This window comes from Alligator mississippiensis, chromosome 15, assembly GCF_030867095.1.
Source record: "Alligator mississippiensis isolate rAllMis1 chromosome 15, rAllMis1, whole genome shotgun sequence".
NCBI lineage: Eukaryota > Metazoa > Chordata > Crocodylia > Alligatoridae > Alligator > Alligator mississippiensis.
The window spans coordinates 20,305,145-20,372,072 of NC_081838.1; the positions used below are offsets into that span (position 1 = coordinate 20,305,145).

A 66,928-nucleotide genomic window follows, 5' to 3' on the forward strand; every position below is an offset into this window, starting at 1 on the left:
TTGAGTGCAGCACAGGGAACCCTGGGAAATGCCACCAAAAGTCTTAGCAGCCCATGAAAGCAAGGCAGCAGCTATGGGGCCACGGGAACTTTTGCAGCATGGCTGCTGTGACCCGGGCTGGGCTGAACTGGGGGTTCAGATCCTGGGGCCAGTTAACTCTGCCAACGCGCCCTGCAAAGATGCTGTGCTGCTGGCTCTCATGATTGTTGGCATTGTTGTTAAAGTCTATGGCTCATTATAATCTACCTGATCCCTGCTAAACACTTCATTCCTCAGGTGTTAATGACCCTGTCCTCTTCTTAATGGTCTTGATGTTCCACCAGTCAAGCCAGCCTTTGTTCTGTTGTGCTGCTGTCTGTTCGCTGACCCTGGAAATGTAGCTTCAATGTCACAGCCCTGCAAATTGTTTTTAACCCGTTCCAATGAAGCTCTAATTATTTTGGCTTCAGTACTAAGATGAATAATCCAGCCCCAGGGCCCTAGTTTATTTGTACAGCTTCTGATTTATCCTGACCTGGAAAAAATATATATGTTGTTTTATACGTGATGATGAACCTCACCACCTGCACTCCCCTTTTCAAAATTCAAGGGCTCTTTTCAAATTTCTAGGGCCCCCTGAGATCTGCCCATGGCTTCAGAGATGTGAAGGGCAAGAAAAATGTTCTTCCCCTTGAATTCTGAAGCCCCCACTGTAACGGGGCTGCCTCCCGGACGCCTGGCTGCTGGGTCTTCATCACATGCTCAGGATCAAGCCAAGTGCTGGACTTAAGAGTCCAGGTAGGCAGACAGTGAGATGGGAAGGCATTGTAGGAGTTTTTTGCTTCCTCTGTGGCCTGTGCCATAGTTTGTCTCTAATAATCTCCTGGGCATATCCTAACACAGCTCCTGCCATTGCAGGGCCCCAGTGCTAGCGGTGCCATGGCCTCTTCTACTCTCTGCCAGGGGAATATTGTCGTTTCTGAGGCTTTGGGTTTTGAGCTAAGGATCCAAGCTTGGTATAAGGGGGTTGGGAACTTACAGCATGTGCTGGCAGTGGATCTGTGGGTCCGTTTGGTCTAAAACCCTATGGCATGGCTGCCTGGACTCGGTGGTGTGGCCCCTTCCAGTCTGATGCTCCATAGGGGAAGAGGGTGGTGGATGGCCAGGCCTTCTCTCCTGTTGAGTTTTTGGGTGGTTCCCAGGTAGAAACCTCGGGGGCCCCTAGAAGTTTGCTTTTGCTCAGCAAGTACATCATCGTTTTAATCTGCAAGGTGTTTGCTAGATCCACGCTGACCCACAGACCTGATACAAAATGCAGCGCCATGGTTCTGGCTCCCCGGTCTCTTACCTAGGATATGGAAGCAGAACTCAATGATCCTGTTCCCTGTACTTCTGGCACAGGATTAAAATGCCTTTCAGCCTTGATTCAGAGGAGTCATTTTTCTTTTGTTGCGTGCACATCATCGCTGTTGGTGCCAAGCAGCCCCTGCATTACCAAAAGCGAGGCTTTCAGCCTGTCTATTTCTGCCCGGTAGCTTTTCCTTTTAGATGCACTCTGAGTCTGAGCAATTAGTTTAGTAGTGAGGATACAATGTCCTTTTTCCCTAAATAGAGCTGCTTTGGCTTTAGTGATGTGTGATGGAGGAAGGGAGGGGAAAGCACGCGGCAGCACCCCGTCATGTACGGGTGCAGTGGACGTTTGCTAAGCCTTTTTCTCTAATGGTTTCTAAAGAGGTTGGGCCGCCTCCTTTTACTCAGCTTTGTTCTTGTTGCATCTCCACCAGCCGAGGCCAAATGGGGTTTTGATTCTATGGGAAACCGATTGGGAGGATGCAGCTTAGATAGGAGTGAGACAGTGAAGGAGATGAATTCAGAGCTGCCAGCTCAATCCATGTGCTTGGGTGGGAGACCGAGACCCCCACAGCACAGCCCTCCAGGTCCTGAATCATGGAATGAAGATGCTGAAGACATCAATACAGCTTTCCATTCAGCTGAACGCCCCCTGCCTTGGGTACCCATTGGGAATTAGAGTAGATGATGCACATAGTTGAGCTCACCTAGAGACGATGGTAGCAGGGTGTGGGGCCTGGGGCAAATCAGCCTGTGTGGGGCCCAGACGTGGTGGTGGGATGGGAGGAGGGTGGTGAGTAGCCAGATGCAAAGCTGGTCTGGCTCCGCGGGCCTCCCCAAAGTGTGGGGCCTGGGGCAGTCACCCTGATTCGTCCCCCCCCTCCAGGGATGGCCCTGCTCACCTACATACCTGGCTGTTTCAGGCCTCATGCTACATATAGATGCTCTGGGGAGGGGTCCCACTTTCTCTTTGCTGTTGCAGAGCCTGGGAACACACACACACATACACACACACACACACGGTTGGATCTGCTGCTTGCATGGACTTGATGTGTTCTGACACGTGATGCGATGCCTTTGGAAGGGTGTCACAACTCCTTTGGGTGCTCTCCCCCTAATGCAGCCTGATGGTCTCCAGGCTCCTCTGCTTCCCTTTTCAGGACCTTCCTAGCCTTGACCTTCCTAGGCACCGCAGGGGGCTCTGTTCAGAACGTGGAGCCCGCGCCACCCTCATCACGTCACCTCTCTAGCACTGGACCATGCTAAGCTCCAGGGTTCAGGCCCCACACAACAGGACCTAGCCCATACCTTTCTTAAAACTGTGCAGGGGGCTATCTCCTCTTGGGCTTTGTGGGAGCTAGGCACTTAAGTGCCTTAAAAAATATGGTGCTTGGCTGCCTTAGGGTTTGTCTGCAAGGGAGGTGAGGCTGCAGAGAGCCAGTATGTGAACTAACAGTGCACAAGCTGCCCCGAGCTTGCAGTCTGGGCCCCTTTATTGCATGGTAAGAGTGTCTTGGGGGCAGGGCTGACCTTAGGGGGGTGCGAGGCCCGGGGCAAATCAGCCTGTGCGGGGTACCCTTAACAGTGCACAGGACCTGTGGGACTCCTTCAAAGGCAGGGCACGGGCTGGGGTCTCCTCAGTGCCAGGGGGTGGGTCTCTGTGCTTCTTCTGCAGTGTGGGGCAGAGCTGTCAGCCCCTGGCGGGCCCCGTGGGAGAGGCTGCTGGCACTCTGCCTGTCTCCGTGGGGCCCCAAAGCATGGAGCCTGGGGTGGTTGCCCCAATTTGCTGTACCTTAGGGACAGCCCTGCTTGGAGGAGGCAACTGGCTTCATTGTGAGAGGGCTTGGAGCACAACCCATTCATACTGCAGTAACTTGATTTGTACATCAGCATGACCCAGTGTCTGAGGGCAGATGGTCAGCTTGTCCCAGTAGGTGTCATTACATCAATAGGCCGGTAGGTGGTAATGAGTCAGGAACAGTCTCTTGACATTCATGAAACGGCTACCCCAGTATAGGAGTGGACACAGCACCTGCCCTGGGCCAGCTTACCCAGAAGTAGGGAGGAATCATAGCATCATGGAGAAGCAGGGCTGGGAGGGAGCTCCAGAGCTCACATCTAGTTCAACCCCTGGCCTGAGGCAGGATCAGCCTTGTGCAAACCAAACTCTATGTGACACTGCTGTCAAGTGTGACACCACACAAGACATTACACCCGAACCTGCCACAGGAAGCCGGGGGACGACGGCAGCCAACTCTGCTTCTAGGAAAGGTTGTTAATAGATGCTCAAGAGACCCCAAGCAGAGGCCGTGCTCCTGCTACAGAGGAAGGCAACCCCTCACCTTACTCCATACCAATCTGAGCATGGGGGGAAATTCCTTCCTGACCCCAAATATGGTCACTGATCTGACCTTGAGCTCAGGGACAAGACCCTCTAGCCAGGACCCTCCAGCTTTGGTCCCAGCAGCAGCACTGGCACAGCCCAGTCCCCATCCTCAGCCTGGGCTGCAGCCAGCACCCAGTGCCTTTGACAGAGGCTTGAAAACACCCTGACACACAGAGCAGAAAGAGGTGGGTGGAGGCAACCAGCAAAGCCCAGAAGCCTGGGAAATCCCAGTAGTAGGACATAGGCATTGCTACGCACAGCAATGTGACTCTATTCTGCTACATCTCACCGGTATAGGGCTATATGTCTCGTGCCTTGTTTATACCAGTGGAAGTGTGAATTACATTGATGTCAATGTGTTGCGTTTCCAGGCTCAAGGTGAAGAATCTCCTGCACATTTAGTGGCTATAGACATCCATGAGTAGCTAGCATGTAGTTAGCTATAGACTGCCCTAGCATGAGTAGCTAGCATGCCGGAAATTCACATCTGAGGCAATGAGCTGTAATTCCCCATGCAGGCAAGCCCTTCCCAGCCAGGGTGATGCCAAGAGGGAAGGATTCAAGGGAGATATCTTGCAATTCCCATGTGCCTGCGTCACCTCTGGAAATTAGGTGCTGGTTTCCAGATTTTAAAAATGCTGCCCCTTGTTATATGCTGTCTTCTCCCCAAGCTGACAACCAACCATAGCCCTGCCCTGAGCTGTGCTTCCCCTTGCCTCCCTGGCAGCTTGACAGTAAGAGAGATTTCTGTTCGATCTGAGCTGCTTTTTGCTGCAACCTACTTATTTAAGGCACGTGGTGAAGGCTTAGGCACTTGATGAAGTAGTCCCTGAGGCAAGGCAGCTCCCTGATGAAGGTGGCAGGGAGTGCTCTTGTTTTTCTCTGGCTTGTGAAGCCAATAGTGCTGGGGATAAAGTTGGTGGAAGTAGCTTTTCACTGGTAGGCAGACAAGTGACATGCCCAAGGTCATCCCACAAAGCAGTGGCAGAGCCCAGTCTAATGCCTCTTTCTGCCCAGCCTCACTGTGTCCCTCACTGTGCAGTGATGCAGGTGACTGTACGAGGGTAGTGGACTCAGATCCATGATCCAGGGCAGTTGTACCAGGCCCTATGCCTTTCCTACCTGTCTGATAGGAGGGTGGAGAGGCAGGGTGATAAAAGCAATGAGCTGGATTTACAGCCGTGAGCCATTCCCAGGTCACCTCACTGTGACCGAAAGCAGAACTCACCTCTCTGGATCCCACCTCAGCTCCTGGTCCCCTCCACCACCAGTATGCCCTTCGCCTGGAGAAGAGGCTGAGACAGAGCAGACGCTCTCCGCGGGGGCTGGCGGGATCAGCCAGACAATGGCTTTCCAGCAGCACAGGCCTGAAAAGGAGCTCTTCAGACAGGGGCTTGTGCGTGAGGGCTGCTGAAATGAGCTCACAAACACTCGCTCCATTCTTTGCCAGGGTTTAATGAATGACGGTGGCAGGACAGAGCGCCGACTGAGCCGGGGACAGTAGTACCCTTGTTGGGGCTTGGAGCTGAAGCTCTGGGGACTGAACGGGTGGGGGTGAGCTGCTGTCTCTGTCATAGTGAAATCCCAGTGTACCATGCAGGGAGCCACAGGATGCTGGAAGGGAAGGATGCAGGGAAGCCCTCGCTGGCCTTAGTAGAGACCAAGACAAGGGGTCTCCCCCGAGGCGTCCAGATCTCCTAGGCTGATTGTGAACCATAGTCCTGGTCACCCCCTCCCTGAGATAGAAGGAAGCAGCCCTTTCCCTGCATCCTCTGCCCATACAGGCAGGGGCCAGGCCCACGCGACTGTCTTGTCTTGTCTTGGCTGCTTGCCCGAGCTGCAGCGATGCGGCGGGCTGGAACAGAGAGCAGGGGGGGAAACGGAGATAAAGAAACCAAGGGGCTGACTTCCCCCATTCTGTGTCCAGTTTTACACCCCTGGAATGAGACTCCCCCAGCATGAAGGAGGCCACCAGACCTTCTCCTTACAGACCTTTGTGCTCAGACTCCCTTTGGGGCTGGGCGAGGGCTGTTGATTCTTGAGTGAAAACCTAATACACCCACAGCTTTTGTGCTCCTCAAGCAGTGATTCTCAGCCGTGGCTGACCCCACATGGGATCTGGCCAGGGGACCAGTCCTATGCCACTTCTTTAGCCCATGGGGCCAACATTGGACGCTGCTGGCATAAATGATTCAAAGAGAGATCAGACTGCTTCTTGGAGCTATTTCCACAACAGACAAGGGCATGACTGAATCTCAGGGCACACCTACCCCTACGGTAGCTGCAGGAAGGGGTGAATCCAGCCACACCAGTCCTGTTTCTTACATTCTCCCTCTAATAGGATCCAGTACTAGCCACTGCCACGGGACTGAACAGACCAGGACGGCCATCCTTATGAATGGGCTCCAGAGAATGGATCCCCCCCCGAGACAAAACGGGGCTGGGTTAGCTAACCTTGCTGCTGCCAGTGCTGTGTCTCATGGCTGGATTTTGGTCTCTGGGGCCATCAGTTCTGGGCTTCTAACCCGCATGGAGAAAAATCAGCCGAGCCGAAGGAAAAAGAACTAGGCCAGGCCAGAACGTTTGCGGCCAGTTATGTAAGCGCCAAACTGGGCTGCTCCATAATTCATCCCCAAAAAGCATTTGGCTCTTGAAAAATTAATGATGTGAACGAAGCGTGGAAACCACACATTGGATACGGGGAAAGAATCGGGTGGGGAGGCAGCTCAGACACCATCCCCATGACGTCCATGTCCTCATGTGCCCTGAAAATCCAGGGGACTTGTGCCCAACTTGTGTGCTGCTAATGCCCTGTTCCCTTGGCATCACACAGGGATACCCTGGATATCTTCAGGCCGGTCCCTGGCGATTGCACCACTGATCTCTCTTCCATCTAGTGAGGGGGCTTCATGGCTGCTTTGCTCTTGGGCATGGGAGGCAGCACATGGAACCAAAATCCAAGGAAAGAGATTAAAAAAAAATAAAAATCTATCTATCTATATATATGAGGTTATATATATCTACACTCTGAGTATCATTCCACAAAGAAAAACCATAACCCGTTACAAAAACCACATCCACGCAGCCCATGTACCTGTACAAAGGCTCACTGGCCACCCAGACCTGTTACAATAGCCACATCACATGCTACACACACACAAACAAATTTAGGCCTCAGACCAGGTAACTCCTTCCTTTCATCCCCACCCTGCTCACAGGGTCACAGACTCAGTTCACCTGTTGTCCATATTGCTGCTGCTCCAGCTCCGACCCACTGCTGCTGTCGCTGTCCCCAGTTCCACTTGTCTCTTCCTCTTCCTCGCTGTCACCGCCCCCTTCCCCGCCAGGGGAGACTTGGAAGATCCTGTGCCACGTGTCTCTGTGCCAGGTGACTTTGGCCATGTCCTCTCCATCCTCTGCTACCGATTTCTGGTAGTAGGTCTGGAGTTCGCTCAGAGCCATTTTCACGCAGCCTGCTACCTCTACATCTGTGTGTCTGGACAACAGGAGGTTCCTGGCTTTCCACAGGGCGCTCCTGACACAGGACGCAAACTGGTCGAAATGGGGTGATGGGTTCCCCTGGTGTTTGGTGAGATGCCCATACAGTGCCGGTTCTCTGGTTAGCTGGTTGACACCGATCACCGCTTTGCAGAGCTGCTTCACCCTTTTCCATACCTCCTTGGCACAGGTGCAGAGCCAGAGGATGTGGTCGATCGTCTCGGTGGCTCTGTGGCAGTTGGGCCACAGGCAGCTAGGTCTCCCCAGCTGACCCTCTCTATGTCTCCAGGCCCTCTTTGGCAGGGCTCGGTGGGCTGTCAGCCAGTTCAGGTCCTTGTGATCTTTGTGCAGGTCCTTGTGGTTGATGCATTCCCACACGACCTGGCATGCATCGCCCGGGAGCAGGTCCACAGGAGACGTGGTGTCCCTCAGCCTCACCATCTCCTGGATCTTCTTGTGGCTGCTCATGGTCGCGGGGCAGGCCTGTCCAAACTGCAGCACTGGTTTAGGGTCTCGGAAAAACCAGGGTGAGCCCATGACCCATGATCTGTGGTTGGTCGGGGTGAACACCCCCCAATGTCTCAGGATGTGCCCTGCAACATATCTCGCCAGGCAGGCGGTTTTGGACTCCATGCCCATTGCCCACTTGCAGATCTGTCTCGCATACTTGGCCCACAGGAACAGGAGGATATCTGGCATGCCCTTGCCCCCAAATGGACGCAGAAATGACTCCTATGAGAAATTTGCCAAGATGCAGGGCCCCTTCCTCTGATTTACCCAACTCTGCTGGCCACTTGCTCGGGGCAGATGAGCCCGATCATTCCCTCCAACCTCAGCTTCATGACTCGGCATCTCTGCTGTGAATCACTTCCAGCCACGCAAGGGAGGCAATGCGTGTGGGAAGCTTTTGTCTCTGGAAACAGGGGTCAGGCGAGACTGGGACCTGGTAAACCAGTAGTGGCCCATGCTTGGAACCACGGCCTGGCCTGTTGCTGTGATGGTTGTTACAAAACAAACGTGGCTTCGCTGACATGGAAAAGTTACTCACCTCTGGGTGAACTGAATTTCCAAGACTTCAGAGACGAGCTGTGCAGTGTGGGGTGCCAAAAATCACTGGCACAAGCTAAGATCTGCTTCTTTCCCAGAGCTGAGGAAGGGCCTTTTGTGTCCAACAGCTTGTCTAGCATCTCTCCTAATGATACTGTTGGTCCAATTAAAGATCCCAACAAACCACCCCCCTTGCCTGGTGCCTGTTTCCTGGGCCACTGAGGCTATGATAGCGCTCCAGCCCTACTCTGGGGCCTTGGGTTCAGGGTTCTCCCTTGCCATGGAGACCTGAGGTCATTAATACCAGGTCAGGATCTGGCTACTTGGCGTGAAAGGAGATCTGTTGTTCTCTGCCAGCTGGAGACATGGCCTGTCAGTAGCCACAGAGCTGTGCCTGTTCAGGCGAGCAGAGAACCCGCCTCGCTGTTCTCATCAGCAGAAAAGATCTCCCCAGTGACCATCTAGTCTGGATGTGGGTTTTCCCTGTGCTTGCGGTGCATGGAAAGACCCCCTGTGTGTCAGAATGGGGCGATGGTGCCGCCAGCCTGCGAGAGCCTTCATCCTAGAGCAATCTGTGGCCTTGCTGGAGCTGATTTAGGCTCTCCTAGAAATCAGAGAGAAGTGGGACCTGGAACAGAGCTCCAGAGGTCACATCCAGTCCAACCCACTGCCTTGACAGGATCAGCTATCCAGATGATCCATAATCTAACCTCTTAGTAAAAGACTGTCAATCCTGACACAAGACATCAAACCCAAACCGGCCACAGAGTAAGCAGGGGGACCGCAGTAGCCCATGCTGTTAACAGACGCTCAAGAGATCTCAGGTAGAGGTTGTCTCCTGCTATAAAGGAAGGCAAAACCCCTCCTGTCCATACCCATCTGAGCATGGAGGAAAATTCCTTCTTAACCCCAAATATGGGGATCAGTCTGACAGTGAGCAGAGGGGCAAGACCCTCTAGCCAGGACCCTCTGGCTTTAAGTCCCAGAAGAAGCATTGGCACAGCCTGGCACTCTCACCCCTGTATGTCCCCATCTTGGTCCAGAGGAGTCAGGCCCAGCTTGAGAAATGAATCTCATGCAGCTTCTTTCCCTGGGTGGGAGAGGGGGGTAGGGGTTATCCTACTAGATGCTAACCTTGCCCTCCTCCGAAAGCTGACAGCTCCTGTCCCTGCCATTCTTGCTGTGAGCACCTTCTTTTCTGATCTGGATTGTCTTGCTCTCCCTGGCTTGTCACATGCGTGGGCATCTGTCACACCATAATGGCCCCATTGCGCTCAAGGCACTGATTGTTCCTTCACCTCCTGAAACAAGAAGCTCAGTGCTGGGGGGGGGCTTGGGGTTTTTCTTATTTCCCATCCCTTCCTTTTGCAAAACACTTTTTCACATTCAATTAGCATGAGGAGGCGGGTTTGCTAGTGTCTACAGAAATGCAGTGGAGAGAAATCGCACTGGCAGCCGTGGAGACTAGATCTCTCGTGAGCCAGGCTGCACGTGGACTCTCATGAGCCAGGCTGCATGTGCACTCTGGACCGGGATCAGGCAAGCATCTGGGTGGCTCCACCCCAGAGAGACCGTGGTCAGGGCAAGGGCAGGGAGCTGGACTGCGATAGCTGGTGAGCGAGGAGGGTACGGGGCACAGCCTAGAGTTCAGGGGATATGGGGTCTGTCCCTGGCTGTGCTGTCTACTGGTCGTGAGTCAATACACTTCCTCACTTTGGGCCTGATTCCCCTAATGTAGGGACATGGTGTCCTGGAGGAAAGGGCCAGCTCTCATCCAGTGCCTGGGGCTTATCTAGGTACATCCCATGAGTAGTATCTGGCCTGCAAGGCTACGTCATCCCAGAGGGGCTGTGAATGCAGGGCTGGGCCTGTTGCAGAAATCTGGGTACAGAGGCTCCTTGGGGACACCTGTATGCAGCAGGGGGCAAGCAACACCTGTTAACCTCCACGCTGCCACTGCTCTCCTCCCCAGATCTGGATCCAGGCAGTTAGCAGGGAGGCAATGGTTCCTGCGTGGGGCTGTGAGGGGCACAGAAAAGGATGTGGAGTCACTTGCTCCAGTAGGCATCATTAAACCTGAGGATCCCAGGTTGGCACCTTCTCCCCTGGCCTTTCCTTACACCTAGGCAGGCTTCAAGAGGCTTAAAACACCTCCATGAAGCTCCGGCACTGACTTAACCCAGCCTGTGTGCCATTTCAGGGTGTAAGATGGGCACTTTTCCTCTGTCCCTGCATGGGTGTCCCTTGGGAGCTGAATGATGCCAGCACCAGGCATTTTCCCTCCTGCTCCCATGCCCTGGATAGGCAGCAAAGTGGGGCAGCATTGGGCCCACTGGAAGGAAAACCAAAGCCCCCGGTGCTGTCTGGCCCCGCTCACATTGAGATGAGTGTACGGCACATGGATGCATGGTGTGAACTAGAACAGGTTTTTAGTGTGCTTTGAGATGCCAAGTGAACTACAGGGGCCTCTTGGCAGAATGTTGGAGGTGGAGTGTATACACACACACACACACACATTTACATACACCTATATATGTGTTTGCTTGTTTTTTGCAAAGAAGTTATCCCCTTGAGGACAGTGGGGCATGACACTGGCTTTGCTCTGCAGACACCATTGCAGCTCCATAGTAAAAAAAAAAGGGCTCATAATAGCTTATGCCCATTTTACAGGTGAGAAAATCGAGGCACCCACAGGTCAGGGGAACAGGAGCAGCCTGAGGGCAGAAATAGGGGGTCTCTCAGGGTTTCCCCCGGCTCTGGGCAGTGACACCTCCAGCGCTGCATCCAAAGGGATCCTCCTGACCAGCTGCAGCGCCCTCCCTGCGGGGAAACTGAGGCACGGGGGCTGGCTCAGCCGGGGAGGCAGAGCTTCTCCCGGGCGGTGCCACCGGAGGGGGGGGTGGTTAACTCCCTGGCATCTCAGCTGGTGTGAGTCGAGCCGGATCCCAGCCCCAGCCCCTCGGCTCCCCCGCCTCCCCGGTGCGAGCGCGGCCCGGCCCGGCCCACGTGCGTGCAATGCTCGCGGCTGCCGCTGCGCCGCGCCGCGCCCTGCCCCAGCCCCAGCGCCCAGCCCACAGCTGGGGACGGAGTTTCCTGGTCGGCAGCAGCGCGCAGCCACGCCTGGCCCGGGGCTGAAGTTCCCAGGGGAAGTTTCCTGGGGAGAAAGGGCCGGGGCAGCCTCGGGCCCGGGCACGGAGCCCCGCTCGGTCCGGCGGCGGAGAAGGTAGGAAGGGAGCGGCCCCCCGGGCAGGTTTCCCCGGCTCCGGCGTCTCCCTCGCGGCTCTTTCAGTTTCACTGGGAAACTGACCAGCTCCGTGAAACTGACCAGGGCTGCGTCTGGCCTCTTCCCCTCCAGCCGGGCGTGGGAAAGGCAGGCTTTTCCAGAGACACCCATCGGACTTGGGCACCGTTGGGAGCTTGTTGGAGAGACCCAGGCTGGGTGCGATTCAGGGGACGGGGCTGGGGTGTGGGATGGGGGGGGGGGGGGAAGTGTCTTTCCCTGGAAAAGGTGGAGGGGCTTTTTTGTGCCTCTGCTTTGAAGCAGGGAGGCGACCCTAGATCCAGGGAAACATTGAAACCCCGGGCTGAGAAGCCGGGGGTGGGGGTTGGTGGGAACAGGAAGTCTGGACTTTTTGCAGACATGTGCTGCAGTCCCGGGCTGGGAGGCTGTCGGACCAGCTCTCCCCGAGCGCCTTTCTTTGCCGTTTCGTGCCCTGACTTGCTCGCGCCGCCTCGGAGAGGGGGGTAGCAGGGCTGGGGCCAGGCCACTAAACCTGGTTGGAGGAAAGCGAGAGTCCTTTCCCCTTGCTGCAGGAAGGGTGACGCACCCAGGAGAGCCCAGGGTCACACCCTGCAGTCTGTGCTTGCAAAGTCTTCCTCGAGGTGAAGTGGAGCCCTTTGATCTAAGCTGCTCGGGGAGGGGGAGGCACATTTCTCTCCCTCTTTCTCTTTTTTCCCCCCTCGCTGCCTTAACTGCTGCCTTAACTGCGTATGCAGCGATGGGTTGTGGGAGAACAGACCGGGGTCTTGACTCTCTTTGGGGGTTAGAAATCAGGAGGGAGCTGAAGTCAGAAGTACCCCCGGGGCTGGCTGGGTTACAGCCTGGCCTCTACATGATCCTACAAGAGCTATTTAAAAAAAAAAGGGCTGAGGAATTAAAAAAAAGCTGAGGCGAGCACCTATAACAGCGCTAGCGGCTGGTACTCTCCCCCCCACCCTCCCCTGGGAACGCTGATGATTCAGTGGTGGGTCACCCGCCCGGGAAACCAGAAACCCATTGACACGGCATTCGAGCCTGGCTTAAATATACACCATTGCTTCATGCAGCCCCCGCAGAGAGCAGCGTTTCCTGGGCCTGCTCAGAGTCCCACGCCCTGACGTGCTGCCTCCTGTCTGGGAGGATTTCTCAAGGGCCAAAGCCAAAGCTGAGTGCCGGGGGCTGGAAGGGAAGTCGTTCTCTGCGTGTGGACCCGGTGGGCTGGCCTGAGTCCTGCTCTGGCTAAGTCAGGAAGGAGGCCCATGGCTGGCATGGGGTCGGCCTTACTGCCTTCCCGTGGCAGTGTCATCTGCAGATTAGCCCTGCAGGGAAGACCTAAATGCCACCCTATCCCTGCTCTCCCCCTGCCTCCAGAAGCTGGGTCAGATCCTGTTCTTCTTCCATGGGGCGAGGGGAGGAGGCTGGGCCTAGTGAGCGAATTTGGTCTGTGGCAGGGGCTGCCAGACCTGTCATTTGGAGGAGAGAAACTCCCTTAATTATAAGGCCATAGTGAGAAGGGGGGGGGGAGGGGAGGGCGGTTCAAGGTGGCTCATGGGAGGAAGAGCTTTCTCAGCCTGGGGTTTGTTGGACACGAGCTTTTCCCCGTGATCGCCCTTGGTCAGATTGTTGCAATTGAGCAGTCGGAGCTGCCCCTGACTCACAGACTCAGGGCATGTGAGAGCTTCTCCCAAGGACATAACGGAGAATGGAGTCTGTGTTGCCAGGCTGGCGAGAGGCGCGGAGGATGGCTGCCCCACGCCCGCGGCATGGTCTGCACCTATTGTTTTGCACGATAGTGAGAGAGGATCTTGATGAGCGGCAAGCCTTGTACTGCCTGTGAGCCACCGGTCCCCCGTGGGCTGGCTCCCTCTCTCTTCTGTGCCTGCCCCAGGCTGGAGAGGGGGCTGACTTCTTGCAGTCTCTAGCCTACTGCTTTTGTTTTCAGCTGTGCCTGTGCACAGCTTGGTGCGGCCAGCTCCTGTGTGAGTGTAAATCCGCATTGCTCTGGCTGTGTGGGGAGCAGCAGAGAGGCCCTGAAGAGGTTACCCCCCCGGGCAGAATTGTGGCCTTGATTCTTCCCCCGCAGTGCTCCGTGGGCGCTAGTGGAGCAGTCCTCCAGCAAAGGAAGTGACTTGCGCGTCTCGAGAGCAAGACACCAGTTCTGCTGGACTTTCCAGGGAGCAGAGACAGAGCCTGGTTGCCCTGCCCCCTTTCTGCTCTGTGTGTCAGTGTTTTAAGCCTCCCTCAGAGGCACTGGGTGGGTGTTGGCTGCAGCCCAGGCTGGGGATGGGGACTGAGCTGTGCCAATGCTTCTGCTGGGACCAAAGCTGGAGGGTCCTGGCTAGAGGGTCTTGCCCCCCCTGACTCAGACCAATGCTGCCTTGGGGTCAGGAAGGAATTTTACCCCCTGGCCAGATTGGTACGTACTTGGGGAAGCAGCAGGTTGCCTTCCTCTCTAGCAGGACATGGGATCTCTGGAGCAAATATTAACAACCCTTGCAGCAGTAGGACGTTGGCTGCCATAGCCCCCCGCTTTCCCTGGGGCAGGTTCGGATGTGATGTCTAGTGCTGGGACAGGGTTGACAGTAGTTTTGCTAAGAGTTTGGATGATGGATTTGTCTGGGATGGTTTGGACAGGGCTGGTCCTGCCTCAGGCAGCGGTTGCACTAGGTGTGCAGTCCCTTCCAGCACCACTGCTCTTGGGTCCTATGATCCCCTCACCTCGAATCTGGGGTCACCGTTTCTGCGTTGCTACTGCCCCTGATGGTACCTATCCCTTTGTGGGGAAAAAGGGAACTTGTGGGTGGTGATCCCAGGTCCCGGCGTGTCCAGAAAGAGACTCCGATCTGCCAGGGTCAGTGGCTGGGGCGCTGCAACCACCCGCTGATGAACCAGCCACCAGTGGAGGGCCAGGAGGTAATTGAGCGTCATGTTTCTTGCCCCCTGAGAAGCCGGTTGCATCTCTAGCAGCGTGGGAACAGGCTCCAGCCCCACTTCACACCTCCTTCCACACCAAGATCTCAAACGGTCTCCAGTGCATTTTGCCACTGGGCATCCAGCAGGCAGCCAGGGTGCCCAGTGAAATCCTTGGGGAGTGTCACGGGTAGCTGAGGCTTGCCCAGAGCTGGGATTGGCTCTGCCTGGCAGGCCAGCACTGCAGAGAGTTAATCACACTTAGCTGAGCTTTGCAAATACCAGCGGTGGGGCAGCACAATGGGCTTTGGCAGAGCTGAGGAATGCGGTGTCTCTGGGATTTGCCTTTCAGTAGCGGAGGGCACAGGCTTTTTTTTTTCTTCTTGGCCTGTTGATCTCTTTTCATTCAGTGGCTTGTATCTGCCGCTGGAAGGGGGCGGGAGGAACAGCAGCCGGAGAGAAAGCAACTCTTCGCACCCCAGTTCTCCCTTCAGGCCGGATAGGAAGGGACAGAGAGCTGCAGGGCTGATTCCCTGTGAACAGTGGCTCCCAGACTGCGGTGTCGTGGTGCTAGGCACTGTATGTAGGGCAGGGCAAAGGAAGGGGCCTTGCAGAAGCTAATTTCCCCTGTGCCTCTCCACAGCCAGACCTGGGGTGGCTGAAAAGTAACCACGTGGGTCTCTGATCCCTTCCTCCTAATGGGGGAATTGGGGATATCTCCAGTCACCCCCATGTGCAGCTGAGACAGCATTAGGATTGGGCCCGAAATAGAGGTTTTTGCAGGGGAAATACAGAGCAGCAGAGGTGGCCCATGGTGGGCTCTGGGCCCAGGGCCCAACTCTGTGGGTGGAGCTGGGGGTCATTCCCTTGAGGCCAAAGCAGAGCGAGTACCAGGGTCAGTGGGGTGGCACAAGGCTGCTTCATGTCAGCTGTGGGACTGGGCCAGCATGCCAGGAGCCATGGGTTTGCTGGGAGCCACGGGTCCCAAGCAGTGCCCTTAGGGGGGTGGCGGGTGCAGGAGCAGCCCCTTCTGCTGCCTGTCCCCAGGACTCTCTGACCAGTGCAAGGGGCCTCTTCACCCAACTACCAGCTGCTCCCTCCCTAACCCCCTGGCCTTTCCATCCAGCCGGTGTCCTGCTGCCAGGCCCAGCCTCCCTGCACCTCTCGGGCTTTGCCTTGCTGGCTCCTGCTGCTCCTGGGGATGCCTCTGGGAGGCACAACCAACCAGCACAACATCAAGGGCCAAACCCCGGTGGGTGGAAAAGGCATGACGGCCCTGGCCTGCGGCTGCTGGGAATTAAAATCATTCCACCCTCCAGGGCCTGTATCCCAACCCAGGCAGATCAGGGTTGAGACACTGGTGGGCACAAACGTGGCTGGACCCTGCTGAGGACCCAGCCTCCAGCGGATCTGTGACTCCCTGAGCTCCTGGGCCCCAGGTTCTCCCCCGCTGCAGGCCTTGGCTGCTTCCTGGGCAGGATGCGGTCAGCATCCTGGTTAGGGCTGTGTCGCCGCACGGATCTTGGTACAGGGCACAGCTGCACAGATGGGGCAGGAGACACTGAAGCTGCCTCTGCTTGTGCCTGTTGGGTGTTTTTGTCTGCCTGGGCAGGGGTTCCTGGCACTAGAGCCCACCTGGCACCAGAGGTGATGGGCACTGAGGCCAGGGCCTGGATGGCCTGAGCTTTGGGACTTAATTTGGTGCCCTGAGGTTGAGTCCAGAGGGCGGGAATCCCATTGCCGCTGGCCCCCCGTGGATCCAAACTGCAGTCGCTCTGGGCTGATGTGAGCTGGGACACTTGCTCTGCTGTCTGGGACGTGCCCCAGTGAACCCCTCAGTAAAGGGGAATGGGGATTGTATTGAGCAAGGGCAGAGATTCCCCCAGAGACCACTGGTGGAGAGGCCAGGCCAGGCCGAAGTGCCTGCACCCTGCCCCATGCTCCCCCTTCTCCCACCCTGCCCCTGGGCTGCAGGAGCCTGCTAGTGGCAGCCTGGCTACGAGCCCCCTTTTGCCAGTGCCTCATGCACTTGAGGGCCCACAGTCCGTGGGGATCTTGGCACCGTTGTAGATGGGTGTTTTGGAGGGTGGATGGGGTGGGGGGAGTCATTGATTCCCTTCACTGTATCGCTGTATGGCACAGGGTGGCCATCAGTGGGCTAGACTCCTGATTGGCTGTAAGATTGGGGCCAGGCTGTTCTTCAGTGCCTCCGTTTCCCTGTCTAGAAAGCCCAGGTGCAACCCCTCCTGTCTTGAGAATGACCCAAGACACTGGGTTTCCCCGGCCCAACTCCAGACGTCAGCCATTGCGCTGGCAGCTGCGGCATAAGCAGGGAGCTATATTTATACTGTCCGGGAAGGAGAAGGATGGAGGGGGGGGAATGAGCCGCAGCTATAAATACTCCAGAAAGTGTCCTGGGAATTGCTCGCAGCTCTGGGGAGATGGAGGAGGGCTCTGGAGCTCAGGCAGGGGGAAAAGGTGCATGTCAAGGTGGGGGGAGACTGAGACCAGATAGGAGTCAGGATCTGACAGCTGACCTCAGCCTGGCCCTGAGGATGCAGTCACGAGGCAGCATGCCTAGTGGTGAGAGCCCCAGACCTGGCTGGGCTCTGATCTGTTTTCTGAACCCATGCCTCAGTTTCCCTTTCCCCTGTCTGGACTGCCAGCTCCGTGGGGCGGGGACTCTCATGGCTTGTGCAGTTCCCAGTGCAAGGGGTTGACTGGTATTGGATGGAGCCGATGTCCTTGCTGCAAGCTCTGTTTAGGAATAGGTCCAGGTCCTGTCTATGTGGAGAAGCTAGAGGTTTTTGGGAGATGGTAGCAGTGAGTCTGTCCCAAGCACAGCTCTGGGCCTCTGCTGCCAGCCCTGTGGTTCTCCACACCAGACTGGAGTCCTCACACGCTCTCTGGCCAAACCAAGGGAAACTCAATCTGAAATGAGTTTATTCCTAAGTTTTGTTGGCCAACGGCAGGAGCCCGGCGTGGCTCTGGGGTTGAACAGACTGTTTTGTTTCACCTGGAAGGAAACCTTGCACTTGATTTTTTTTTTTTTTTTTTTTTTTTTAATGAAGCCTTGGCAGCGTGTGAAACCAAAGCCTTGTTTTGAAGCCAAGCCTTCTTGCTGCCTGGCATTGCCCACACCCCAAATCCTTGGCCAGCTTCAACCCAGGCTTGTAAATCGGTGGCTTTCTGCAGTGCTGTGGTTTTCTGTTTGAATAAAGTAATCCCGGAAAGACGGAGAAATCTCTTCGCCCTGTTCCCTGTGGCAGCAGCTGGGAGCAGGTGAGTCATAGAAAATGAGGATTGCAAAGGACTTCAGGAGGTCACATCTAGTCCAACCCCTGCTGAAAGCAGGACTACGAATGGCGCTTGCCCCAGGTGGCTGGGGGGGCATGGTTGTGCTGGCGGTGGCAGGGAGCTCCCAAAGTCGCCGGTGGCACTGTTGGTGGCAGGGGACGGGGCAGGTGAATGCCAGCCAGGGGTCGGTGACCACCTGCAGGTGGTGCTGGCAGCGGCCAGCGGGGATTGCTGACCGCTGGTGGTGTTGGCGGCAGTTGTGGCAAGTGGTGACCGCCTGCAGGTGCTGCCGACAGTGTCATCAGTGCATTTTTGCAGGCGGTGCATCGCCACGCTCAAGGGGTGCACGTTCACCTGCGTGCACCCCCTATGCAGTGCCCCTGAGCAGGACCATCCCTCCAAAGGAGCTCCGCTTTCCTTCCGGGTGATCTTAGCAAGCTTGCCCTGAATCTCTTGGGAGCAGGTACTAGATGCTGGAGATTTGTGTCAAACAGAGGATGCTGTATGACATCCAGCTTCGTTATGAAAGGCGAAGGAGCTGGGATAAGTCTGTGGAGGGGTTGGATGGGGGAAAGGCATATTCTGGCTCTCCATCGAGGATGTGTGGATCTGTGTGCTGTCCCCAGGGTGCAGGGCAGAGTAGATGGTGTCTGGTATTTCCCAGGTTTCTGGGCTTTGCTGGTTGCCAGCTGGGGCCAGGAAGGAATCTTTTCCCCGCCTGTTGCTACAGGTACTGGGGTTTTTTCTTTGCCTTCCTCAGCAGCACTGAGTGTTGGCTGCAGCCCAGGCTGGGGATGGGGACTGGGCTGTGCCAATGCTCTTGCTGGGACCAAAGCAGTAGGGTCTTGCCCCTGCGCTCACGGTCAGACTGATGCTGCATTGGGGTCAGGAAGGAATTTTCCTCCCTGGTCAGATTGGTACAGGTTGCAGGGCGTTTCCACCTTCCTCTGCAGCAGGGGCACGGCCTCTGCCTGGGATCTCTGGAGTGTATTTTAACTGTTGGCAGGGCCCCAGTGCTGCCCATGGTACCTGGGGCAGGGACCATGTTTGTGGGGGGGTTTGGGGCAATGAGCCTGGCAGTCGTACGGTTTCAGGACTAGGTTGGACAATTGCTTGTCTGGCTCAGATGGGACTGGACCTGTCTGGAGCAGGGGGCTGGACTAGGGGTGACCCTGAGGGCCCTGCCAGTCTGACTGCTCCATGACTGTATGTACGTGGGATGCATGTGTAGCCCTCCCTGCCCTGTTTTATGTCTGGAGCCCGTGGAGCAGAGGGCAGGTCAAGTGGAAGTAGCTGGGCAGGCACCTCCTTTGCTTCAGCGCACAGTCGGAGGGCAGATGTGGGCTCAGAAGGAGGCTGCGAGTGCAACCATTGGACCAGGGACTCTGCCCTTCCCCCGGGCTGCGCTGGGGCTGGGGGTCAAGGGTGCTGGCGCTGGGTTGTCTCGAGGGCTTGTGTCTCTTCCCCTTTTTGGTTTGGACCTGGGAGCTAGAGGGAGCTGCGAGCAGCTGAGACAGCCCTGGATGCTGACACACCACATGGCACAGGACACGGCTGGACTCCAGCCTTGGGGAAGTCCTCTGTCTCCTCTCCCAGCTGCACCCATCTGGGGGCAGACTCCGGCCCTGCTGGGCCCCTGCCCCGCTGCCTGTGAGCCCTTTCCTCATCAGAGCAAGAGTGTAAGAGCGCCAGGCTCCCCGCAGGGCAGGGCAGGGCAGGGGCAGGGTGGGAGGAGGGGGGAATGGGGGGCACAGTGCGGGCACTTTGGTCCAGCCCTGCCTCTCCGTGGGTGGTCAGTGGGGGAACCTCTGCCCTCATTCAGCACAATCCCCCATCCCTTTTCATCCCTCTTCCCGGTCTCTGCGGAAAGTCCCAGACAGCAGAGCAAGCAGCAGGACCAACGAGTCCTGATTCCCCCACCCAGCTTTGCTCCCTCAAGACCCCAGCATGTGCCGGGGTCGGTCTCTCACTGAAGCACTCGGTCCAGGCAGGATGCAGCTGCTGATCCCAGATGTCCTGACATGGAGACAAACCCATAGTGGGCATGAGCCTGTCAGAGCCAGTGGGGAGCTGGGCCTGGGTGTGATGGGTGATGATGGGCGCCTGGGTTAAACCCAGGGTGGAATCAGAAATCTTAGAGCAGTGGGGCTGGAAGGGACCTCCTGAGGTCACGTCCAGTCCAGCCCCTGCCTGAGGCAGGATCAGCCCTGTCCAGACCATCCGAGACAAATCCAGCATCTAAAGTGTTCGTAAAACTACCATCAGCCCTGACACGACACGAGACATCACACCTGCCCCTGCCCCAGGGAAAGCAGGGGGACCACAGCAGCCAACATCCTGCTGCATGTGAAAGGTTGTTAATAGATGCTCAAGAGCTCCCAGGCCGAGGCTGTGCCCCTGCTGGAGAGGAAGGCAGATCCCCCTTAGTCCATACTAATATGAGCGTGGGGGAAAATTCCTTCCTGACCCCAAAAACAGCATGGGTCTGACCCTGAGCAGAGGGTCCAGGGGCTGGATGGTCCTGGCCGGCCTGTGCCACGCTTCCCTCGTGCCTCCCTGCTGAGCCCCCTACCCTGATGCCAGGGAGCGCATCGTGTTGGTTGTATGGGTCCAGGGGGTGCTCAGGGGAGGGGAAATGCCCCATGCCCCTGTGGCCTGTGCCTGTGGGCTGGGGCTTCTTCAGATCTCATCTCTGCTTCCCGCTCCCCACAGGCCGGGGGGGGCCGGCGGGGCAGGCCTGTTCCTGCTGTGGGACATGGCCCCGCTCCCAGCAGGGATTAGCCACGCGGGGCAGGTCGGGGCAGGCAGGAGCTTTCGTTGGGCCTGGAGCCGAGGCAGCCGGCGCTGGGCAGGTTGGGGCTACGGTGCAGGGGGAGTTCACTGCACATTGCTGGGGTGCGGAGGAGCCCGCGGGGCCGAGCAGGGCTGCGTGTTGCAACTGAGCCCAGCTTCCCCACAGGTGTTCTTCCTCCCCGTTGTACACACGTGTGCCACCTCTCGCATGTGCTGCCTTGGTGTTCACATGGCATATCTCATGGGTATCACACTGGGGCTGTGATGCCAGGGTGATGGGCCCAGTCAGCTGCTCTGTTGTTGGTGCCCGGTTTACTCAGCAGCAACCTGTAGCTGCACGTTCTCCTGTCCTGGCCTGCCCGTGTCTCACTACAGTGCTCATGGCGTGGCCACCCCTATCCTCGTTTAGAGGCTTGAGAGGAAGGGGACAAGAGCTTGGGTGCATGTAGAGTGACTCTCCCAGCGAGGTACTGGGGGTGCCTGGAGTCTGGGGTCCCCTCTCTGGCTGCCCAGGAGCTGGTTCGAAGCTCTAGACAGACCTGCAGGCTCCCTGCTCCATGCCAGGTGCCAGTGCACCCAGCAGCAGTGGCAGTACCAGGCTGGGCTTAACACCATCCAGTGGCCACAGAACAGCCGTGGCCTTTGGCCTTACTGGGGCCCCAAGAGCTGATAAGCCCCCCAGCTTGGTGGTGCAGGGGCCTTGTAAACAGCCTCCTGCCTAGTGCTGATAGGGATGTGGTAGGGCTGGCAAGCCCTGCGGGCTTGTGCTCGGGGCTGATAACTTTTCCCTCTGAACACTGCGTGTGTTCCTCGGCGGGGCTGGGGAGGGAATTGCCCGTGGAGGGGCCCAGACGCCCGTGCCAGCTCCTTTCCTGGGCACATGCATGTGCCTGCGCCCCACACACATTCCTTTGCAAGTGTGCATGTGCAGGCCCAGGTGTGCATCACAGCATTAGCCCCTTGGCCAGGATGGTCCTCTGAGGAGGCAGGGGGATGCCCCCCATCCCAGCAGCATCACTGTGGTGGGGGGTTGTGGAGGGGTGGGGGGCAATGCTGGATGCTGGTTAACGAGCTTGCAGGGGCAAGGCTTCCCTACCCAGGCCTCCTGCCCCACATTGCACCGTCTTGCTCCAACGGGCTGCCCTGGTGCCTTGAGATCAGGCAGGAGCATGGCAGGGCAAGACCTGCCTGGTCTAGCAGCTTGTGGCATGGGTTTGCTCTTCGGAGCAGACACATGGCATCTCCCCTGGCATCTCAGTCCCATCTGTAGTGGCTGCTGGTAGCCAGGCTGGGCTGGGTGTGGGAGGAGGGTTTGAGACTTTTAATGTGCTTCCCTTTGACCGGGGCAGCCCGGAGGACTGTCTCCAGTACTGTTTACACCCAAAGCTGCAGGAGGACTCATGCCAGGGACTGGAGGAGCCAGGGTGCCTGGGCTCTGCCCCCAGCCCTGCCATAGACTCTCCACATGGCCTTGGGCATGTCCCTTCCCTGTCGCTTCTCTGTGTCCCCACTGGCATGGCTCTGGTCCCTTGGGCACATCCGCGCTCTGTGTGGCCAGCCTGCTCCTGGTGAACTGCCAGCGCCTCCACCTTGTACCCATTATGGTGGTCTCTGAGCCCCTGGCCTGGGGCAGGTGGCTGCCATGAGTAGTTAATTATTGCCTTTCCCAGGAGCTACAAATGAGGCTGCGGAGGTGGGGGCGGGGGGAGGGCTTCCATCTCTGCCAAGTTAGGGTACCTCCCTTGGTGCCAGAAACTGCGGATGAGGGTGAGGGGGGTGGGCAGCAGCCTGTAGGCTTAGCTCTCATTCCACTGCTAATTGCGACCATGGCCCCTGCCTCAGTTTCCCTGGAGGGTCCATGAACGGACACATGTGACTGTCGCCTGTTCCTGCTGCCCCCTCAGCCGAGAATCCCGAGCCTTGCCGTGCATCCTGGCAGCTCCCTCCAGCTCCGCACGCTGTGTTGTGGAGGCAGCCCCGGGCTCCTGAGGCCCCAGGGACAGGGCGCGGAAGCTGGATGGGGGAGCTCAGAGATCCTGGCAGTAGTGGGGGGGAGTGGCACTCAGTCTGGGGGGCCACAAATGAGCCCTTTATGGGCTGTATATGGCCCACAGTCTGGCCTGTGCACAGCCCTGGTGTAGACAGCCCTGTTCTGCATAGGCAGGGAGAATCGGCCTGGGGACAATCCCCTGCCTCTGCCCTGGACGGCCTCTAGCCCAGCAGCTCTTCCCCAGGCCCACTCTGGCTCTGCTTGTCTGCCTCTGGCTTCTTGGGTCTTTTTCTGCTCGTCTTTCTGGACACAAATGTTCAATGTGTTGGAGTCCTGCACCTCCCAGCCCTGCCTTTTGCTGGGGTCATGCGTGTGCTTTGGGGTGGGGGGCATGTGATGGCTGTATGTCCATAGGGGAGCTTCAAGGAAGGGCTGCAGCAGCATGCGGTCCCCATGGGAATGATTCCCCCAGCATGGGGAGAGATTGGAGGTTTCCTGTGAGCAGCTCTCCCTGCCGCCAGTTTGTGAAGGGGGGTGGCAGTGGGGCTGGGATAGAGGGGGCGTTATTTAGTGGGGCTGGGGCCTCGGGGGCAGGCCATGCCGGCTGTCATGCTGGGCACTCAGGCGCTTTCTTTTCTTGGGAGAAGAGAAGACTGGAGGATGGGCCCATCTGGGGGGGAGCCTGGCCTGGCTGGTTGCAGCCCAGAGCTCAGCAGAGGGGCCTGGGCTGAGCCTGGCTCCCACGGAGCCCGAGGGGCTGCAGGGCTGGGCTTCTTGGAGCCAGGAAGCGGTGGCCCAGCCGGGCTGGCCCCGCCGACATCCCCCATGCAGCCGTGGTGCTGGCCCGTGCAGCACAGGAAGCTGCCTTTCCTGTTTTCCAGTGCAGCAGAATAGCATCCCCTCCCCCCCACCTCTGAGCAAGTGGGGACGTCACAAGCCTGAGACCAGGCAAGAGCCCAGGTAGACTTTGCCTTGAGACCATTTGGCAGATGGGGAAACTGAGGCACAGAGTGGGGATGTGAATTGCTGGTCGGGGGCTCAGCAGGGAGTCGAACCCAGGTGTCCTGCATCCCGGCCTGGGGGGGCTGGACCACGGGGAGTCAGCTGTTTTCCATGTGGGGAGGGAAGTGTGTCGTCCCCCCTACTGCTAGGCAAAGGTCAGGAGGAGAGTGAGGCCAGGCAACAGATGAGAAAACTGAGGCACTGTCCCCAGGGCCAAGTCTATTCACTGGGTCTGGATCCTGGGCAGCTGGGCAGTGACCACTAGGCCTGCTAGTCGCATACCTGATGTACAGCCCTTCCCAGCAGGATCACATGCCCCCTGCTTGCCCTTACTGCAAGCCTGGGACCCAGGAGATCGGGCAGCCAGGCACAGACCCTGCCTGCTACACTCGTTACCCGCCTGGGCCTCACTATGGGGTGACCCCATGCCCCATCCCACCGCCCTGTGGCTTTGACCACATCTTGCTCACGGGAGACTCCTCTCCCCCTCTGCATCCCCCTGAGCAGACCCACGGCTGAGCGGGGACCCCCAGACTCTGGGTTCTCTGCAGAGACAGGCCTGCTGTGCCGGGAGCGCCTGCTGCTACCAGACCCCCGGTCCCCACAGCCGCCACCGCAAGGGGGAAGCCAGACGGGTTCCCAGTGTGGACAGGAAGACCTGGGGAATAGGCGTGAGGTTTGGGGACAGGGCTAGAGAAGTAAAACCAAGGCTACCTTCCGCCTTGGAGCGGCTTCCCGGTTTCTCTGCTCCCAGCAGGGGTGACCCCTTGCAGCCTCTGAGCTTTGCATAGTCCTGCCCCAGGCTGAGGGTCTGTGGGTGTCTCCCCACCTTTGCCAGGGAGCCAGCCCGGCTCATCGGATCCCCCTGGGGATGGATTGGAGATCTGGGCCTAGCGCTGGAGCTGTCCATGAGCCCGCTGGCCCTCGTGGATGGGTCTCCCCAGCTCGCCCCAGCACAGGCCATGTACTGTGCATGGTTCGTGGCCGCCTCCGGGGGACACCAATGGCCATGGCTACCTGATGGGATCAACTCAGCTTGGGGGGACCTGGAGGTGTGGAAGGGACTTGCAGACAGGTAGTCTCTGAGCTGGTCTTTAGGGGCACTGGGCATGTCACTGGAACTTGTGGGGCCAGCATCTATGGTCCCAGCCTGTCTGGCCTGTCCCCGGCAGGGCTTGGGGGTGCTGGACAGAGCGGGTCTGGCTGGTGGCTGCAAAGAACAGTGTGGTCCACTGCACCCCGCAGCACCCCTCCATGGTCGCTGCACTGGGTTTGGGGGGCAGCAACAGACCTGATGTGGCTGTGGCTTCGGGGCCTGATCCTGACTGCATCAAGCTCCTGCCAGCGCCTGGGGAGGGCTCTGCTAGGTCATGGTCTGGGCTTACCCTGCCTCTCGCCTTTCCTATAGCTATAGGGTCATCAAACCCTGGCCCTGTCTGGGTGTTTCCGCAGGGCAGGGACTGTCCTCGGTTGCATGGGTTTGCGCAGTGCCTGGCGCTGGTCTCATTGGAGCCGAGTTCATGTCCCTGTGGGTCCGGGCGGGTGGGGGTCTCCTGGAGGGAGGTGGCGGTTGTGGGGTGGGGGCTGCTGAGGCTGGAAGCTGGATCCCCTGTGGCTGCCAGGCTGCTAATGGGGCAACCTGGGGACCAAGCACCCACAAGGGTCCTGAGACAAGAGGATGTAATGGGGTGAGGCGGCTGCTGATCTGTGCCTTCCCCACCCATGAACAAACCTCCCCAGCAGCTGCTTGTGAGAAGAGAAACAACAAGGCAGCCAGGCTGCTCAGCGGGGTGCGAGCGGCTTCCTGTTGTCTGCCCGGAGGGGGCTGCGGAGGCCTTATCTACCAGCCCATTGCCATGCGGTCTGGGGGGAACTGGGGCTTGCAACATGGGTGCCTGTGAACGCAACTCTCTCTGCAGCTGCGACCTTGCACAACAAGCCTGTGTCCTGTACCGAGAGGTACCAGTGCCCGTCGACTGCTCCTGCCCCTGCAGCTGGCTGGGGACTGCCGCTGGAAATTCAGGCCTGTCTGTGCTAGATTTTCCCTCCTGCCTCCACCTGCATGCCTCCCCAGGGCTGTTTCCCAGCTGGTTGCAGCCTTGCCTGACGCTATCTGGGAGATCACGGTGCCAGGTGGGGATTTCCAGGGAACCAGAGAGGTGCTCTGGCTTTTCAAGCCCTTGAAATGCCCTGGAATGAGGGAGGAGACGGTGTTAAAGGTGCCAGGCCCCGTCATGGGACCTGGGACCGCCTGGCAGCAAGGCAGGATGCGGCCTGGGAGCAGGGCACCAGCCCTTCCTGCCCTGTGCTGTGGCTCCAAGCTGAGACCCTCCTGCTTAGCCCAGCTGTCCCCCTAGCCCTGTTCGCATCCATAGGGTAGGGGGACAGTGCATCCCAGAATGCACTACTCTCCCAGGTGCTGTCCCAGTCCGATCAAGGAGCTGGGAGCACACGTTGGCTCCTGGGGGGCACTGGGGTAGCAGGGGTGGGAGACAGCGAGGGGTTTTTTCAGCCGAAATATCCATTTTTTGAGGGAAAAGAGCCCAAAATGTTGTGCAGAAGGGAGTTTTTGCTGCCTTCTGTCAGTGGTTCCTGTGTGGAGGGGTGTCTCAAGCTCCTAAGAGCAAGGCAGATCAAGAGCTATGTGTGCCTTGCCCTGTTGGTCACAGAAATGCAGCCACCTCTGGTGTGGAACTCAGCCCCTTGCACAGCCCCCAGCAATCTGGAGAGGCCTGGCTTGATCTTATCCAGGTGGATACGAGAGGGGCTGGAGCTGGCTGGGCTGCTACGGTGCCTAACGGGGGCAGAGTCACGGGCTGTGGGGCTCAGCGGGTGGTTAGTTCAGGTTGGGTATGTTTGTCTTTCCATGGCAGGTCCCTCCCAGGCGCGTGCTGAGTGGCGGTGGTTGGCAGGCCTGGCTGATGGCATCTCTTTCCTGCTGAGTCAAGCGTTAGAGTCTGGGAGAAAGGTTGGGGCGTGAGCCGCAAGGGGGAGTGGCTGCACCTGACTGGGAGGGAGCACGATTGGAGGTGGAGCAGGTGGATTCAAGGGACCGTGCCCCCATCCCCATCTCTGCTGGGGTCTGAGGGCACAGCGCGCCGGGCGAGGCCTGGTCCTGCTCCGTGCCTTGGTTTATCCTTCTGTGAAATGGGGAGAAAAGCTGGAAGTTTCTCTAGCTCAAGGGACTGGCTGTGACATTGCTGGGGGGCCTATAGCTTTAGCCCAAGCCCTGATCTTTGTTGTTTTGGGCCCTAGCTGGGAGCGAGCGAGTGGGAGGGAGCTGTGACGTGGCATGTGGGGCCCTGGGTAGTGGCCACCGCCCAGGAAGTGGTTACAGTTGTGTCTGCAGGGCACCGTGGCCCCACCCCGGGGAGCAGAGCCCCACACCACCCTCCAGGGTCCCCGGGGAGCCCGGTGGAGCAGAGCAGGCAGGGTGGGGGCACCGGTGGGGGGCTTCCTGGGTGCTGATGTAGACGGCAGCGGTGAGTCCCTGTGCGTGTTGGGGGCATGCGGGGCAGGAGGTGTTTGTGCCAGGGCGGGTGATGTTGAAACCCGCTGGCTGGGAAGGGAAGTGATCTGACCGCAACGGGTGGCAACAGCAGCCCCTTGCACCTGGGGAGCAAGAAGGGTAGGAGAAGAAAGCGAAATAGCTTGATCCATACCTCAGTTTCCCCAAGTGACTTGTCGTTCCCCCCCCCCCCCCCCCCCCCCCCCCCGAGTCACACAGAGCTGGGCATGCAACCCAGGAGTCTGGGCTTCTTTCCCCAGGCTGAATCATGCTCCCTCCCCGGGACAAGGGGACTGCATTCAAAAGCACTGCTAGTTTCCCCTGTTAGCAAGGTGGGGGGGGAAAGTCCAGCCTTGGCCAGACCCTGGGTCTCTGCCCTCCTGCCTTCTGTTGTGACTACCCCCTACCAGTACCAGAAGCTGAGTACCAGTCCCCGGGGGGTGGGTGGATTCCTTCCCGACCCCAGCAGCCTGCGCCCTGAAGCATGAGATCTGGTTGCCCAACGCAGCCTCTGGACCCCAGCCAGTGAATCACCCCTGACGCAGCCGTCTGGGTCCTCTGCGTTCCCCTAGTCGTCAGCCTGGAGCTCACGGGGGAAGGAGGGTGGATTTCCAGCCTGGCTGAGCAATGGGTTTGCTGCTTCCTGAAGGGTCAAAGCCCTTGTATCTCGGGCAAGCTGGGCACCCCCCTGCCCTGGGGACGGTCTGGGAGCAGGGTCTGGCTGGGATGGGACGTGCATATCCTACTCGAGTGTCTCTGTCTTTGGCAGGCAGCAGCGCTGAGCACCCCCGTGCACAGCCCCATCCTCAGGCACCGTTTGGGCCCGCACCACCCCTGCCCATGGAGTGACGGAGCCGGGCCTGCACAGACGCTGCCTCGGGGTTGCAGCCCCAGACCCACCGCTTTGCTGACACCGCCGGGACCAGGTCAACCCTGAGGGGGAAGCTGGACGGGACAGTGAACATGAGTGACTTCTGGCACAAGCTGGGCTGCTGCGTCGTAGATAAACCACAGCCGGTGAGTGGCGTCGCCCACAAGGCGGGGGCGTGGGGCCTGGCTTTACCCGCACCTGGGATTTGCTGTCTCCGGGCTCATTCTCCGCCCAGGGGCTGTGGCCTGCTGGGGTGCTGCCAGACTCTTTTAAGGGTGCTGCAGCTGCTCATAGGGATGCAGAACCCTACGCCCAATGCCTCATCAGGGCAAGCGTCCTGGTCCTGTCCTGCCAGTTCGGCCCGTTGTTGCAGTTAATGTGGCATCCTGTGGATTTCTAGTTGTGTCCATCTGCCACAATGTGGCCACTCTGAGCCTTTCTAGATAGAGCAGGATATCATCATCATCATCACCTAGATGATGATGATAATGACAATTATGGACAAATCTAAATAATAATATTAATTGGACTAATAATAGTAATAATTGTAATAATGATGGTGATAATGGTATTTAAAAATAAATATTAATGACAATAATGACGACGATGATAGTAATGGGTGCTAAGGTGCACAGTTGACAGCCCAGAGGTCGCAAGTTCAAGGCCATAATTGAAGTGCTCCCAGCCAGCCTGGCGGAGTCCAGTGAATCTGTGAATTCTGCTAAATACTGTCACAAGGACACAAGAAGGAAGGAAGGATAATGGTGATGATATGAGATATGAAACTATAATTTAGATGTATAGTTGGTAGGGTTGGAAGGGACCTGAGCAGATTATCAATAATAATATAGTATAATAATAATTAGTATAATAATACTAATTGTGCCAAGGTGGGGAGGTTCCTTCCTGACCTCACTGCAGATGACCCTGAAGCCTGCGGGTGGGGGCGGCCATGAGTTAAGGCCCCCGGAGGTTCCTATTGGCTCCCCTGGGCCCCGTCCTCCGGATCACATCTGGGCAGCCTGGAGACCCCTGTCCTGATGAGCCCCTGCCAGTGGGACGGTGCCAAGAGCAGGCGGCGGAGGGAGACAGCTCTGTGCTTGGCAGGCCCCTGTCCCAGAGCCATGCTGCCAACCAGACCACTGCCAGGATGAAGGGGGAAGCCCCCCGGCTGCTCCAAGCCCCAAATAGAAGAGCTGGGGTTAGGGGCAGGGGACACGGGGCAGCTCTACCAGGAGCAGGGGACACTGAGGTGCTTGCTCTGTCAGAGCAGGAGGTGAACCCAGGTGTCCTGCCCCACATCCTCCCCTCCCCGTGCTTGTACCCGCCCCATGGTGGCTCTGCTCCCCTCCCCACCTGAATACCAGCTGCTCAGCGGCTTGGCAAGGCCAGGCCCCCCACGGCGCCCGCTCTCCTCCCCCTGGAGCCCCGAGGCCTTGTTAATGCGCCAGCAGTAATGCGCCAGCACGTCCGGCTAGGATGCACTTAACCCTTGGTGCTCTCTGCCCAGGGCAGGTGCCCCCCCAAGCCTGCTGCATATAATGAGGGGGCCACCTGGATATCCCTGGGCCTGGAGTTTGTGTGCCAGCAGCTCTGCCCACCTCCCTGCCAGCCCTGAGTACCCCCGACCCCTGTGCATGTCCAGGGAGCCTTGACTATCCTGCTCAACCCTGAGGTACTGAGTGGACCATGCCTGCCACTGCCCTCCAGCCCAGCTGGCTCCCGGCAGCCACCCAAGCTGGGTCCAGGGGACAGCCGGGTGGGCTCTTTCCCCCAGCCTTGTGATCCCCTTTACTCTGCCCCTTCCAAGCTCAGAGAAACCTGGCCTGTGATGGAGCAGCTGGTGGGGCCGGGAAAGGGTTCGCCAGGGGTTGCGGGGCTGGGCCATGGTAGGGTCCAAGTGGGAGGGACAGGAGAGGAGGGTGCTCTGCTCTCAGCACCCCCCTGCATGGCTTCCCAGGCAGGCCCCGGGCAATGTTCCTGGCTCTGGGTTAGCGCCCTTCATTGCCTTGCTTCGTGCAGGTGTGCTAAGCAGACCCCCTCCCTGTTTATGTAGGTGGGGAAACTGAGGCACGGGGCAGGTGGGTGATTTGGTGCCTGGGCACAGGGACCATTTTCTGTCCTGTCTTTGTACAGTGCCTGGTGCTGCAGGGTCTTGGGCTGGGCTGGGGACTCCTAGTGCCACCATGATGCAAACAAATGTCTGGAGCCAGCTCCTCTGGCTGGGCCGGGGGCTGGGGGGTGTCTCAGCTGTCGCCGTGGGTCCCCTCTAGCCATGCCAGAAGCCACTGACACCTCCTTACCTTCCTTTGCCTGGCTCTGGCCTGGCTCCCATTGCACCTGCTGCTGCAGAGCGGGCATGGACCAGGGGTCTGATCCTGCCTCTGCCACTGACTGCCACCACCTTGGCCCTGTTCCTCCCTGTGCCTCTGTTTCCCTGTGAGTAACGCCTCCCCCCAGTGACAACCAGTGCCATGTATCATGAGCTCAGAGTCCCCCGGACACTGCTGGAGGGGTGAACAGCAGCCTGACACCCCCCTCGCCCACAAATCTAAGGGTCTCTCTCTCTCTGTCACCTGCAGAAGAAGAAGCGGAGGCGGATCGACCGCTCCATGATTGGGGAGCCCATGAACTTCATGCACTTGACGCACATCGGCTCGGGGGACATGGCTGCCCATGAGGGTCTTCCCATGGTACGTGCCCCTGCTTTGACCTTGGGGGCATATTGGGAGGGGGGGGCAAGGAGCACCCCCAGGGCAGGCTCCTGCCTCGGGGAGCTCCGAGCTGCTGGGCAGGGACAGGTCTCAGCCCCAGGCAAGTTCAGGGCCGCTGCACTGTCGCCATTCCCCATGGTTGGGCACCGGGTCAATCTGAGGACACGCAGTACCTGAGCATGCCACACCTGCCTGGGAATGGTATCCAGGCGCTCAGTTGGCTGTGGGACACCCACAAGGACTTCTCACGTGGGGACAGGAGAGGGAACCAGCCACACGAGACACTTGGAGCCTGCTGCGTGTAGGGGGCAGTTGCCACCAGCGCTGGGGGGGCCGTGGTCTGAGCTTTCACAGTCAAGCAGTGAACGCTGGGCTTATCCAAGCTGCCAAGATTCAGCCAGGGGCAGAGTTGGGGACCCAGGTGTCCTTGCTCGGTGCTCTCACCCCTAGACACCCACAGTCCTGGCTTCTCAGTCCTCCCTCACCCCCACGTGCCCCAGCATGGGTGTTCTGCCCCTCCTCTCCTCCCCAGACACAGCCCCTTGCCAGGGCTGACAGCTCAGTGCATCATGCCCCATGTGCTGTGGGGACCACTGATGGGCCCTGTGCTTTCTTCGCAGACAGGTGCGGTGCAGGAGATGCGATCCAAAGGCTGTCGGGAGCGACAGTGGAGCAACTCCCGTGTCTTGTAGCTCTGCCCACCAGTGTAAGTGCCTTGCGCATGCATGCAAAACCCTCCCCTTGCTTGTGCAACAGTTGCACAATTGTACCGTCCCGGCCTTCCTCTCTGCCTGCAAGATGGATCCAGCTCGGTCCAGGGCTGGGGCTCAGAGAGGTGATGGCAGCTGAGCTGGGGGGTTGAACAGGCAGGCCCCACATGCAGGCTGTCTGGGGGCTACCTGGGGCGCTGATGGCCTAGTAGGCAGGGCCTGTCTCCTTCTGGGTGCACAGTACGCTTAGGCGTCCAAATGCAATTCAGTTCCCCCTGCTCCAACAACAGCCAGCACCCCAGGCTGATGGGGGAGAGCAGCCTCCATCCTGTCTGCAGTGGGTGCCTGGCTCAGAAGGACCAGATGATGGCAGGTGGGAGAGCAGAGGCTGCTGGGACCCAGCGGGGCAGAGCAGAACCCAGCTTTGGTGCCTCAGGCTGCGGCCACGTCCTGTGGCTGGGGCAGAACCTGGCCCTGGGGCCTCAGGAAATCCCAGCCTCAGCGAGCAGGACAGGGAGCTCCAACCTGGGGCTGGAGTCTTCTTGTGGGGGGGTTCACGTGATAACATGGCCCCACATGCTCCCTTAGGTCTCATCCTTCCCCGCAGGCTTCCCCTAGCCCAGGCCTTGCTGGTTCTGGTCCTAGGGTTGGGCCCTGGGTACTCAACCCATCAGACTTGCTACCTTCCAGCTTTCCCATGCATGAAGGGGAGGAATTTCACCCCGGACTGGGGCCCTGCTGGGGGGCACAACCCACCTGCAGCCCCAGGCCGTGCAGGAGACGGAGCCCGTTTCACACAACCACCGCACGGGGGCCAATGCCCGCTTGCCCCAGCACTCCCGCAGCCCCTCTCCTTGTGTGGACAGCGATATAGTTAACGGTGCTGATGCCCAGGAGAGGGTTGCTGGCCTTGGCATCTCCCCATGGGCTGCCGGGGTCAGATGTGGAAGGATCAGCCAGCGGCAAGTGCACCAAAGGGGGAGCTGATGGTGCAGCTGGTGCCTGGGGAAGGGGCTGAGAGGACGCATCTCTCCTGCTCGCTGCCACCTGGTCCTAACCCCCACATCTGCCTCTTGCATTACAGACCCTGCGCAACCAGTCCTCGCCTGATGGGAGGGGACCCCAACCCGGCGCTTTGATTTGCTTTAATTTATGCAAACGGATTCTGCTCCCTGCATCCCCTGGCCCGTTCCTGCAGCACCTGGTCTGTGAAAGTGCTGTGGGGCGGGGCGGGGGGGTTGTGTCTTCAATACAGAAACTCCTTTTCCAGTGACTCCCATCCTCCACCCCCCATGGGGATCCCACCCGTTTGTTTTCTGCCCAGTTTTCATTCCCACTTCCTTGCTCTGCCCCTGGCTCTGGGGCCCAGAACAGCCCCAGGCTGAGCAGCATGTTGCCACGCTGTGGCGCGTGAGGCTCACCCAGGCAGTGCAATGTGGGCTCAGGAAGGGAAAGGAGGTGGTAATACGTACCTGGATTGGGCATGTGCTCTCCTGAATCAGGGCCTTGGCCCACCTGGAGAACCTGCCTCTCCGGGGGGGTGGAGCCCAGGCACTCTGACCCCCTGAGACCCGGCCCCGTGGGCCTCCTGTTTTGGGTACCCAGGCAGGCTGGCCCCCGTACCTCAGTTTCCCCATCCCATCAGCCCGCAGCTGCCTCGCAAGGGCGCTGTGCAGATAGGCGCTGTGGGGGCCGAGGGTTTCCAGGGGTCCTGCTGCCTGAGGCTGGGCTGTGGGGGCTGGCTATGGAGTCAGGGCAGCACCTGGCCTTGCCAGGAGGTCCACATCCCATGAGTCCCCTTTGATCCCCAGGGCCATGGTTTGAGGTAGCGCCTTGCTGGTGGGTGGAAAATTCCTTCCTGTGACCAGGACTGATTGGTTGCAGTCATGTCCCTGAGTGGGTTTCTACCACGCCAACCTCCCACATACACCTGCACCTCCTGGAGCTGCAGGACCCCCACAGCCCTGTTTTTCAGCCACCGCCGGCTCCTTGGCATCAGCTGTCCCGGGTCAGGGGCTTTGCTGCCCACCTACTATCCTTCACACCGGAGGCCGGGTGCTGGGGTGAGACACAGCCAGTGGCTCTGTCCACCTCTGCCCCCAGCGCTGAATGAATCGGTCTTGCCCACAGTGGCTGGGATGGGGTTTGCTCTGCAGCAGCCTGGACTGGAGCAGACAGGACCGCAGGCTGGGCCAGGCCCAGTCAGGGCAGTATGGGGTGCTCAGAGGAGGTGGCTGCGGACTGGCTGCCCGACCTGCCCCGGTGCTTGCATATCCAGCCTCTCCCATCGCAGGCTGCTCAGTCCCATCCAGCCTGGACTAGCTACCATCGAAGGCTGTGAGCAGCCCTCCAGCGACTGTCTGGGCACAAGCCACTGTGAGCACTGGCCCGGCCCCAGCTGGGAGGCACTGTGGCCATGGAACTCCTTCCCAGGCACCGGCTCTGGCATGGGGGATGCCTGCCCCCCAGGCGCTTGCACTGGCGCTTTTCCTCTGCACTGAACTTGCTCCACAACGAGGGAGAAGGCAGCACTCCTGGGAGGCACTTTGCTGCCTACTCCGATCCGGGGCAGGAGGTTGTAGCACCGCGTTGCCCCTTCCTGTATCACTGCTCAGCCATGTGCCTGCTGGCCGCGGGGCCCTGACTGTGCAAGCATCGCTCTTTGGGCCTGCCAGGCTCTTTGCAACCGGCGTCTGTCTCAAAGCATCTGCCCTTGCCCAGCCAGCAGGAGCAGTTGTGTATGAAGCCAGCAAAGCTGAAATGCAGCAAGAAGTCACTCCTGCTGCCCGCCAGCCCTGCTGCCCTCTGGCCTCCTCGGCATTGCATCGATGAGTTGCACGCACCTGGCTCAGTTTCCCCTGCTGGGTTTTAAAGCTCAAGCCGCAGCTGCACTGAGGGACATCTCAGAGTGGTGGAGGAGCACACAGGCTGGGAGCATGCGCACGGGGACTGGGTGACGCGGGGCGTTGGCAATGTTTTAGGCCAAAAGAAATTCTCTGGGGCTGAAAAATGCCTCTGGGTAGCACTGGGGCCAAAGCGGGCTTCCAGAGTGAGTGGGGATCACCCTGCCAATCTCACCCCGCAACCTGCCCATCCTTAGAGGGGCCCTGTCAGGACAAAGCTCATTTTCAGTCCACTCGTTGTTTGCCATCTGTATTGAATTAAAGGAAAAAATTTGATTCCACTTTGACTCCACGCAAAGAGACCGGGTTTCATCAGAGTTCCCAGTCAGGTTCAGTTGTATACTATCTTCTTCTTGTCCTGCAGCTGGTTTTGCAATCAAAACCCTGTTGGGGGAATAGGGGAGCAGGGGGAGGGCATTTGATTTAAAAAATTTCTATTGATTTTTAATAGGTTTTTTTTTACTGCCGTTCTGCTGACTTTTGAACCTAGCGTTTTCCCTTCTTGATGTGTTGCGGTGCAGTGCATCCTGATGGGTCCTCTGGCAAAGGGAAGGGCCCGCCGTCATGAGAGCATTTTACCACGCTCTGCTCCTTGGTAGCTGGGCAAAGGCAGGGACCTGGTCTGGTCCCCCTCATGCTGCAGAGCATGGGGCAAGGGCAGATGCACCCCAGCCAGGAGGCCGGGACCCTTCACGGGGCAAGTGCAATCTGGGAACGGGTTTTCTGTTGTTCCACATTGGGGGCAGGCTGCTAGGCACAGCAGCTGCAATTTGCACCTAGGGTAGAGAAAAGCAGGCAGTGATGGATAGTGAGGCCTCTCCGTTCATGGGAGCAGGATGCCAGGAGAAACCCTCTGCCCTGGCTTGCGTCTCCTGCTTTGAGTTTCCCACCAAGCAGATTTTATTCCCCTTGGGGTGGTGACACTATTGAGAGCAAGGCCAAACCCCTAGGGACAGAGGTAGGGCTGGAAGCCAGGTCCAGCAGAGATCCAGGCCCCTGGCTATGGTCCTGTCTTCTGCTGTGGCCCCCATTGGAGAGCCGCTCCCCAGACCCCCATCTCGTGAGCACCCCTTGTTCCAAGGGCACCTGGAAGGACTTTGTGTCTGCAAACCCCCTGGCTGGGAGAGGAAGAGGGTATTGGCCCTGAGCCAACCTGCTCTACCACTGGCACAGAGCAAACAGCTCTGAGGTTTCTGCTACCTTGATTTCTTTCTTCTCCAGGAGGCACGAGGTTCAGCCCCGGGTTTCACAGCTGGCCTGTTGAACGTTGTCGCTATGCAGGAATAGCTGGACTATTCCCCTGGGTTTATTACCTTTATTTTTTCTTTTTTAAGGCAAGGGGATAAAACGATCACTGGGTTTCTCGCCTAGCCCTGGGAAGTCGGCGCAGCAGCGAGGTGGGGGGCCCTCTTACAATACACCCCGATGCACTGAAACCTCCCAGCTGTAGGGAGACACTGTTGTGGTGAACCCACCCTCTCTTTTGCTGTGTGAAGGGGGGATTTTGGGGTGTATGTGTGGGGGAGGGGGATTGTTGGGCTGGGAGACTGTTGTACAGAAATCACCTTCCTCTTTCCCACACCTTTGCTTACCCCACAGAGTGGATATTTGGACTGAAAATAAAGTAAAAGGAAAAAAGAGTTTGTCCGATGGCTTGTATATAACCGGTGTCTCATGGTTTGTGCGGTGGGAGGGTGCATTGAGCCCCTTTTATCCCCCCTCCCCAAATGAATAGTCTCTGATGTTATTCCTTGAGCCTCAGCAGTTGGCATGAAATATTTAGGCAGAGTCTGAGAGGCTGGAAAAGGTGGTATATTGGATCCTGATGTATCGCCTGATGTCACTCCTCCCATCTCCCTGGGCCTTCTGGCTCATGTACCAATAGGCTCAGTGCCTTGAAACAGCTTTTGAATGAAAAGTGGAGGCAGAAGGAAGCAAGGGGGTCGGGGGCGCTTTGCAGGCTGCAGCAAGCAGGAGTGCCCTCCCTGTCCTCCCAGCTGCGATTACCCAGGCCCCCGCTCTGGGGACAGACACGTGGCACGATTCCCCTGGTTTAATTGGCACTTATAAATGTGTGCGGAAGGTGGGTGCATGCAGTGTGCAGGCCTGCCCTGGGGGGGAATTCACAGGGGAAACGCTATACCCACCCGTGCATCCAGACCTGTCCTGGGGGAGCCACAGGCCAGGGCTGCCGCGTGCTGTCCTGCCACCTAGTGGAGTGATGCTGTCACTGCAGCCCACAGCTGGCCTGGAAGCAGGGGTCCATCTGTCCACTCTAGGCTGGGGTGTTACCCACATCAGTATCTCCTGGAGGGAGTGGGCCCAGCCTTGGCCTGGGAGCCTAGTGGTTGGAGCAGTCACCCAGGAAGTGGTAGCCTTAGAGTCTCAGGCTTTGCTCAGGACTTTGCAGCGTTTCTGAATCGGGTGTCTAAATCCCCTCTACATCCTGCTCTGGCATTGAGGAGCAGTAAAGGCTGGTGCTTCCACCCCATGCCAAAGGGGTAGCCCTGGGGTCTAGGCCCATCTCGGTCTGGGGGTTGCCTGCTGGCCTGCCATCCCCGAATGCTTGTGGTGCCAGGGGTGCCTGAGCAATTAGGAGCTTGGGTCACATCAGGCACCTCCCAGCACCGGCTTGGATGGTGCTGGGGCTGGGCCCAGGTCACCTATGCACGCACGGATCAAGTCTGAGCACCCCAGGCTGAAGCAGAGGTGCCCAACAAGCTCAGGGCTTTGCAGCTTCTTTGAATCGGGTGTCTAAATCCCCTCTACATCCTGCTCTGGCACTGAGGAGGGATAAAGGTGGTGCCCCCACTCCGTGCCAAAGAGAGTGGACCCAGAGTGCACCACACTGGAGCAGACTCCTCGGATGGGGAAGCGAGGCCGGGCCCTGCAATGGTTGTCAACAGAAAGGCAGGCCCATTGCATCAGGCCTGTGAATTCATCAGCCTGATTTCCCCGCCCTCCTCCAGGTGCACAAAGCATGAGTCCGTTTCCTCCCTGGCAGCCAATGCTGTCCCGTTATCTGCTGGCACCCGCCTTCATGGTTGGTTCCTGATTCACCTGGGAGCTGTCTCTGCACTGGGATCTCAGAGAAGCAAGGGTCAGAGCGGGTTACCGTGCTGGCTGGGTGCAACATGGACTCGTCACCCAGGACCCAGCTGCATGCCTGGATGGGGCTAGCTTTGGGGCTGTGGCTGTCATTGTTGCGTTGTTCTCTGATATTTTTACTGGGGTGTGGAATAAGCCTGGGCGATGAATGCCTTGCCCACCTTCACATGATGTCCAGGAAATTGAAGATGCCTCCTACACGCCCCTACAACCACCACCTCTGTGCTGCCGCCAGGGCCCCGAAGCATCAAGAACCACCCGTGGGGATGACCCCCTACCCCCCTAAATCCAGTATATGAGAGTGGAAATTGGTCTGTTCTAGCTGCAGGCACACAGCCACCAGTTCAGGGGCTTAGCTGGGATATCTGTCCTCTTTCCTGTACACCAGCATTAAATGGTATATGCTGTTCTGTTACATCTGTTTGCTTCTGTTCATTTGGCACAGACCAGGCAGTTAAATCAGATGGATAGATGGGCCCTCCCAGCATAAGTTCCCTCTTTTAAAGTGGTTTAGAGGGATGTCTGTCCACAGCCTAACTTGGGTTTTCTTTCTGATTCTGCTCACCGTGGTTTTTGTCTATAGCAATGGGCTGTTACCAAGGGAGGGAGAAGGTCCCCCTGCACCCTGGTTCTGTGTCATCTCCAGCTCCAGTGCCATCAAACCTGAACCCCCCATGGTCTGGGATGTCTCTGTCCTCACCACCCCATCACAGCATCCCCAATCAGCGAGGATCTGTGCGAGGATAAGTGCCCACGTTTCCCAAGTCCCAGGCAGGCCCCCTCACCATTGCGCAGTGCTTCCTCCTGCTGGTGAGAAGCAGAGGCATTTGGGAGTTGCTGGCTATGGTACCTGTGTCCTTCTGCCTCCCTGTCTGCTTCTTACCTGTGCTGGAGACAAGCACTGTCCCATATCACGGCAGAAGGGATCGTAACACCTGGGCCCGGGTGGCAGTGCCATGGCACTCAGAGCCGTGAAGCATCTCGCCAATAAAGTGCAAGGGGAGACACCGCCTTGAAAACAACCTTTACTCTTAAATATCTCTGGAGTTGCCAGCATGGCTGGCGTGACTGCCATGTGCGGATGCCAGGGCCGTTGCGGTGTCCTCGAGATGGGGCACGGCCTCAGCTCTCTTTGTGGCTGTGCTGCAGAAGAGAGATCAGAGTGCTAGCACGGGGGGCTCTGGAGGCAAAGGACCCGAGCGCCTCTGCCCTCCCATGGCTCCGGCACCCAGCACGCATGGGCAAACCCGCTTTGCTCCGCATGGTCGGGTACCAACCCCTGCGCTTGCTCTCTGGCCCCTTTGCCCTGGCCCTGCTAGGCAAGCAGGACTTTAAAGCAGGTGGAGAATGTGTTTGGTTTTGGGCTGGAGCATAAGTGAAAGCCAGTGCCCTCCTGCGATGGGTTTCCTACCCGCCCTGCTATGTCTAGCCCAGCCCTGCCCCTACGCTCACCCCAGCTTCTAACCTGCACGTAACCCCACAGCAGCTGTTTGGGCAGCGATGCCCCAAGAACAGGCCATTGCCCCGGGCTTAGGCAGGCCCCGACCTTGCAAGTACAGAAGCGCTTGTGTTTCCATGGGTTGTGGCATTAAACCCCACAGCACAGCGTCTGCAATTGGGCTGGCGGGGTTGCAGTACCCCACAGCCCTTCCGCAATGTGGAGGCTGCCGTGGTCTCCCTCCTTTCCCCGGGGCAGGGTCGGGTGCGATGTCTTGTGTAGTGTCAGGGCTGACGGGAGTTTTGCTAAAAGGCTGGATGACGGGTTTGTCTGGGATGCGCTGGGCAGGGCTGATCCTACGTCAGGCAGGGGTTGGACTAGGTGTGACCTCTGGAGCTCCCTCCTGGCCCCAAGGCTCTCATTCTGTGATTTACAGTGGTGGTTTGAGAGGCAGAGCGGCACGCTAGAAGCGAAGGGGCTCCACGGCGCTGTCATGTAAACGCAGCTGAGATCTGACTTCGAATGACACCCAGCATGATCCGGTCAGATAACGATGCCATCCACTGCTCTGCCTGAATGTTCTGTGCGCCCCTGGCACCAAAGTGGGCAGCCCCTCTGCTGTGTGAGGGGCCTGGGTGTTGCCCATGTTCCTTATTCCCCAACATCTGGAGCACCCGTGTTGCTTAGAGCTGCCCGCCTACTCCAAGGGCTCTGTCCCATATGCAATCCCCTGACCAAGACTGTCCTAGAGGGCATAGCCACCTACGACTGGCCAGTCTGAATTTATTGCACGATTCACCCGTTCATTATGTGATCCTTACTTTGCATGTGTGGCCGGTCTACATTTATTGCGCGATTCACCTGTTCGTTGTGTGATCCTTACTTTGCATGTGTGGCCAGGCTACATTTATTGTGCAAGTCACCGGTCAATTGTGTAATAAATGTAATATTTAGCAGAGACGGGCGCTGCTGGGGAACCTAAGAGGGTGGATATCATACCAAGAGGCCCCGTCCTTCTAGGATCCCACCCCGTGGACACCCAGGCCATGGCCACCCCATGGCCCCTCCCTTCCCCGCTCACCGCCTTTTCCTGGATGAAGGCCCGGCGGACGTTGTCCCACAGGTCGCGCAGCTGGCTGCGGATGTGGCGCCAGAAGCGCTGCGACTCGTGGTACTGGGCCTCCCGGATGTCACGCACGGCGCACAGGTAGGGCCTGGGTGCATCGCACGTCAGCTCCTTGCCGGCGCACTGGAGGCTCTGGCGGCTGCAGGGGCACTGCCGGTACTTGCAGGGCACGCGCTGGAAGCGCAGCGCATTGAGGTCGTCAGGGGCCAGCACCACGTCGGGCACCGTGTAGTTCACGTCCCGCACCCGTGCCATGCTGCCAGCCTCGCAGTTGCAGAACCACTGCCCCCACGGCTGCCACTGGTACCCGGGGTCGCCCACCGACAGGGTGGCCTCTGCGCCCGGCGTGACGGCCGTGTCCAAGCCCGGGGCCACCGCCCGCTTGCTCACGGCCACCGTGGCGTCCACCTCCGTCAGGTCCGCAGCCACCGCTCGCTTGCTCACGGCCACCGTGGTGTCCGCCTCTGTCAGGTCCGCAGCCACTGCCCGCTTGCTCACGGCCACCGTGGCGTCCGCCTCCGTCTGGCCTGTGGCCACCGCCCGCTTGCTCATGGCTACTGTGGCCAGGCCCGTGGCCACCGCCTGCTTGCTTACGGCCACCGTGGTACCTGCCTTGGTCGGGCCCGCGGACACCGCCCGCTTACTCATGGCTACCGTGGCATCCACTTTGGCCGGGTCCGTGGCCACCGCCCGCCTGCTCGCAGCCACCAGGGTATCCGCTTTGGCCAGGCCAGCAGCCAGCGTGGCCAGGGAGCCCGGCCTGGCCATGGCGCTGGGCGTGGCGGGCACCGACTGGGCGGCGGCCGTGACGGGCCGGTCCGTGGGCAGGTCGCGTCCCGCTCGGGCCAGCGCCCAGGCTACGGGCAGTGCCAGGAGCAGGGCCAGGCGGGCGCGGGGCAGCCCCATGCTGGGCCGAGCCGGGCCGGGCCGCGTCCTTCGAACCTGCGGGTCGTTGGCGGGCGGGCGGGCGGGCGGGGCGGCTCTTCTCCGCGCGCGCCCGCGGCAGCGCCGGCTGGGGGTGGGCGCGCCGCGTGCATTTTGCAGAGGGGAGGGCGCATTTTGCACGGCTGGGGATGCATTTTGCACGGGCGGGGATACATTTTGCACGCATGGGGGTGCATTTTGCACGCATGGGAGTGTATTTGGCAGAGGGGGCTTCATTGTGCCGACAGGAAGGTACGCTTTGCACGCATGGCGCATTTTGCACGGGCGGTGGTGCATTTTGCAGAGAGCAGGGGGCTTTTTGTACACAGCGGGGTGTACTGTGCAGGACTGGGGTGTTTTTTGCATTGTGCAGAAAGGGGGGCGCATTTTGCAGAGAAGGAGGTACATTTTGCAGACAACGAGGTACATTTTACAGAGAGGTGGGGTACATTTTGCAGAAAGGTGGGGTAGTTTTCCCAAGGGGGTGAGATGATTGCACCTGCAGGGCCTGGGGCCGGAGGCGCTGCAGCCCATGTGCCCGCAGCCTGGCGTGGGTGTGTAGTGCCCAGCACAGCGGGCAGAAAGGGTCACAGCCCAGAGGTGCCTTGTGGCCTGGGGGCTGGACATCAGGCGGGTGCCTCGTGGTGCGGGGCTTCTTTTCTCCTTGCAGAGAGTCTCTGCGGACCTCTGCCAGCACCTGCCTTCCCCATGCAAACGTGGCCCAGTGCAAAGAGCCTTGCACTGGGCACTGGCCCTGGCAGGGACCCGAGAGCCGCACTTGGCATGGCCCAGGCAGGCGCCCAACACGGCTGCACCATTTCTCCTTGGCATCAGTACAGCCCTGCTTCAACACGGGCCTGAAGTGTGGGGATGGGGCAAGGACCCCTGCCCCGGTTCCATCGTGGGCACTTCAGTGGCTCCAAGCGAACCCCATCACCGCCCGGCCCTCTCCACCTCTGATGCGAGGTGTGCACACCCCTGGTGTACAGAGTTGGGCCTGTCCAGACTGGCAGTGACTCAAGCCCTGGCTACGGGCACATCCAGAGCAAGGGGGATGTTCCCCAAGGGCGCGAAGTGCCTCAGATCAGGTGCTAACAGGGTTCGGGCACCTAAATGCACATGTAGGTCCCATTGGAGGGGTTCAAATCCCCCTCCAGGTGGTTGCAACGACCCGCAAGCCCCAAATCCTAGCCTCTTCGGGCTCCCTCTCGCCTGGGAAGCCAGCACTTTCCAAGTGTCAGGAGAGCCCGGGTTCCACCGGGGTCGGGGTCAGGGCCACCGGCTGCCCAGCATGAAGGGCCAGAGACTGGGCCAGCGGGGATGTGCTTGGGGGGAAGACTCGAGGCTTTCCTTCCCTGCCTTGCACTTGTGCCAATAAACACCTGGGTGAAATGCTGTCTTGAGCTGGCCTGGCCCTGCCTGATGTGAAAGCTGCAGTCAGACCCTTTTGCTGGTATTTCCAGCCTCCTCTGGTTTCTCCCTGCATCTGGAGCTACTTGGAAAACCCCCCCGGACTCTCAAAAGCTGGCCCAAGGCATGGCCCCTGCCTCCTCTCCCTGCCCCATGTCCAGGTGGGAGCTGTGTTTTCCTGGCTGCGGGGACTGGGGTATCAGCCGGCTCGTGGGGGGATCCTGCAGCTGGATCCAGCTCCATGGCCACCTGCATTGAGGCAGCAGCATGGGACACATCGCCTGCATATGCAAATTATTCCCTTTCTGTGGATCGGACCTTAAAAAAAAGAATAATCGGGTGTTTAAGCTGGAGCGATGGTCAAAGCACTGGCTGTAAGCACCCGTCCGCACAGGCCCACGCAGGGTTTGGTCCTTTGGAGAGAGATGCAGGGGGCATAGAGCAGAGCCCTGGTGCTGCTTTCTGCCCGGCAGCCGCCTCCTGAGGTCACCGCGCCGCGTCCGAGGCTGTGTCCCAGCTTGGATCCATCCTGGGGAGAGAAGAGGAGACAACCGGTCCTTCTGGGTGCTGTGGAGATGGGGATGGGGGGGCTGCTAGACCTCTGTATTGGCCCCTCTCTTCCACCTTGCCCTGGGCCAGGGGAAATGAGAGCAGCTCCTGGGCTGCTCTAATGCAGGGGAGGGGGTTTCAGAGTGGCCCAGAAAGCCAAGGGGAGGGGGCAAGCCCTGGGCCAGGTCCCAGACTGGTTCTCACACTGGTCCAGAGGGAGAAGGGCTCAGATGGGGACCTGTCCAGAGCCTGGTTTGCCAACTCAGCCTGTGTCTGCCTTGAGCACCAGAGCAAGTTGCATTTTCTCCTGAATTGGGCCCACTGTGACCGTGTCTGCCACGACCCCCCGAGCCCATGGAGCCCTGGGACCCCCAGACTGCCCCCAGAGAGCAGAGCACAGGGATGCAGGACTCCCTGGCTCCTTTCTTTTTGGTGTTGCTACTGACTCAGTGTATGGCCTTGGTCACATCACATGGCATCCCTGCATGGCAGGGGACACCCAGATGTCCTTCAGCACGGCAGGCTCAGTCTGTTGCTCCCAGGGCAGGGCCCCCCCAATCTATTAACCCCCTGTATCCCAGTGCGAGGACCCCCTGCCCACCCTGATGCTCGCGCTGAGGGGGGCACTCACTGCCGGATGCACTCGGGGATGTGTGCGTGCTGCAGGGGGATTTGCTGCGCCAGGTTCCCCAAGCTGTCCACAAACCGCACCTTCCTGCTGAACTTGGAGCTGGAAGAGAGAGTGGGGCAGGGGGGCATGTGAGCCAGGCCGAGGCTCACTGCTGCCAGGGCCGAGCTGCGCCTACAGGCCGAGGGCTGAGTCCTGACAACTCGTTGCATGCATGGAGTGTCGATGGCAGCATGGGGGCTGTGGCCAAGGTCACTCCATTTTGGAGTGAATGAGCGGTGCTGCCCCAGGACACCCACGGCCACACACACGTCTGCACTCGCCCCCCTCGACCCGCGTGATGGGCACAGCAGGGTGCCCGTGACCTGCTCTGGGCAGTTTGCCTTCCGAGTCCCAGGCTGGGACCTGGGGCACGGAGCCACTCCCAGGGCCCACCTGACATTGGCCTCTGCTGGACAGAGTTGCGTGGGCGCCGCTGGCTGGGCTCGGAGCCCGCATTTCCACCCTGTGCCAGGGTCTCCTACACACTCAGACTCCAGCCCACGTTCCAGGGATCTCTCCCCTGCCCCCACTGTGCCACGGGTCACTTAGGGATCTCTTTCACACTCACACTCCCCCTCTCATACACATGCACATACACACACCTTCTTACATGTGCACACACACACATACCCCCTCTGATGTGTGCACACACACATACACAAACATGCCCCTCATGTGCACACACACACACACATACATATATGCACCCTCTCACATTTGCACACCCCCCACCCTCTTGCAGGTGCGCACACACATACTCTTTCATATGTGCACACATATATACATATGCACACCCTCTCACATTTGCACATGCCATCTTACATGCGCATACATACACATACACCCCCACCCTTTCACATGTGTATACACACACACACTCACAATTGCACACACATTCACCCTCTCATGTGTGCACACACATATACACACACCCTTTCATGTGCACGCACACATATATAATTGTACGCATGCATACAAACAGACTCACATGTGCACACCTCCCTCTCATACGAGTATACACGCATACCTACACCCTTTCACATGTGCGCACACAGCCCCCTCACGTGCACACATGCACACACATATGTGCACACACATGCATGCACACACACACATACACAACCCTTTCACATGGGCACACACACGCAAACACGTCCCTTGAAGCACAGGGGTCTCTCACAGCCTCCTGCCCCCTCTGCCCGTCTCCCCTGCCCGCCGGCCAGCCCTACCTGAGGAAGGGGCGGACAAGGGTCACCAGCGCCCGGATGTACCACGTGGGGTGGACGATGACCAGGGCCTTCATGTTCTTCCGCAGCCTATGGGGACAGGGGCGCGGGCACGTGTCAGCCTGTGGGACCCACTGCTGTGGGGCCTGGGACTGCTGCCACCAGGGGCACCCAGGCTGCAGCCCCCTCCCACTGTCCAGCAACAGCCCCACCGTCTGCCCCAGGCCAAACCCTATGGGGACAGGAGCTGGGGCTGGTCCCCTCCCTGCGTGCTCTCCCCAGGGTGGGCAAAACCCCCAAAGGAGTCCTGGCTCCCAGTGTCCCCAGAAGGGCGGCTGTGGCTCCCAGCTGTGCCCAGCTGGGTCTGAGCTATGTTGGGAGCTGCAAGGGGGGGAGGGATTGGACTAGGCCCAGCCTGCCACGGGTGCCCTGAGCACAGGGAGCTCTGGGGGGGGGGGGGGGTAGGCTCCAGCGGGGACCCTGGGGGGGTCCCTCCTGGGGCCAGGGGAGACGGGTCCCCACATCACTCACCGCTGGTCGATGGTCTGGTAGCACTGGCGCAGCCAGCTGAGCGCTGGCACCTGACTGCGGGCTGTGGCACCGCTGAGACACACCAGGGTGTAGTTTTCAGCCACCATCAGCTCCAGTGTCCCGATGATGTACCTAACAGGTGGGGAAACCGAGGCATGGTGCCAGTCAGGGAGAGGAGCCAGGGTAGGCCCAGCCCCCCAGGCCCTGCCCCACTCCTTCACATCCCTCCTGCGATGGGGGGAAGAACCTAGGCGTCCTGATCCCTTGGTGCCTGCGCTAACCACTGCTCCTCTCTGTCATGGCCATTGACAGCACAGAGGCTGCAGTGGGGACCCCAGGCATTGCCCCGCTGCCCCCTGCTAGGAGAATGGAGGTCCTTGTTGCCCCCCAGCCCCTGCTGCCCCCTGTGGGACACAGAGGAGCTTTGCCGGGATCTTATGAGATGTGGGGTCCAAGTCCTGCACCCCCGGGCTGGCTCTGGCTCTGGCAGGCGCTGCGCTCACCGGAACAGATGCTCCATCACGTAGGGGTAGCGGGGGACGCTGCTGTCCGGCAGGTAGCAGGAGGCGAAGAGGATGATGGCGCTGAGCCCGTCCCCGTGGTACCCTGCCATGGCACAGCATAGGGTGGAACCGGGGCAGGGGCGCTTCGCCAGCCCACCCACACCTGCCCCTGCCCCACAGGAGGTCCCAGGAGTCTTGGCTCCCAGCCCCCTCCAGTCTAACCAGGAGAGCGGACTGCCCTTCCGGAGCCGGGCATGCAGCCCAGGAGTGCTCTGGCCACCCGAGCCCCGCAGCCCCTCTCCTGCCCCATCCCACCAGGAACAGAGCCCAGGAGTCCTGGCTCCCGGCCCCCTCCGCACTGGCCAGGGCCCCCAGGCCCACCAGCCATAGCCCCAGCTCCTCGCAGCCCTCGAGCCACATGTGGACCCCAGGCGTCCGGGGGCCGGTACCTCCGTGGGAGATGACGCGGGTGTAGGGCTCCACCACACTCATGTCCACCCTCTGCTCCTGCTCGCCGGACAGGAAGAGCCGCCAGCGGCGCCCCTCAGGGTCGTCCACGTCCACCACACGCCCCTCCGACAGGCTGCTGGCCAGGCGCCGCACCCGCGGCAGGTCGTCTGGGGAAGCACGGCGCGCGGGCACCTCGTCGCAGCATCCCCTGCCCCGGCCTCCACCCACCCCAGGCCTCTGACCCAGGGGTAGGGACAGAACCCGGGTGTCCTAGACCCCCCTCCTCCCCTGGCTCTTTTAAACACAAGATCCCCCGCCTGGAGCAGGGGGGAGGACCCAGGAGTCCTGCCCCACCAGCTTCTCTCCACTACCCAGCCTCCAAGCACCAGCCCCAGACTCCGTCGCCCCCAGTAAATGTCCCCTTGCTCCCAGCCCCCAAACCCGGGCGTCCAGTCCAGCCCCCTGGCCCACCTTCCCACTCGAAGCCATCGAGGAGCTCGCTCTCGGACGGCGTGTCCAGTGCGTCTACGTCCACATCAAGGCTGCCGTCGGGCGTGGGCCCGGGGGACACGGCTGCACGTGGGGACCCCTCGGCCCCATCCAGCGCCAGGCTCAGCGCTGGGGCAGCCAGCCGCCGCCTCATGCGCCGCCTCCCGCACAGCTCCAGGGTGCTGGGGGTTGCTGGGGGGCACAAGGGGGCTGGTGGGTGCCTGGTCCAGGCCCCTGACCCCCTGCTTCTCTCACCTCCAAACCTCCTGCACTGGGGGAGCCGAGACCTGCAGGCCCTCTGCCTCCCCACCTGCCCCCAGGACCATTCAGCTGCCTTCCCACTGCCCTCTTGCCCCACAACCCCTGCCAGCCTGGCCCCACCTGGGCACTGCTCAGTGCTGGTCACCTCCAGCTCTTCCTCTGAGCCATCCTCTGGGAGCGGTCTGCAACAGAGTTGGGGGAGGGATGGGTCAGGGGCTGCACCCCCCGCCTCCCGGCCAGGCTGGTAGTGGGGGCAGCTCAGCCAGGAGGAGGGGGATGGACACCCGGTTTTCATCACTGGACCTGGGTGCGGGGGAGCAGGGTTGAGTGGCCAGACCTGGGGAGCTGGGACTCCTGGGCTCTCTTGCGGGGTCACTGGAGAGCCCAGGGGTAGGGAGGGAGGCCAGGCTCTGTGGGGGCCTCCTTTGGCACCATGTGGCTACTCCCCGCCTCTCTCTGTGCCTCAGTTTCCCTCCTTCCCCACCCCGTGCTGCCCCCACGGCTCCTCACTGGGGAAACTCCTCGTCTTGCCACTCCTCCTTCAGCTCCATGTCGGGGATGGAGGCGTCCCCTTGCGCCCGCTCACTCGGGCCCGGCTGCTCCAGGGTCTTCTGGTATCTGTGGGGCCAGCAGAGGAGCCCATGGGCCTCAGGCGGCAGCAGCAGGGCTGGCTGTGCCCCCCATTGCCCGGGGGCCACCTGCTTGGATGGCCCCAGGACTCTTGTACTCCAGCTCCTGGAGTCCTGTGATGAAGGGAGACCCAGCCCAGCCCAGCCCCTCCCTGTGCTGGGGCCAGTGCCCCTAACCCCAACCCAGGGCCCTGCCAGCCCCACTTCTCTAGCATGGGACTCCCTCCTGGCCTGGGAACTGGACTGACTTAGGACCTGGCTGTGCCCACAATGGGGCCAGGCCCAGGACAGCCTCTTGTGATGTGCATGCCGGCTGGGCTGTATGTGGGGAACAGAAGCAAACCCTCGTGGGCCATGCGAGCCTCTGATGCTCGCTTTCCTTGAGCCCAGTGATGCCAGGCAGCACGTGGCAGGTGCAGCAGGGGCAGGACAGCAGGACACCGGTGTTCTTCAGCCTGCCAGGCCCCCTCTGCCAGAGCCTGCCTCGTGGGGCTGGGATGGGAGCTCCGGGGGAAAGGGGATGCCTGGTCCCTGCCTAGTGCCTGGCCCAGGACTGCAGCATCCAGAGAGCTCTCTGCATTGCACATTGCCTCGGCCTCACGCACCCCTGGGACACAGGGTAGGTGGCTGGCGCATACACCCTATCCTAGGGGCTGCCCTCTCCCTTGCTGGCCTTACAGGGTCTTCCACACCCCACTTCCACATCAGGGCATCAACAGCTCAGCCCTGGTTGCCTGCGGCTCCTTCCCCACCAAGATCCAGCTGCCCCCTGCCCCTCCATCGACCTGGAGCAGGGAGCTGGGATGCTGCGAGGGCACTGGACCCATCTAGATCTGGTACCCAGCCACCTCTGATGTGATAGTGCCTGAAGAGGATGCAAACACCCTCTCTGCTTTGACAACACATTCCTTTGGGGTGAGCAGCGCCTGCCCCGCACACGCCCAGCCCTTCCCTGGCGCTGGGGCTCCTGCAGGCTGGGGCATGACTCATGGGGAGGTGCCCGCAGACAGGCAGGGCAGCGGGCAGGCTCTGACATGGCTGGGGCGGGGGGGGGGGGGGGAGGGCGAGAACAGGTGATTGCAGGCAGCCTTGAGTGAGTCAGATGAGGTGGAGGTGCAGGGGACCTCTGGGTGCTGCTGTTTGCACTGCTCAGGTCTCTGCAGTTCTTCTGCTGCTCCTAGATTGGCTTGGCTGGGTCAGGCCTGGTTCTTCCTCTCCAAGCAGCTTCTGTTACCTGTTCGGTGGGCTCCCAAGAAGGGCAATAGCCTGTGAGCCAGGATGCCCCTTCTGCCTTTAACCCTGGGTTATAGGTGGGGCTTGGTGGGGCTTGGTGGGGCTAAGTGACTTGCCCCAGGCCACCTAGCAGCTCAGTGCCAGAGCCAGACATGGTCTCCAGAGCGCCAGAAGCCCCAGCAGCTGCACGGGTGGGCTGTGGCCTTCCCTGGGCCAGGGGGTCTCGGCTTCCTGGCCCCCCACCAGCTCTCATACAATCCCCAGTGCTGTCGCCCAACCGGACCAGTTTATTAAGTCCTCCCTGAGCAGCCCAGTGCCAAGGCAACCATAACATTACATCACCCGTTTTTCTTTCAGCCCAAAGGGGCGGGACCTGAGGCCCTATCACTTCCTGTCTCATTCCTCCACCCTCAGATTAATGGGGTGGCACCGCTGAGGCCAATGCACCCCTATGCACCTTGGAGGAAACCCCTGAGCCTGATGCCCCCTGATGCACCCAGAGGAAACCCCTGAGCCTGATGCACCCCGATGCACACAGAGCCTTGGAGGCTGGTGTGCATCCCTCCATTATTACTGTGTGTGCTACCCCCAACGTGGCAAACCCAGGCTGGGCACTGGGCTGACACAGGCAGGTTTTGGCTCCTGGAGCTGTGTTCTCAATGCCAGCCCGGCTGTGCCAGCCCCAGCCCTAACTGCTCCCTGACCACCCGAAAACCCTTCTGCCCCTGCCCAGCACCCTCCTGAGACCTGGCCTGAGGCCCTAAAGTAATCAGCCTTCTCACAGATAGCAGGGGGTTGTCCTCATTCCTACCTGCCCCAGCCCCAGCTCAGACCTCCATGGTGCAAGGAGCTGCACACCCAGAGCAGGGACGGTGCTGGGCCCAGACAGCTGCACCAGCCAAGGGAGGGCACAGGGAAAGCCAGGCAAAGGGACCAGCCACATGGTGACTACCAGTAACACAGCCAGTCCTGAGCCAGAGCTTCTCTCAAAGCCTCGGCTCCTGGAGTCACGTGAGGATGGGGAAAGCCTCAACTTGCACTTCCAGAAAAAAGACAAGTCCTGGTTTCTGTGGCTGCAGTGAAAAGCCTGAGAAGGAAAAGCTCCAACCCAGGTGTTTAAAATCCTGGTGGGGGGGAAGGGAGGCTTGCAAACATCGCTCTGCTCCCGAGTCAGTCTCAGGATGGTTGAGGATGACTCCTGGCTTCTACCTGAGACTCCAGGTGAGAGCAGCACTGCTATAAAAGACACCTTCAACAGCTGGACTGGCAGAAATGATTGAGGCCCAACACTGTCTGAACACATAGGAGCAAACCTCGACCCCACAGGGAAAGTGGGAATTTTTGCCCCTGTCTTCCACAATGTCTGTATTTCACCACACCGAGCGCCTTCCAGGCTGGCTCCGCCAAAGTGGGGGCATCCCCTATTACTTTGGAAAGCATCAGGTCCTGAGCTGTCAACAGGCAGAGGGGTTTGAGGGGGGGGGGTCGTGCCTCTCTCCTCTCAGGCTCTAGGGAGGTTACAAGCCTCCCTGGGGTGTGAGGGGCTAGAAGTAAAGGTCCGAGGGGGTTCGTGCAGCTCCAAGCATGAGCAAGCCCCAGGTTACTTGTAGGGCGAGAGCAGAGCAGGGGAGCGGTTGCCCCCAGCGCCGTGGCACTCCCAGGGCACCTCCGTGGAAGCTAGTGCCCGTGGGTCGGGACACTCCCAGTCAGAGCCATAAACAAGCAGGGGCTGAGCCAGGAGCCCTGTGCAAGCAGGGGCGCAGGATCGGGGCCCGGCAGCCCTGATCCTAGGGGAGCGGTGCTACCTGTCAGAAGCCACCGAAGCTGGAGGCACAAAGTGGGCACTCACCTGGGCTGCTGGGCATCCTCGGTGGGCTCCACGAAGGAGCCCATGGTCCTGTCTGTGTCCCTGCAGGCGCAGGGGGGCCCCTCCATGGACTCCCTGCCCTGCCTGCCCTCCCCAGGACGCAAGGCCCAGGAAGGCCGGGAGCCCCAGCCCAGACAGGTTTTTCTGCATGCACACCTGGGCAGCAGGGCTGGGTCCTAGCGCCTGCACGGCGCACCTGGCAGGGGAGGGGGCAGCCGGTGCTGCCCTGCCCACCTTGGGCCTGGCTGCTGGGCTGGGGGGGAGGCGGGGGGCTGCAAGCCCCTCCCTGGGCTTGCCTTGTGCCGCAGCCACAGCCTGGTCTGTCCCTGCAGGTTGGGAGTGGCTGGTTCCCGGGCCGAGGCAGCCGGGCTGGGGGTGTTCCCTACTCTGCTTCAGTGATGCCTGTGCTCTGCTATGGGGATTGTCCAGGCTTTGGGTTGTGCTAGTTGCCCCTTCCCACCTTTCTGCTCCATGTGTCAGGGGGTTTTAAAGCCTCCCCCAGAGGTGCTGGGTGTTGGCTGCAGCCCAGGCTGGGGATGGGGACTGGGGTCTGCTGGTGCTCCTGCTGGGACCAAAGCTGGAGAGTCCTGGCTGGAGGGTCTTGCCCCCTGATCAGGTTCAGACCGATGCTGCGTTGGGGTCAGGAAGGAATTTTTCTCCCTGGTCAGATTGATATGGGCTGGGGGAGAGGGGGTTGCCTTCCTCTGCAGTGGGGGCACGGCCTCTGCCTGGGGTCTCTTGAGCATCTATTAAAAACTTCTCACAGCAGCAGGACGCTGACTGCCGCAGTTCCCCTGCTTTCCCTGTGGCAGGTTCAGGTGTGATGTCTGTGCTATGTAAGGGGTGACTAGTTTGGCCAGGAGTTTGGTAAAACTACAGTCATCCCTGAGATGGATGTGTCTAGGCAGGTTTACACAGGGCTGATCCTGCCTCAGGCGGGGGTTGGACTGGATGTGACCTCTGGAGCTCCCTTCCAGCCCCGCTGCTCTATGATCTATGATATACAAACTTGCTGGGTGGCTTTTCAGCAGCGTTCTGCATTGCTTGTGCCTCAGTTTCCCTACCCCAAGCACAGGACAAGGCCAGTGTCCAGGCCTGGCAAGACTTCTGGTGGCCGAAGATCATCCAGTATAGAGGAGCCAGGTCACTGGAGGCCAAGGTGCCTGTGGGAGACTGCACTGGGACAGAGCGCGTTGGCGGGTCCAGTTCACAAAGCCAAACTCAGCCAGGAAGCTCCAGGACTTTCCAAGCTCCGGGTCTGGTCTAAAGTCTCCTATGTTCATCTCCGGGCCTGGAGCAAGAGGCAGCAACATGTTGCGCAGGTGTGAAATGGCTGGACCCAAGCCCAGGGCTCCTCTGCACCAAGGAGCTGTTGCTGTCACAGCCATGTCGCTACAGGGTGTGGGCTGAGCTCTAGATACAGGCAGCAGACGGGGTCTTTTGGCCTGGGGGGGGGTTGTACCACTTTCCTGGCTCAGCTCATGACAGCTCTCTCCCGCCAGTCAGCCCCGCTGTGTCTGAAGCAGGTCCTGTCTCCATCGCCAATGCCGGCTATGAAAGCTGTAAAAGGTTGGACAGTGCCTCTTGCACAAAAACGCAAGCCAGTGGCTGAGGCAAGACTGGGTTGTGGTAACAAGTCTGCCACAAAAAAAAATCAAACTCCACTAATGGTTTGCGACCCATTAGGCATAAGGGAGAGTAGAGATTGAGGTACCCAAGTCCAGACCCGTGCCATAACCATGATAACAGCCTCAACCCTAAAAAATAAAAGTGAGGGTTAAAATTATTGGCAGAGACCTGACACACTCATCACATGTGTGTCTCTAAGTTAAAACAGCCAGTGAAAAAGGCTGAGCTGGTGTAACTAAAAAAGACAAGGAACCTACATATACATTTTAATTGAACTAGCAACTAAAGAAGACAAAAGACTAACCAAGCAAAACCTGTAAAAGGTGCATTAAATCCAGGAAAAATGATATTCTCACATTTCTCAAAACTAGTATCCAATGTCCATGGTGTTACACACAGCTCAATCATTCAATGTATGTCTGGAGTTTTGTAAACAGAGCATCACTGGTACAAGCTATTGCAAATACACAGAGATAGGTCCGGTAACCAATGCCTCTAAGTATCCTGCTTGATCACTCAAGGCCCATCGCATTTAGTTGCTGAGCTCGTCAATAGCTGCAACAAACACAGGTCTTCACACCTAGGCAAATCCAAAAACCAGGAGCCAGGTGATTTAACAATTGTAACATGATGGTCACCCGTTTCCTCTGTATTTTGCTTGGACTTCCAACCATCAAGGAAAACTGGAAAGCCAACCATCAAGGAAAATGCTTTGCGGTTATACAGCTAAACAGTATAAAGCAAGACAGAATGGGCAGCAAGGTGTGCGCAGTCCAAGAAAGATCAAGAAGTCACCCTGCACCCAGCCCACAAGTGAAAACTGCAAGACTGGACCAGCTTCCCTGCCTGCATTGGTGAGAAAACATTGCTGCAGCTAAATATGTACTAGGACTTTCTGTAATAGCTCATTTTGTACTGGGAAAGAGTCTTTTTCTGTCATTTAGTTTTGTAGCTTGTTGGTAGGTATTAAAGCAAGCCTTTCTGCTATTATTCAACCAAGTGTTGTGTCTATTCTTAAAGCACTAGGTTTAATAAACCTGCTTTTAAGTTCAACAGCCGAAGGTGTAACAACGCCACAGGGTCAGCTGCGACACTGGGTTGGGGGGTGGGGAGCAGCGACCTCGGGTGCTTCTTCTTGTGCAGAGGTGACCTCTGTGTGTTGCTGCCGCCAGGTCTGCAGGATGCGTCTCCCCTGAGCCAGCTGCCCCTAGGAGGAGCAACCCGGCACCCTGGGAACAATGGACCCCTGAGCCTGCAGCTCAGCCCTCCCCACCTGTCCCCATTGCTGAGCCACACTGTGTTACATGGGGCTGGGCCTAAAAGGTCACATGAGGATCCTGGAGTCCTAGGACCATACCGGCCTGTCCTGTTTGGGGCAGGACTCTCCAGAGACAGGGAGGAAGGACAAATGCAGGACACACATTTTCCACATATTGGTGCAAAGGCAGCCCGCAGCTCTTGTTCCCCCTAATTTATAAAGGTACAATGCTATGCGAGATCATGCCATATATTAATGTATAATAACCATAGAAGAACACCACTGCTACAATGATAAGACAATAATAACACATAATAATAATGATCTCATCTATGGGGAAGTGTGTGGCAGGGACAATAGGGAAGAAGAAGAGAGAGGTTGATTTACCCCCGATCTCTTTCCCTCACCCCCATGGATGCCCAGCAGCCGGTGCCATTCTCTCCAACCCTCACTATGGCCCCTGCCCAGTCCCCAGCTGGGTTTCCCCCTCCAGCTGCTACTGCTTTTCTTCTGCCACTTCTGCATCTGCTCCAACTTTTGCTCTTCCGTGATCTCCAGTGTGAGGGACGGTGCCAGGGAAAGGTTTTCTGGGAAATGCCTGCCCCAGATATTATATATATATATCGAGCTCTTCCGCTACCTTTCCCTTCTCAGTGGGCACCAGCCTCCCTATCAGCATCTCCAGACTCCCTCCCTTCCTCCTGGACCTTTGCCCACCCTTTCCACCCCCATCTTTTTTCCCCACCCCAAATCACACCCTCCAGACACGATCTCCTCTTACCTGCTGCTCAAGCCGATGGGAAAATTTTCATCTTGACACCATAGCACAGAGGTCTCCAACCACTGGGCCGCGATACCAGGCTGCAGCAGGTTTGCTGCAGGGTCATGGCATGAGCCCCCTGCTTGGAGCCCCATCTGTCGGCCCAGACAACGGCTTCCAGGATCACAGCTGAGCTTCTGGGGTTAAAGCCGGGTGGCGGAGGAGCCCTAGTAGGGAGCCGGCTGGCTCTGCACGTCCCGTCCTGTCCCGTCCCGTCCCGTCTCACTCCTGCCGGGCTGCAGTAAAAAAGACTGTTGGGAACCACTGCCATAGTGCAGCCACTGGGCAGGGGGCACAGAAGCGGTAACCTGTCCCTGTCCCTGAGCCCAGAAGATCCCTTCCTGTCACACCCTGTGTGGCACTCCTGGCACTCACAGATATACAGCAGAGATCCCGATGCTGTGGATAGACCGCTGCACCCTCCACAGCACTGAGAGAAGCTACAACTTCCACCTCTGACCACTGCTGCATCTGCACTGAGCCCTGCCAGCCACAGGGCCCTTGTGTGCCTCCGTCTCCCCAGACCCCCCAACCTGGCCATTGCAATGGGGGCTGCAGTGGGTGATAGTGGGGGGAATGGGACAAGAGGGATAAAAATAGAGGGGGGCTGAAGAGAGGGGCTTCTCCCACTCAGTCCCGGGGGTTGTGTGCTTGGACCGTGGATCCAGGGGGTCTGGAGAAGACACCTGGACATTGGCTTCACCCCTGGGGGACATGGGGGGAGGGCTTTTCTCCTCCATGTTCACCAGCACTGTGTACATGGTCATGCACTGCAATCCTGGTGTGAGCAGATGTGTGAACAGGTCCAGGGAAAACGCGATCAATCCAACAGCTCTTTCCCACTGTCCCTAGTCATTGGGGAAGTGCCTTGATTAGACACCGCACCAGAGAGACAGTCTTCTCCGGCGGGGGGCCCAGCACCCAGCTAGCCCTGGACCATCTTGCACATGGGACTCAGCAGAGGTGCTGCGCACTGCGGTCCTTGGATTTCCCTGGGACGTCTCCATCTACATCGCCTCCAAGCACAGCTCTGTCTGCCTTGGCACTGACCTACTCACAGCCTGAGTTGCTGCAGGACAGTCACACAAGAGTGGCTTTTCTCAGTGCATGCCCACAACCTCCATTATCCTCAGTCACAGCCCACGTGGCTACCAGGGGAACAGATGAACTTTTTGGGCTGTGACAGATAGATTTTGAAATGTGACTTAAATGGTCTCTTCCCCCCTGAAAATGGTGGTGTTCAGTTACAAAATGCTTGTGTTTTATTTTATGTGCGACCTTTCTGCCAGGCGCTGGCCAGCAGGCTCAAGGGCCAGGTTCAAATCCAGGGATTTAACACCCACTTTCTAAGTCAGGCTCGAGTCGCCACCCAGAAACTTGGGAAAACAGATGCTCAATGGGTGTTGCAATGTGAATGAGTTTCCCTTCTTGCAAGCTGCATTCAGCTGAACAGGGTGTATTACAGGGGAAAAGGGGACAAATGCATGACCTTAAAGAAAACTGTAGCTATTGAACATTAGCTGAAACCCAAGACAGTTCACAGCCACCCAGGGGAGCTACCGCCCCAGCCCAATCACTTGGAAAGGGACACTCACCCAGGGCTGCCCCAGGCGACTCTACCACCTATTCTAGCTAAGAGTGGCAGGTGCTGGGTATGGAGGTGACCTCGGAGGACTCTGCTGCTTCTTGCTGCCAGGGGTTGCAGCTCTGCTCCAGGGGCTCTACCACCTATGCCCATGAAAGTACCAAGTGCTGGGTAGAGAGGCCAGCACTGGAATTGCCACCACTCTGTTTCGAGGTGTTGCCCCACTCCTCTGCTGGACCCCTTCAGCTTGCCTAGGCAACTCCTTAAGTCTTGATAGACTGGGATCCAATGGGCTTATGCTTTTGGCAGCTGTGCTTCTGCACACAGCACAAAGCTCAGTAGCTCCAGACCACCGAGGCCAATTCCCTCTTTTGCACAATGGTATTTGCATTTGTGTCTGTAGGCCCATTTCTTCCCAGCAGGATGTGGTGGCTGTTATGTTCTGCATCAGCTGAGGATTTTGAACATGCGGGTGTGGATGGTGTGTGGTGCATCGACACAACATATTTTTCTGCAGCTAAAGAGAAACTAGTGGCTTTACTAACAGGTCAGGGACCCAGCACTATATTATTCAGTTTAAGATCAAAGCAAAATGAAGTGCAGCTTTATTGGAATTAGCACTGATTTGCTAGATTATACCTGAAATTTTGAAACCCACAATTAACTAGGCAAAAATACTCAAAACGTTACTGCTTTATTCTAGGTAAGTGTACATCTTGCATACAGGGTTGTAGTACAAAAATCTCGCCTTCTTGAGCATCCTGACAGCACATCCAGCACTTTACTGTTACTCATTTCTACACCTGAGGTAATGTACATCTGAATTAATATTGCCAAACCTGAGTTAAGGATATTACCAGGAATGGTTAATGGACAGCAGGTTGCAGAAGGAGGGATAGTTTGAATAGTGGAACATCAGGACCGTTAAAGGAGAGAGGGTCGTTAACCCCTGTGGAGTGGAGAGATTAACAGGAATCAGAAAGATGACAAGGAGCCTGAAGTAAAGCAAGGGAATGAGAGCAGAGGCTGTCTCAGTGCTCATGAATCCCTGGGGGTGAGAGCAGCCTTGATTGTGTCTCTCAACATAAGACCTGCCATTGACTGGATCAGACCCTAAGTCCATCTTGCCCAGTTTCCTCTATCCCAGGGGCTCTGTAAACACTCATCACACCATCTACATGGTGGGCCCTGCCTGAGCTCTGCAGGGAGGAGCTGAGTGAGTCGGCTGAGAAGGTAGGCTGGCACAAGTCTGCCCCTGCCCACAGCCATGCTACACCCCTGGGCAAATGCCTACGTGGCTGGAACCTTGTGCTCTCCACGTGGGATTGCCTGTGGGAAGCATGCAGGGAGAGTGGGGGACACTGGTGATGTCTTTGCAAACAGGGCACTGAAACCAATGAGGAAGTGGGGAGGCAGCCAGGACAGAAAGGTGCTCATTTCACAGGGATGGGTGCTGAAAATGGAACAGCGCCTGCGATAACCAGCTGCTGAGCCCAGTTGGGGTAGGGACATTCACCTAGGACAATCTGAGTCTTAATGGTGAAATCACTGGAGAAAAACATGTTTATTGAATTGCAATACATTGCCTTGAAATGTCAGGGCACAGGTTTTAAATGCTTTGCTCTCCTTGTCGCACCCCTCCTTTCTGCGCTGATTTGATCTTGCTGACACATCCTTTTCCAAATCTTTTCCCCTTCATCCAAGCCTTAGTGCTGCAGTTGTACTGCAAACCCCTCTATCTATTTTATTAAGCAAAGTCTTGTCCTTACTGGGTGCGCTTACATGTGCAAATAATGCAGGATCAGTTTACTTTAAACTACTGTAAACTGTCCTGGGCATGCGTCTACACATGCAGGGAAGCAGAAACTTTGCTGCGCACCCTGCAGCCCTTCACCAGGCCCCTGCAGCGGCCAGGGGGAGCTCTAAGCCGCGGGGCTGGGGCAGGGAGATGAGACCCCCAGCCCCTGCTCCCCAGTCACTGGGGCAGGGAGACATAGTCTCTGCCCACGCTCTGGTGGCAGAGCCCACCCCAGCAGCAGGCAGCTCCTGGGGGCTGGGGGCAATCTCCCACCCCCTGCTCCCACCTTTACTCCCAGGCAGCCATCTACACGTGCTGTACTGCACAGTAAGTAAGGAGAGTAAATTTGCTACTTGTATTTACAGGTAGCAAATTTACTCATGATTAGAGTATATATACTATTGCTCAGTAAGTGTCTGCACGTGTCTGCTTCCGCGCCGCCTCCGCGATCCGCCCATAGGCTATAATGGGGAAACAATAAAATAGCTACAACTTTGTTCTTTTTTGTCCGATCTGGATTAAATTTTCAGACGTGGCAGATTCTGCAGAGAGGATGAAGCCTGCCAAGTTGTAAGAAGATCGGTGCAGGGGTTTGGGGGGAACTGTACCCCAAATTATTGAAAGCAAAACGCCTGTCCCGTCTATGTGCTACAACACAGGGGGGTCACAACTGCAGGGCTGGTAGCTCTTGCTGAGGCCACAAAGCCTGCCAAATTTCAAGAAGATCGGTGCAGGGGTTTGGGGGGAAGTGCCCCTCAAGCTGTGGACAAGTAAAACTGGTGCCACGGGCGCTGTGGGACCGACTGTCTGTCCTGGGGCGGGACGGGGGACACTGCTGCAGGCCTGGCTGCTCAGCTGCTGTGATACCAGTTACCGATCAATCAACCATGATTCACTCGGGGACCAGGGACTCAGGGCCCAGCTCAATACACAGGACCTAGCTACTACATAACGACTTAACGAGCAGCAATTAGCACCTACAAACCCAGGCTAAGGAGAGGAAAGACTCAATACAGACAATCAACTGCCCCGGGACAGACACGGTCTTGGCACGAGTGCTGCCTGTCAGCAGCCAGGGGTGCAGGGCCCCAGGACCCCCCGCACCGATCTCCTCCACAGCTGGCCGGCGTCACAGCAGGGGCCACCACCCCTGCAGCTGTCACCCTGCCGCGCCTGAACACACGCAGTGTCACCCGTGGCACCAGTTGTGCTTGTCCGCAGCTTGAGGGGCACTTCCCCCCAAACCCCTGCACCGATCTCCTTCAAACTTGACAGCCTTTGTGGCCTCAGTACGAGCTACCAGCCCTGCAGTTTTGACCCCCCTGTGTTGTAACACACAGTCGTGACATGAGTTTGGCTTTCAAGAATTTGGGGTACAGTTCCTCCCAAACATCTGCACCGATGTTCTTGAAACTTGGCAGGTTTCATGCTCTCAGTAGAGGCTACCACCCCTGCAAGTTTAATCCAAATCAGACAAAAACCCAACAAAATTATAGACATTTCATTGATTCCCCATTATACCCTATGGCCAGATCTCCAAGGTGGCTCCAAAGCTTCAGCCGGCTCGAGGAGGAAACCCGGTCTGGGGCTCCAGATCAGATCGCGGCCAGCCGAAGCAGCCAGATCCGAAGCTGATGGGATCAGTGCCAACTCGCACAGGCCTAGTAGGGGACTCTCAGGCTGAAAACAGACATTGTCTGTGGGGCACAATCAGATGTGCTACGATAGCAAGGGGGAACAATGCAGGTGCCCCCAAGACTTGAGGGGTCCAATCCTACCTGGGATTCCCTGGGTGTGCAGGACCGGGCTCCTCAAGCCACCAGTGCCTGCCCGGGGGCAGCTGGAGAGCAGCAGCAGCTCTGGGCCAGAGCTTGGGTCCTTGGGGCCCCTAAGAGGACTGAGTTTTCTGCCGGCGGGTGAGAGACTGAAGGCTCTGGGGAGAAGCAGGAGGACCCGTTCTACCCCAGGCGAGAGCCGTGGCACCCAGCTTCCCCCTGGAGTGGATCTGCCTGGGGGCAGTCTCCATCAGTGTTTGCCCAGCAGACTTGTCATAGGAGGGACCAGGGTTTGAGTCCCTGTTGAGGCTGTAGCTTTGAACTCTCTCACCTTCTGCGTGAGTGAAAGGGCTTCCTGAGTTTCTGAGCTGAGAGAACAAGAATTAACCCGTGCGAATTAATGGCAGAAGCCGACAGTTCTCCCAGCCTGGTGGTTATCGTCTCAGGGCTGTGAGGGACAGCCTGGGACAGGTCCCATGGTTAGCACTTAGGGATCCACAGACTGGGCACTGGTTGTTGTCAGCAATCCCTTGATTCAAGGATGATCTCTACCACGGCTCATCGAAGGGTCTCAAAGTGACCAAAGGGTCCAATCCTTGAGCTACAGATCCATCTGCAGCAGTTGCAGGTCTTTCCGCAGGGGACAGTAGGCTGCAGGCTGGGAGTCATCTTCTCCACCATCTTCTCTACTTTGAGGGCAAGACGCTTTACCCCAAAACAGGCTGCTGCTTGGTTGAGGTTGTGATGCCACTGGAGCCAGTCAGCAGCCAGCTCCTCCCAGCTCTTGATGTCAGTGCCCATCGTCTCGAGAAATGCCTTCAATGTGGCCTTATAGTGTTTTCTCCGGCTACCATGAGATTTCAGGCCGCAGCCAAATTGCCTGTTTTGGGAGTTGAAAGTCAGGCATTTGCATGCAGTGTCTGGCCCAGCAGTCTATGCTAGAGGATCACTGACTCCATGCTGGTAACACTGACTTCAGCAAGGATGCTGGCATTTGTGTGGTGATTTTCCCATTGGATGTGGAGGCATAGTTGATGATACTTCTCCAGGCTCTTGAGATGACAACAGTAGGTCCCACATTTCACATCCATGGAGGAGGGTGGGGGGCAATGACTGCATTGCAGATCTAGATCTTGGTGTCTTTCTAGAGATTGTGATGGATAAAGACATGCTGGAGCAATATCCTAAAGGAGGCACTTGTGTACTGCATCCTATGTTGCATCTCATCAACTACCACTCTGAGAGAGGTGGCTACAGAGGCAAGGGAAGTGCTTGACTACCACCAGGATCTTTCATTCAATGGTAATTTGAGGATGGAAGTTGCATTCATGGCCTGGAGAAAGCTGATAGAGTACTTTAGCCTTCTTAGTGTTGGCTCTGCAAAGAGACGCAGAACGACCTGGAAGTTTTCCTCAGTGCATGCTCTTTGTGCAGGACTGGAGACAGACCTTTGTCATGTGGCTGGAGTCAAACGAGGATGAGTGCCCATCCCAATTCTATTCTCCAATTTTTGACCCTCATCCTGGTTCTTGTTAAGGACTCTCTCCCCTGTGGAGCTGACACCAGGTACCGAATGGATGGAGTCAATCTGGGACATCACACCCAAACCTGCCACAAGGAAAGCAGGGGGACCACAGCCACCAAAGTCCTGCTGCTGTGACAGGCTGTTAATAGATGCTCAAGAGATCTCAGGTAGAGGCCATGCCCCTGGTACAGATGGCAACCCCCCCCTCCCCCCAGTCCCCACCAGTCTGACTGGGGGCAAAATTTCTTCTGGACCCAAATGTGACATCAGTCTGACCCTCTAGCCAGGGCCCTCCAAGTTTGGCCCCAGGAGAAGCATTGGCACAGCCCAGTCCCTATCCCCAGCCTGGGCTGCAGCCAACACCCAGCGCCTCTGAGGGAGTCTTAAAAGCCCCCTGACACATGGAGCAGAAAGGTTGCGGGAGTGGAGCAACTAGCAAAGCCCGGAAGCAGCCATTCTTAACTTTCAACATGCTGCCAACTGGGCGCTGGTTCAAAATGGCAGGAGGCAGCCCAAGAGCAGGGACAGAGTCTGGTAGCTAGTTTCCAAGCAGAAAACCTCTCTCTGACTGTGCCCAAATAGCCTGAATCCAGTAATCCTTGAATGCCATCCCAGGGCTAGATGGGCAAAGTGCCTGCCAACTCTGAGGCTTGGTGTTGAGGCCAAACCCAATGTGGCTCGCAATGTGCTGGTGACCTGGACTGTGAGGATGAATCTGACTGACATGCGTGGATGTTGCTTCCCATCACAGAGGAACTGGTGCCTCTGATCTTGGGGCTGCATTCACAGGAGTGGTGTCTGTCCAAATGCTCTGCGCAGTGTGGATTTAGTGGGCTTAGATCAACTCTCAGCAAAATCCTTCCCAGCTCCAGCACAGGAGGGTGGAAGAAGCTGGTGGAGAGACAGAGACCAAGCATAGGTCATCCTATGGGTCTATGGTTTGGTTCAGGCTTCCAGAAAGCAGCAAGCAAGCAGACTCCAGCCCTGGGAGGAAGGATACCAAGTGCAGAGGGCCCTGGCAGACAGCTCCCACCATCCTCTGCGGGATGAAGAGGTGACTGGAAATCTCTGCCTGCTCCTCAAAGGGAAGGAAAAACCCTGGCTCATGAGCTGCAGCCTTTGAAGCCCCTGGTAACTACTGAGGTTTGGCCCCAGGGGTGGCAGCAGACAGAGCCAGTTTGGATGGAGTGGAAGCAGCCTTTGAGAGCCAGGCTTTGAAGCCAGGCCTTCTAGAGACATGGCCGGTGACTATAACTGGTTGGTCAACATGACCCCTTCAAAGATCCCCACGGATTTCAGTTCTGTTAACACGGGCACCTGCGCCAACTTCCAGGGCTCATTGCAGCCCCCTGGGAAATGCAGCTTCTAATGGGCCCCTTCAAAAGTCCCCTTCTTCTCATCCTCCTCCTGGGGTCACATCCAACTGCAAAACAAACCAGCATCTCCCAGAAACCCAAGGGCTGTTCACACATCGACATTTATTGTCTTTAAAAAACTGTAACATCAGGAAAGTGGGAGCCACTTCCTGGCTGCTGAACTGCTGCTCCATTCAAGGCACCAGTCAGGGGCTCCATCCAGCAGGACAGGGACTGGGGGCAGGGATCAGATGATAGGACAATCAGGGATGAAAGGCAAGACCATGCTCTGGGGTGGGCTGCTGGCTGCTTGGAGTAGCAGCTATGGGAGAATCACAGGGCCAAATGGCTTCAAGGCTAGCAGAGCATGAAATCTCAAACATGCTGAGCTTCAGGCCCCCACAGCCAACCCTGTGCCAGCACTGAGGCACCAGGACCCTCAGGGCAGAGGCTCCTGGTAAGAGATACCAGTACAGGGCCCTTGCTGTGCTCCCTGGATCGATGACTCCAGTGCAACCGTCTCATATTTCTCGGCCACGAGAGCCCTCGTTGTTGGGAACAGGCCCCAGATCCTGGTGATTTCTTTGCAACAGGAGGGGGCCAGGAAACACAGAGGCCTCAGCTCCGGAAGGGCTCCAGCCCCTGCTCCTCTCCCATTTCACAGCATGTTCTGTCCAGTCTCCTGTCACACAGCAGCAGAGAAAGGGAGAGTGATTGGGTCTGACCAGGGGTTTCCCATTCCTCTCTCCCTTGCAGCCTCCAGCATTTAAGGTCTGGGAAGCTCTGATAATGCCCTCACTCCTGTGCTCAATAGCCATGGATGCCCCTTTCCTCCAAGACCATGTCCAATCCCTTGGTGAATCTGGCTACACTGTCAGCTTCCCCCAAGTCTGGTGGCAATGAGTCCCACCTTTTAATTCCCCCAGCCTGCTGGGCTGGGCTGAGGCGTGGGGGTAGGGACTGGTGACACAGGGCCTGCAGCCAGGGTCTGGCCCATGGATCCAGGGACCCTCAGTAGTGCGGGGCTTTGTCTGTATCCAAGCCAGCACCAGGGCTAGGCAGACAGAAACTGCTTCCACCCCACTACTTCTTCTCACTCCGTGGGTGTGGCAGGGATGCAGCTCCCAGACCTTCACAGCTCCCTAAGGCCCAGCCGCACGTGGGGGCACAACCGTACCCAACACCCCTGCCTAGCACCAGGGTCTTTCACAGCTCACAAAGGCCACAGTCCTGTGGGCATGGACACCTCAGGGAAAAGGGTAGAAAAGTGCATGAAAAAGTGGGGTCGAGGATGAAAAGCAAAGGCCTCTAGCCTCAGTGGATCCTGCAGTGCCTGATGATGGATGAGGGAAGAGGAAACCTCTTCCAGTCCTTGGTCCAGGGAGCGAGGGGTACTTGATGCCCTCTGGTGCCATGGGCAGTACTATGGTGGTAATGGCAGCCACAGGGCTCAGAGATTGGAGGGGTTCAAGGGGTGCCCAATGGTTTCTGGTGCTGTGGACAGTGGTGATGGCAGCCAGTGGGCTGTGAGAGCAGAGGGCTGTGAAGAGTGCCCAATGCCTTCTGGTGCCATCAGCAGTACTACAGCAGCGATGGCAGCTGGTGGGCTGCAAGAGTGGACAGGTGTGAGGGCACCCAATGCCCTCTGGCATTGTGGGCAGCACTATTGCAGGGGGTAGCCACCAAGGAGGCATACACCACCCTAGCATGCTATTGCAGGGAGTCAGTTAGGCAGGCCAAGGCAGGACTGGAGCTTAGGCTGGCTACAACAATCAAGGACAATAAAAAGTCATTCTAGGTACATAGTGAGCAAAAAGGTGGTGCAGAGTAGCATAGGGCCCCTGCAGGACAAATCAGGTCAGTTGGTGGTTGACGCAGACAAAAAAGCAGAGCTCTTCAATGAGTTCTTCGCTTCAGTACTCCTTAATACTGACCAAGACAATCCCTACACCTTGAGCATAGACAGATGTCCAAAAGGCACCAGATTGCCAAAGGTTAGTGCTGACTTAGTTAAAGAGCACTTGGAAGGACTGGATGGGCACAAGTCAGCTGGCCTGGATGACCTCCATCCACGGCTGCTGAAGGAATTGGCCAGTGTCATTGCTGAGCCGCTGGCACGGCTGTTTGAGCTCTCCTGGTGCTCCGGACAGGTCCCTGAGGACTGGAAAAAGGCCAAAGTGGTGCTCATTTTTAAGAAGGGGAGAAGGGAGGAGCCTGGTAACTTTAGGCCAGTCAGTCTTACCTCTATCCCTGGGAAAATACTAGAAAAAATCATCAGAGTATATTTGTGAAAGCCCAGCAGGAGAAACGATGCCGAAAAGAAATCAGCACAGGTTTGTCACAGGTAGATCCTGCCTGACAAACCTTATAGCCTTTTATGACCAGGTCACACTGCCTTGACACAGGAGCAGAGGCAGGTGCCATCTACCTGGATTTTAGGAAGGCCTTCGACACAGTTCTGCATTCTATTCTCATAGGGAAAATAACAGGCTGTGGAGTGAACCCCTACAGTCAGGTGGGTGGCTAACTGGCTTAGGCACCGCACCCAGAGAGTGGTGGTTGATGGGTCATTCTCAGCCTGGAAGGAGGTGGGCAGTGGGGTTCTGCAGGGTTCGGTCCTTGGGCAGGTGTTATTTAATATCTTCATCAGCAATTTGGATGACGGTGTGGTGAGCACCCTCTCCAAGTTCATGGATGACACTAAATTATGGGGCAAAGTTAATACATCAGAGGGCAGGGAGCAGTTACAGGCTGACAGGTTAGATTAATAGGCGGAACGTAATAGGATGCAATTCAACAAAGATAAATGTAAGGTGCTCCACCTAGGAAGGAGGGATCCCCAGCACACCTACAGGTTGGGGAGATGACCTCCTTAGCAGCTCAGAGGCTGAGAGAGATCTTGGAGTCATAGCTGACTCCAAGATGAACATGAGCCGGCAGTGTAACGAGGCCTTCAACAAAGTCAATCGCATCTTGTGTATTAGCAGATGCATGACCAACAGATAGAGGGAGGTGCTGCTCCCCCTCTACGCGGCATTGGTCAGGCTGCAGTTGGAGTACTGTGTCCAGTTTTGGGCGCCGCACTTCAAGAGGGACATGGAGGATCTGGAGAGGGTTCAAAGGAGGGCCACTTGCATGATTAGTGGTCTCCATGAAAGACCCTACAAGGAGAGGTTGAGAGATCCGGATCTCTTCAGCCTATACAAAAGATGGCTGAGGGGTGACCTTGTAGCCCCCTATAAATTTATCAGGAGAGGACAGGAGGGAATTGGGGATGCGCTGTTTACCAGAGCGTCCCAGGGAGTAACTAGGAATAATGGGTGCAAATTAGTGGAGAGTAGATTTAGGTTAGACATTAGGAAGAAATATTTTTACAGTAAGGGTGGCCAGAGTCTGGAATGGGCTGCCAAGAGAGATGGTGCTGTCACCTAAATTGGAGGTCTTCAAGAGGAGGCTTGACAATCACCTGGCTGGGGTCGTCTGACCTCAGCCCTCTTTCTTGCCAGGGGCAGGGGGTCGGACATGATGACCAATTGGGTCCCTTCCGACTCTATAATCTATGAATCTACAGCAGTGGTGATGGCAGTGGTGGCATGTGGAGGCGCCGGTGGCGGACGAGGTGGGCATGCTGCACGAAGCCCTTGCCGCACTGGGCACATGTGTGTGGCCTCTCGCCTGTGTGCACATGGCAGTGCCGAGCCAGGTCGGAGCGGGACACGAAGCCCTTGCCACACTGGGTGCAGGTGTGTGGCCTCTCCCCGGTGTGCACGGGTCGGTGCCGCGCCAGCAGCGAGGGGTGGGCAAAGCCTTTGCCACAGAGGGCACAGCGGTGTGGTTTGTCCCCCTCATGGCTGCGCTGGTGCCGGGCCAAATTGACAGGGTGGCTGAAGGCCTTCCCACACTGGGTGCAGCGGTGCAGCGGTGGCCCCCCCCGCACGTGCACACGCTGGTGGGCAGCCAGGTCTGAGGGGAACAGGAAGGCCTTGGCGCAGTGGGCGCAGCGGTGTGGCTTGTCCCCTGCATGCTGGCGCCGGTGCTTAGCCAGGTGGGAGAGGCTGGCGAAGTGCTTGCCACACTGGCCACAGCCGTGGGGCTTCTCCCCAGTGTGGGTGCGGCGGTGCGTGGCCAGGTTGTCAGGGCGGGCAAAGCCCTTGCCGCAGTCGGGACACCGGTGTGGCCTCTCGCCTGAGTGTGTCTTGAAGTGGGCGGCCAGGTTGCCGGGACGGGCGAAGCTCCGGCCACACAGGGGGCAGGCGTGAGGCTTCTCGCCTGTGTGCACACGCTCGTGCAGGGCCAGGTGTGCAGGGCACTCAAAGAGCTTCCCACAGGTGGGGCAGCCATGCTGTCTCCCCCTGCCCTGGGCTCCTGGCTCCTGCTGCCCTCCTGGGCCTTCTCCGCTCACAGGAAGCTTGCCCTCATTCGGGTCTCTTGGCTCCATGGACTTTTCCCCGCAGCCCAGGCTCAGTCCAAGCGGAGCTGCGACACTGTGCGCTGCCATGGTCTCCCTCTGCCTGGGGGGCCTGGCTTGTCTTTTGTGCAGGTGGCTTCCCAG

At 58.2% G+C, this 66,928-nt stretch overlaps 4 protein-coding genes across 10 annotated transcripts in view; 1 reads left to right on the forward strand and 3 right to left on the reverse strand.

Annotated features, from left to right (window-relative positions):
* The first annotated feature begins 11,299 nt into the window (after positions 1-11,299).
* On the forward strand, positions 11,300-35,857 carry CDC42SE1 (CDC42 small effector 1). Its single transcript, XM_014603409.3, has 5 exons — positions 11,300-11,483; positions 27,789-28,036; positions 30,473-30,583; positions 31,225-31,310; positions 32,399-35,857. Exons 2-4 carry the CDS (start codon positions 27,983-27,985, stop codon positions 31,294-31,296), a joined length of 237 nt encoding a protein of 78 aa, XP_014458895.1. The 5' UTR covers positions 11,300-11,483; positions 27,789-27,982; the 3' UTR covers positions 31,297-31,310; positions 32,399-35,857.
* A 2,478-nt stretch (positions 35,858-38,335) lies between these two features.
* Positions 38,336-40,870, reverse strand: C15H1orf56 (chromosome 15 C1orf56 homolog). Its single transcript, XM_006275410.4, has 2 exons — positions 39,845-40,870; positions 38,336-38,468 (listed from the first exon to the last, which is right to left on the reverse strand). The coding sequence occupies exons 1-2, from the start codon at positions 40,793-40,795 to the stop codon at positions 38,448-38,450; spliced, it is 972 nt and encodes a 323-aa protein (XP_006275472.1). The 5' UTR covers positions 40,796-40,870; the 3' UTR covers positions 38,336-38,447.
* Positions 40,871-41,220: 350 nt separating this feature from the next.
* Positions 41,221-50,874, reverse strand: BNIPL (BCL2 interacting protein like). 3 transcript variants are annotated; one of them, XM_006275394.4, is made up of 10 exons: positions 50,614-50,874; positions 47,413-47,520; positions 47,023-47,084; positions 46,624-46,833; positions 46,152-46,319; positions 45,703-45,805; positions 45,200-45,331; positions 44,672-44,758; positions 43,374-43,502; positions 41,221-42,752 (listed from the first exon to the last, which is right to left on the reverse strand). In XM_006275394.4, the coding sequence occupies exons 1-9, from the start codon at positions 50,697-50,699 to the stop codon at positions 43,400-43,402; spliced, it is 1,059 nt and encodes a 352-aa protein (XP_006275456.2). In that variant the 5' UTR covers positions 50,700-50,874; the 3' UTR covers positions 41,221-42,752; positions 43,374-43,399. The 3 variants fall into 3 exon arrangements, with proteins under 3 accessions (XP_006275456.2, XP_019334470.1, XP_014458894.2); XM_019478925.2 differs by having other exon boundaries at positions 43,404-43,502; positions 50,614-50,871; XM_014603408.3 differs by lacking the exon at positions 47,413-47,520 and having other exon boundaries at positions 43,404-43,502; positions 50,614-50,871.
* An 11,605-nt stretch (positions 50,875-62,479) lies between these two features.
* Positions 62,480-66,928, reverse strand: part of LOC102572896 (zinc finger protein with KRAB and SCAN domains 8) — a 7,179-nt gene continuing 2,730 nt past the window's right edge. For all 5 annotated transcript variants that reach the window (XM_019497614.2, XM_019497615.2, XM_019497616.2 and 2 more), the window contains one exon: positions 62,480-66,928. This exon is cut by the window's right edge. In XM_019497614.2, the coding sequence (XP_019353159.1) occupies positions 65,942-66,928 (987 nt within the window). In that variant the 3' untranslated portion in view covers positions 62,480-65,941.

What these genes read in the sequence shown, in the direction of transcription:
- CDC42SE1 (XM_014603409.3), top strand. Translation starts at nt 27,983, where the DNA reads ATGAGTGACTTCTGGCACAAGCTGGGCTGCTGCGTCGTAGATAAACCA. An exon ending in TCGTAGATAAACCACAGCCG is followed by an intron (nt 28,037 to 30,472) that starts GTGAGTGGCGTC and finishes TGTCACCTGCAG; the next exon opens with AAGAAGAAGCGGAGGCGGAT. An exon ending in CCCATGAGGGTCTTCCCATG is followed by an intron (nt 30,584 to 31,224) that starts GTACGTGCCCCT and finishes CTTTCTTCGCAG; the next exon opens with ACAGGTGCGGTGCAGGAGAT.
- C15H1orf56 (XM_006275410.4), bottom strand. Translation starts at nt 40,795, where the DNA reads ATGGGGCTGCCCCGCGCCCGCCTGGCCCTGCTCCTGGCACTGCCCGTA. An exon ending in CCTTCATCCAGGAAAAGGCG is followed by an intron (nt 38,469 to 39,844) that starts GTGAGCGGGGAA and finishes TCTCTTCTGCAG; the next exon opens with CACAGCCACAAAGAGAGCTG.
- BNIPL (XM_019478925.2), bottom strand. Translation starts at nt 50,699, where the DNA reads ATGGAGGGGCCCCCCTGCGCCTGCAGGGACACAGACAGGACCATGGGC. An exon ending in CAAGACGAGGAGTTTCCCCA is followed by an intron (nt 47,085 to 47,412) that starts GTGAGGAGCCGT and finishes ACTCTGTTGCAG; the next exon opens with ACCGCTCCCAGAGGATGGCT. An exon ending in CGATGGCTTCGAGTGGGAAG is followed by an intron (nt 46,320 to 46,623) that starts GTGGGCCAGGGG and finishes GTGCTTCCCCAG; the next exon opens with ACGACCTGCCGCGGGTGCGG.